Genomic DNA, 72089 nt, shown 5'->3' on the forward strand with positions numbered 1-72089 from the left:
ATTTTGTTGCAAATCCTTTGGAGGCAATCACTGCCTTAAGTCTGGAACCCATGGACATCACCAAACGCTGGGTTTCCTCCTTCTTAATGCTTTGCCAGGCCTTTACAGCCGCAGCCTTCAGGTCTTGCTTGTTTGTGGGTCTTTCCGTCTTAAGTCTGGATTTGAGCAAGTGAAATGCATGCTCAATTGGGTTTAGATCTGGAGATTGACTTGGCCATTGCAGAATGTTCCACTTTTTGGCACTCATGAACTCCTGGGTAGCTTTGGCTGTATGCTTGGGGTCATTGTCCATCTGTACTATGAAGCGCCGTCCAATCAACTTTGCAGCATTTGGCTGAATCTGGGCTGAAAGTATATCCCGGTACACTTCAGAATTCATCCGGCTACTCTTGTCTGCTCTTATGTCATCAATAAACACAAGTGACCCAGTGCCATTGAAAGCCATGCATGCCCATGCCATCACGTTGCCTCCACCATGTTTTACAGAGGATGTGGTGTGCCTTACATCATGTGCCGTTCCCTTTCTTCTCCAAACTTATTTCTTCCCATCATTCTGGTACAGGTTGATCTTTGTCTCATCTGTCCATAGAATACTTTTCCAGAACTGAGCTGGCTTCTTGATGTGTTTTTCTGCAAATTTAACTCTGGCCTGTCTATTTTTGTATTGATGAATGGTTTGCATCTAGATGTGAACCCTTTGTATTTACTGTCATGGAGTCTTCTCTTTACTGTTGACTTAGAGACAGATACACCTACTTCACTGAGAGTGTTCTGGACTTCAGTTGATGTTGTGAACGGGTTCTTCTTCACCAAATTAAGTATGCGGCGATCATCCACCACTGTTGTCATCCGTGGACGCCCAGGCCTTTTTGAGTTCCCAAGCTCACCAGTCAATTCCTTTTTTCTCAGAATGTACCCAACTGTTGATTTTGCTACTCCAAGCATGTCTGCTATCTGTCACGCCCGCACATACTTACCCGGCTTCTCCCATCCCTCGGCGCGCTCACGATCCTGTCCCGCGCCGCTCTGCCTCCTCCTTCGCCGGCTCTCGGCGTCTGGTCTCTTCGCGCATGCGCGGTCGCGTCTCCCCCGTCGCTGAGCCTTCTGGGAGGTCGCGACCCGGTGGCTCCGCCCCAACATGGCGGCGCCCATCGGGTATTTCTTCCCGGCGTCTTCCTAGGTAAGACGCCTTTGCTTTGTAGGTGCACTGTCTGCCGTCAGTGTCCCTATGCCCTAGGCTCCCCTGTACCAGTGTCTTTTCTCAGCCCAGTCCTTGCTTTGTCTCTGTATCCTGCCAGTCCGTGTTCCTGTTGTATCCTGCCAGTCCGTGTTCCTGCTGTATCCTGCCAGTCCGTGTTCCTGCTGTATCCTCCCAGTCCGTGTTCCTGCTGTATTCTGCTAGTCCGTGTTCCTGCTGTATCCTGCCAGTCCGTGTTCCTGCTGTGTCCTGCCAGCCCGTGTTCCTGCTGTATCCTGCCTGTCCGTGTTCCTGCTGTATCCCGCCAGTCCGTGTTCCTGTTGTATCCTGCCGGTCCGTGTTCCTGCTGAGTCCTGCCGTTCCGTGTTCCAGACATTCTTTCAGTTAAGTCTTGTTTTCCTATTATTCCCTGCCATCCTTATAGCCTGTGGGTTCCTTCTTTATTTTGGGTCGTCCCTTTGGCTCTAGCTGTTGTGTCTCCATTCCCCCGAGGTCCTGCTCCTAACACTCCCTGTATAGGGGGTGATTCCATCTGGTCCGCTCGACCCCGGGGGCTCTAGAGTCACAACCCAGAGGGTCCACTCTCGGATTTCTGTCCGAATACTTACACTATCTCTCTGATGGATTTTTTCTTTTTTTTCAGCCTCAGGATGTTCTGCTTCACCTCAATTGAGAGTTCCTTTGACCGCATGTTGTCTGCTCACAGCAACAGCTTCCAAATGCAAAACCACACACCTGGAACCCACCCCTGACCTTTTAACTACTTCATTGATTACAGGTTAACGAGGGAGACGCCTTCAGAGTTAATTGCAGCCCTTAGAGTCCATTGTCCAATTACTTTTGGTCCCTTGAAAAAGAGGACACTATGCATTACAGAGCTATGATTCCTAAACCCTTTCTCCAATTTGGATGTGGAAACTATCATATTGCAGCTGGGAGTGTGCACTTTCAGCCCATATTATATATATAATTGTATTTCTGAACATGTTTTTGTAAACAGCTAAAATAACAAAACTTGTGTCACTGTCCAAATATTTCTGGCCCTAACTGTATATATATATATACAATGTCTCTTGTCCACAGGATATTCCCTCAGATCACAGAAAAATACATAATATAGCATATGCAGTTAATAGCCCTCTGTGTCTGTACTGCTACATACTTAGGCAGTTAACTGGTTCATGCAGCTTTACATGAACACCCGAGCCTTACACTATGGCCGGTCCGAATAACTAAAGCAATTGTTATCATCCACCTCTCGTGTCTCCCCTTTTCCTCATAGTTTGTAAGCTTGCGAGCAGGGCCCTCATTCCTCCTGGTATCTGTTTTGAACTGTATTTCTGTTATGCTGTAATGTCTATTGTCTGTACAAGTCCCCTCTATAATTTGTAAAGCGCTGCGGAATATGTTGGCGCTATATAAATAAAAATTATTATTATTATTATTATTATATGCTCAAATAAAAGAGGTAAGCCAAAGCATGCATACCAAATGACAAGTAATTATACTAGTTTTCTCATATGTAATAATATGGTCATATGTCAGAATAAGTTATGCTCATATATGGCGATGATAATGCCATGAACAAATATATCCCTCATGACCCTGATAGGACTCAGAAAGCTCCAAGCCACAACCAAGTGTGTGGCAGATATCCCACAATAGTACAAGAAAACAGGCAAAAAATGCTATCCCTAGGGTTTGAATATAGGCACACAGTGAGACCAAAGCATAATGTCCCAGCGGTATACCTATGACGCCAATAGTCAGCGAAAATATACCATGGATAGCAGTGCCCGAGGAGGACAAGAGACAGATGAAGGGGTGAGGCAGCGAGCCCCACGCGTATCGCTGCAAGCGCAGCTTCGTCAGGGGAAGTGGAATAACACGTCCCCCTGAGGTATAATATACGTAACCATAAATGAATTGAGTACAGACCGGTGTGCAGCCAGGGAGCGCCGCGCCAGTGGGAGTCGCCACAGGAAGCGTACCGGAAGTGGCTATAGCCGGAAAGTGTTGCCGTTGTCATGGTGTCCCGGCAACACTAGATGGGGAGAGATCGCGCATGCATGGATAGAATACAAGGAATGCACGGGCAAATATTCAAAGCCAGAGGAAAACCTGCATAACCAGTATATAGAAAGCACAAGACATGCGCACATCCAAGTGGACAACTGGATATAACAGCACTAGTGGTTATGCAGGTTTTCCTCTGGCTATGAATACTTGCCCGTGCATTCCTTGTATTCTATCCGCGCATGCGCGATCTCTCCCCATCTAGTGTTGCCATTCTGCATGTGCAACTGCATCACTGGTCAAATAGTCTCTTTCCCTTCCTGTTCTAGCATTGAGGTCTCTCTAGATGAGAACGTTGCCCAGAGTCTGGAAATGGGCAGCTTCAGTCTTTAGAGTCTCAAAGGGTTGAAGTATGGAGACTCTGGAGGAGCTACATACGCTGCACAGAGGTAGATGTTGGCCCGGGATGTGAGGATGGAGCAGCTTATTCTTATCCAGATGTGGCTGTCTCCTCTCTTCACTGCTCTGATATGTTCATGGAGCTCCTCTTTGTACCATACTAATATTCCTCCTGAGCTCCGGCCCTGTTTGATGTTTTTGTTTTTAAGGACGGGGACAAAGAATTTCCTGTTTCCGGTGGGGACATAAGGTTCATTATTTGCCTTAGTCCATGTTTCAAGGAGGATCTGTATATCAATGTCTTTCAGTCTTTGGTTAAAGTCTGGGCCGTTTGTCTTGCATCCGAAGGCTGAAAAGTTCAGGCCCTGGATGTTCCAGTTACTGATTATTAGGGTTGACATTGTGTAGCTGTAAACCTTGTAATGGGCTGTCCTGCATAGGACATCTTGGATTGCTTACTGGTGACCTTGTTGTAGGCACTTGGTCCAGTCTCGTGAGTTGCTTGCATATGGAGCTGATCATGGTCTTTATTTCTGCCAGCTCACTGCCCTGTTTTACTCTGTGTAGGGCGGGTGGCGTCTTCCATGGTTTGTGTCTCTCATGGGCTAGTTTTGCATACGGGTTGCAGTTTCCAGTTTGTTGAGCATATTCCGTTTTAGGTCTGTTAGTTGGTGCTCTTTCTACAGGTTTTCGGTTTGTATGAGTTCTTCGTCCGTTGAGTGCAATGTCTTTAAGTTCTTTGGCAAGAAGGCTGACTCCTTGGTTGCTGAGATGTTTGTCATCATACAAGTGGTGGAGGTTTATGACAGGATGTTGTGCCAGGGTGATGTCTAGCATCGTGGTGATCTTGGCTACTACTGCAGTTCTCTGTTGACATCTTAGGTGATGTATTTTGAAGGAATCTTTTCTTGGCAGCAGAGATGACAGGATGATCTTGCTGCCGGGGGAACTTCTGTTGCCTGATCTCTGCTAGCTGACACAATTGTCCTGCTACCTGCTGGTGTTGGTCCTTGGGATTGTTGGTGCCTGTATGTATGATGATGTGGTTTGGGTTGATGAAATACACATTGTCAATTACGGCCGTTGCTTGTTCTATAGTTGAGCAGCGGATTTTGGAGACCCCTTTTCCTGGGAAGAGTCGCCTTGTATTGAGGTATTTTCCGTTGAAGTCTATAATCAGGACTATATCAGGACATGGTGGTTGGCTGCTCCTATGGGAGCTTCTCTTTGCGTTCTTCTTGTTGCTCTGTCCTGTTGTTGTAGTCTGCTGTTGTTCTAGACTTGGGGTTTGTTTGGTGCTTGGCTCTGGCCCATCCTGTGTTTCTTGGTTATTTTCTGCTTTGCTCTCAATATTTAGGCAGTTATTTAAGTTAGTGGTGATTTGGTTGTTAGCTCTCATTGTGCCTTCACCTATCTCCTTCCCTGGGTCTCCCTCCTGTGTTAGGGGTGGTGTCTGGCTCTTTAGATTTGCTATTTCTCCTTTTAATTTAGCATTTTCTTGCCGTAGATCATATAGTTCATGTTTGATTTCCTGCACCGCTGAGTCCAGTACACACTTCAGTCTGGTTATCTCTGCATCTGCATTTGTCTGTCTTTGGATCTGTTCCTTAAGCAGTGTGAAGTCCCACCTCTAGCTGAGACAAGCATTCTCTAAGGGTATCCAATGAGGGGAGTGCATTACTAGGGCTTTGGTCTGCAGGGGGGGTCCCTGGTGGTCTTTTTTTGTACGTGTGGGCCCATCACGCTTTTATTACTACTTTATATTTTTGAGCCTTGACTTTGATATGAGGGAAGATTTCCTCAAACGCCTCAAGGTTGTCCTCATTGCCCTGTATGACTATTGTGCCAGAGTGGTAAAGATTAATGGTGAGTGAGATATCCTCATTTGATGGGTCTTTTACTTTGATTTGTCGGCCCCTACTGATGCCACCTTTTAGAATGTGGTTATAGTATTTGCACAAGGCTGTGTGCCATGCCTGGGGCTGCTCAATATAGAGGAGCAAAAATGATTAACAGAAGAAAGGGAATACAACCCAGAGGCACCAAATACCAAAGGGGAGGGAAAAGTTATTATTGTCCTATCAAAATAGTAAAACCAGATATGTATTAGTGTATATCACCCCCCTTGGTTAGTGTCACTGTAAAAGGTGGACCAGAAATTGGGCAATCTGAAAAATGCCACTTAACCACTTAAAAAAACAAGAAAAAGAACCGACAGAAAGTCCAAAATGTAAGGTTAAAAATAATTTTATTAGTTGATCAGGTAAAAAATGATCAAAAAAACGATCGCAAATTACATAGAGTAATAATTCAATAAATTAGTATTAGGTGTCGAGTTCCTGCCTCTGCACAGGGGGAATCTCCGACCATCTCCGCTGCGGTCTCCCATTCTTCTCCTGCCGCAGTAGAGTCTGCTCAGCAGAGATGTCGGTCCCAGCGTCTTGCTCAGTCTCACTCAATACAAAGAGTTGCTGCTGCTTTTCCTTCTTCTGCCATTGAAGTCAGTGTTGGGCAGCGGCGAGCGGATGCTTTTGGGACTAAGTCCTGCTTTTCTCTTTCTGAGCATGCCCAGGGCAAGATCTTCCGCTGGAGATCGAGGGTCACATGCTCAGGTACTGCAGCACATCCCATTGGTCCTCCAGGAAGGTCCTGAAAGTGCAAAACTTCGGTAGCAGCTTCCCATTGGTCCTTTATTGGAAGGTCCTGAACGTGCTGCAACTATATAAGCTGCGCATGACCGCACGGCCATGCGCTAGTATTGACTTGATATAATGTGTGTGTGTAGATGGATGTATGTCGATGGATGAAAGCTCCTAAATCATTCCCATTCCTAGTGTTGCTGACTGTTCGCGAATGATGGTAGCTAAGCCATCAGCACTATACACACATTACAGCGTCTATTTGCTGTGACTGCCAGTGCGGCGCCGTGAGCTTTCTCTGCGCTTTCCTGACCCAAGCCTGGGTGGTTAGTGGCGTCCGCCAGTGCGGCACTGCACGCACTCACGTGCATCTTTAATTCACTTATTTCTGTCACTCTGACACCCCAGTAGCGGTGTCGAGCGCATGAGGTTTTTATGAACTCTTCCCGTGTCTTGGGATTGAGTTCTGAGACTCCTTGCTTGCGCTCTTGGTGCGGTACCGCGGCCCTGTGACGCAACAGGGTTCGCTTCCTTCACACAGGGTGAAGTAAACCCGTGTGTGTATTCACATTGTACCGCCATATAGTGCCGCCGTTTGCTAGCAGCAGGTTCTCCTGCATGGTGGACCCCGGCCTGCGAACGCACCAATAACAATAAAGACATCTATATTTGCCCGGTGCGTTCCGCAAGCCCTAACAATTAGCATAATACATTTGCATGCTATAAAAAAGGGGCGCTTTTTGCCAGAATGTATGTAGTGGATGTGGGGGTGTCAAAATGTGCAATGATATCAGAATTACATAAAATTAGCAAAAATATCAAAAATGGTAAAAAATATGTTTAATACACACAAAAACATTTTTTCACTATATATGAAATGCGTGAAAGTACAACCATCAAAAATTATATGTAAACTGCAATAGTGCAAAAAACCACAAGAAGATATTGTGTGATGATATAAAACAATGTCACAACAACCAAACTACACTGGATAAAAAAATAATTAGGTGTGAGTGCAAAGTCCCAACACTAGGTGTCAGTGTATATCACACATCTTATACTAAATGACCAGGAATGAACATAAGAGACCAGTTGATGTAGATAAATAGAAAGATTTAACAATGAGAGTAATGTTTAAGTAACTTACACTGTAGTGTGATGTGCTCCTGGTCTCCTGGACAGACGCCGCCCCAACGTGCGTTTCAGCACGCTGCCTTCGTCAGGCGGTGGCGCTAGTAGGGGAGAGGTAAAGGTACCGTCACATTTAGCGACGCTGCAGCGATCTAGAAAACGATCCTGATCGCTGCAGCGTCGCTGTTTCGTCGCTGGAGAGCTGTCACACAGACAGCTCTCCAGCGACCAACTATGCAAAGTCCCCTGGTAACCAGGGTAAACATCGGGTTACTAAGCGCAGGGCCGCGCTTAGTAACTCGATTTTTACCCTGGTTACCATCGTAAACGTTAAAAAAAAAAACACTACATACTTACATTCCGGTGTCCGTCCCCGGCGCTGTGCTTTCCTGCACTGACTGAGCGCCGGCTGGCCGTAAAGCACAGCGGTGACGTCACCGCTGTGCTTTACGGCCGGCCGGCGCTCACACAGTGCAGAGAAGCAGAGCGCCGGGGGACAGACACCGGAATGTAAGTATGTAGTGTTTGTTTTTTTTTTACGTTTACGCTGGTAACCAGGGTAAACATCGGGTGACACGATGGCGCAGCATCCGGGACCAATACCGGCGGGAAAGACAGCAGCGGGCTCAAAGTGGGTCAGCAGCCCCACTGAAGAAGCGGAAATACATATATTATGACCGTCTTTCCTTTTTGGATGCCAGTATGGATCTTAGGCAGTAAGTAAAAACCACTCAACACATTTGTAATGGAAAAAAAACATAGTCTTTTTTGGGTATTAGGGTTATGACATTGCAAATTCCATGTAAGGATGTGTAAAAATAGTGCAAACAATAATGTAAACAAGCATAAATTCCAAAAGGGTCCTGGAGGAGAGAGGACCCTGGCCGCCAAGCATCCCAAGCTTCAACAAGGGATGTGTGAGAATGTAGTATGCGAGTTTAGAGATGTTCAGGCAGTGTTTTGTTGGATGGGTTGTTACTGCATGTTATCTGATTGTTTGAAGAAGTGGTTCTGCCTGGTTTTGGTCTAGCTTGAAATGGTATGCCACATGATGTGTCGTGATAGTGTTTGGTACATTTGTGGGGCTCTACAAGACAAATCTTGTATATTCTTGTGTGAATATGAGATAAGAGGGAAGTATAGAAGGAGATGTTGTGCTGATCTGAGTTTGGTTTTTTGGGGGGGTAATATTGCACACAGATGTGTAAATAAACAATGTCAATATAATAATTACCTTTTATTGTTTTACTAACAGAACACAGTCAAACCTCACAGAGAGGGAAACCGGATCAGAATCTGACCCTATCATTAATCCTGTAAGTGTGGAGGAAGAGGTTGCAGGACCATCTTTGGCTTCATCAGCATCCATCATTGAGGACTCATCAGCATCATCATCATTGCAGGCAGCAGCAAGTGAGGAAGATGCTGCACCACCACCCTCAGCAGCACATGATGTGGAAAGGCTTGTGGAACATGGACACAGCAGCAGCCCTACAGGCCCACTGGTGTCATCCCCACAGGCAGCTGGCCCTTTACGGAGATCCCGGCGAAGGAGAGAGCTTGAAGCCAGAAGAAGTGATGTTGATGCTGGGGTCCTCAATCATTTGGCCAGGGCAGCCACGGATGATGGCGAGGAGGCCTTTGCCCACAGCCTTGCCCGTTACCTTAGACCCCTTCCCCGTGAGGTGAGGCTACGTGTGAGAGGGTGTATACAAATCCTGATTGATTTAAGCACCCCTCCAAATAACCCCTATGAGGTTTTTGAATACCTGGAGCGAAGGCAGCTTGGCCAAACCAACCTCTTGCGCCTTCAATTCCCTCAACAGGAGCCAAATCAATCAGGATTTGCTGCACCTACTCCACGTATGCCTCCACTACAACCTCTCCCATCCCAAAACCTACAAAGGCCATTAGAGTACCAAATGGCAGGCTACAACCCCCAATCCCAATATGGCCACTTCTCCAGACCCAGTGATGTTGCCTGGTCCCAACCTGGGTTTGAACAACATGGCCATTTTGGGTTTGGGTATGATGCAAGGCAATCTGTACCTCAGCATGATGCACAGAGCCAAATGGCTTATGGTCAACACACATCTGGCCAATATGGACAAGGCCAGTATTCTGGCCCACAAGCCACTGCATCCTCACAGGATGAACTGCCATCGGCCCAACAAAGGCCCCCTGACCAGGACCCAGAGCTGGCAACATCTCCCCCACCAACTTACAGGGATATGTAATATGTTTTTTTTTGTTGTTTTTGTTTTGGTAGCTGGCTACCATGTTAATTTTGTGTTTGCCAAACATTTCCACTTTGTTGTGGATCCTTGTTATAAAGCAACCCATAAAAAATGCTTACAACAACCATATGGCTTAGGCTGGTTTCACACTAGCGTTTTTGAACGCATGCGTTTTTCTAAAAAAAAACGCATGCGTTTTTTTCCCTATATTTAACATTAAAAACGCGTGCGTTTTTTGATGTCCGCGTTTGTCCGCGTTTTTGAACGCATGCGTTTTTTAACTGCATGCGTTCACTTTCTAAAATGCAACATGTAGTATTTTGCAAAGCGTTTTTTTTTTCCAAAAAAACGCATGCGTTCACATGCGTTTTTTTTTTGGAAAAAAATTGCATTGGAGTCAATGGAGACGCATGCGTTTTTTTGGACATGCGTTTGCATGCGTTTTTTTTGACGCATGCGTTTTTTTGAAGCATGCGTTTTTTTTGGCACCATAGTTAAGATAAGGTTGTCTAGACACTGATAAGGCTCCCCCATAGCTGAAGGGTTATAAAAGGAAGGCTGGGGGAAGTTTCTGGTCACTTCTCATCAGACTCCAAGGAAGACAGCACCCTGCCCGGACGCATTGTTGGACAAGACACAGAGCAATGTGAGTATATCCTTGCCAATGCATTATTCTTCAATTTTTTGGATCTACATGTCCTAATTTTTTCAATGTTTTTCTTTCAACACGCATCAGAATGTCTTCTCCGGTTTCTTCGTCTGATGATGAATTCCAGCCACGGCAATCAGAAGTGGATCACGTGAGCGAGATAATTTTTTGTTCCCTCAGCTTGGTAAGTATTGACTGTCACATCGACACGAGGCAATTATATTTTTTTTATTCTATAGAGCACTTCAACTGAGGGACAGAGAGGTACGGAGCAGCGGAGTCAAGGTCCAGGTGGAAGACAGCAGCGGGTATGTATACCAGGCAGACTGTCCTTATTTAAGTTGTCTTTCATATTTCTGCCCTTTCTCATTTTTTTTTTTTTAAATGTGGTTGAGCAAACTTAATTTTTTTTAATTAAATTTTAGGTTTCACAACGGGACGATGACCACATCGATAATGACCTGCTAATCACTCTGGTACAGGAGCGAGTCCCGTTGTGGGACAGCCGGGATCAACAGCACTCCGTCAATAGTGTTATCCGTCGTTTGTGGAGTGAGGTGGCCCAAGCGTTGTGGGATGGCTGGGAGAATTCAACGCCACGGGTCCGTAATGCATTTGGTAAGTATTGCACGATAGTGTGAAGAAACAGACCTTGGCCATGCTCTCTTGACTGTGTGTGATGACAGAAACTTTTCGTAGTTTCTGTCATCACACACAGTCACGAGAGCATGGCCAAAAGTCCTGATTCTGACCATTATATTTTATTGTTATTTCACAGTGGACAAAGTAAGAACACGTTGGCGTTCCATGAAGGACCGCTTCAACAAGGACCTGCGTGCAGAGAAGAGTGCAGCTAGTGGTTCCGGAGCAAGGCACCGGCTGTACAAGTACCACCGTGTGCTGGCCTTCCTGAGACCGGTCCTTCTCTTGAGAACGTAAGTATTTGTCACATGCCTCCGGTTGTATTGCATTGACATAATCTGTCATTTTTAATTCCATAGGATGTACCGTCTTGTTATCGTTTGGTATTAATTTTCTGTTTTATTTTTTCACAGCACACACTGCACGACTGTCGCCACAGGTTCTGGAGCGGTCCTTCAGCCGACAGCCACGGACCCGTCCCAGCCATCCAGCAGCGCAGCACCAGGTGGGTCTTCCACAGTCACTGGAGACCAGGGAGCTGGCCCATCAGGTCTTCCCCTTTCGCAGTCCTCTTTCGCTGCACCCATTTTTGCGGGCTCATCCCGGCAGCGACAGAGGGCTTCGGATAGGTCCCTCATGCCCGAGTTTTTGCACTTGAGCTCGGTTTTACACGAAGCTATCAAGGCTTTAAGTGACAAAATGGATGTGTCCCATAACCTGTTACAGTGCCGCATCCAGGATGTCGCTAAAAGCCTTGATCAAGTTAAAGCCGACCTCCAGAAGCCAGCTCATCATTTTTTTAATAAAATCCACCAGAGCATGTCGGAACACCTTAGCCCTGATCTCCAGCTGAGTGTGATGCAGGCCTGCAATGTTGCTTTGGGGCAGGCTATGCAGCAGAGTCAGAGTCGTAATGTGGCGGCATATCCAACTGTGCCGTCACTGTCCGAAGTAAACACCATTCCTACCTCTGCTGCATACCACTGCACGGCCACCTCTATTCCCTCAACAGGTGTTCTCCAGTACAGCGCCAACACGATGACGAGTGCTGTTGGACATCCCACCGCCACCACCGTGACGACCGCTGCTCCGGCTTGGACCTCCTCCGCTGACACCTCTATGACGCAGGACCCTGGCGTGGCTTATCGGCCCGGCAACCTCCCGATGCAGCAGGACCAATCCATGCAATATCGGACCGGCCCACCCCCGATGCAGCAGGACCCATCCATGCAATATCGGACCGGCCCACCCCCGATGCAGCAGGACAGAGGCCTGGCATATCTGACCGGACCCACCCCGATGCAGGAGGACCGAGGCCTGGCATATCGGACCGGACCAACCCCGATGCAGCAGGACCGAGGCGTTGCTTTCCGGGCAGGAAACCCCCCGATGCAGCAGGACACATCCATGGCGTATCGCACCGGGCACCCCATGATGCATGACCAAGCCATACGTTTCCGGGCAGGACCCACCCCGATGCACCAAGAACCATCCATGGCTTTATGTTCCCCCCCACCAGCAATGCAGCAGGACGCTGGTATGGGATTTGTTTCCCCCACCCCAACGATGCCCCAGGACCCTGGGAGGGTGTTAATTTCCCCCCCCCCCCAACGAGGCACCAGGATCCTGGGAGGGTTTTTGTTTCCCCCCCCCAACGAGGCACCAGGACCCAGGCGGGACTTTATCTTTCCCCCCATTGGACTCAGAGATTGCCGAGCGCTCCACAATGGAGACTGACTGTGAAATTGTGGAGCCGGGTCCTGACGTGTCTCCCACCCAAAGTTTACACCCTAGCCCCAAAAGACTTCCCCCAACCCGGAAAACACAGAAAACTGGCAAAACCCATAAGAAACAGAAAACTTTGTTTATTCCTCCCCCATCACCTTCCGATGTGTCTCAACCGTGCAGTTTGTCTCAAGCCCCTCATGTTTTAAGCCCCATCCCCGAACTTCCAGACCCTTCAAGTTTTGTTGCCCATTCTCCTGCAACCTCTGCCTCCTCCACGGTGAGCCAGGCTTCAGTTCTAAATACCCCCCAGTTACGGCACTCAACCCCAAGCCGGCGTGGTTCAACCCGGCGCGGTAAAAAAAAATAAATTTGTGTTTTTCCCCAATAAAAAAAAGTTTATTTTCAACAATTATGTTTGGTTTATTGTGTCTTTCACCGCTCTAAATACACACCAATAAACTGCGTTTACACACTTTTATTCTTTTGGCCTACACATATCTCCAGTAGTATAAAATACCAGACAACATCTATATGTGTTTCTTTAGTATACAGATATGAGTTGGCCAAAAAAATAGTAGTTATTTCCATACTCTTATTTTTAATTTTTAACTGGTGTAGTGTCACTGTACAAAGAGAAAATGGTGTAAATCAAGTTCAGAACTCAACTGAACCGGTCAGATGTCAAAATAGACACCTGACCTGTTTAGTTGATTACTGACTTGTATATTCACCATATTCTATATAGCACATTATGTGACAATGTTTGTCAAACTGATGGGACAATGGTTGGCACACGCTAACTATCTATCCTCACCTTGGCAGGTGTAAGAAATTTTGAATTCATGATCATGTTTATGTTCATCATGAATTCATATATTTCTTACACTTGACTTGACGGGAATAGAGAGCGTGCCAGTCGTGACGCAATGACGTCAAGAAGATTACCAATAAAGAAATTTAAATCTGGTTACATTATAAGTATGCGTGTTTATATCATTGTTTGTAAACCAAAATAGGGAGTGCAACAGAGGTCAATTATGATTAAAAAAATCAAATTATTACCTCATCAACTATCACCCACTCCTTGTTTTGGATTACAAATTATGATATACTACTACTGCCCATCTTTGTTCAACCTTTAGAGAGGAAAAAGACAGGAGACCTGGTGAACACAAAAAAGTTTATTAATTTGAAAAATTGGTATCAGTATTTAATATTTGGTAAACATTAACATACAACAGGACATTTAAACAACATTGTCCTGCCATGAAACCCGTCCAATATCGGACACAAAATAGGCCGCAAATTGGTCACGCATAAGACCAACGGCTGCAGTTGACCTCATCGGGTGATGATGAAAATCGGGCAATGGGTGTGAAATTGGTTCATCAAGTTCAATGTGGGGTCGCTCCTTAGCCATTATATAATTGTGTAGAACCACACAGGCTTTGACCACCTCGTCCACTGTTTCCACTTTTAGATTGATGGCTGTTGCGAGAATGCGCCATTTTGCAACCAGAATGCCAAAGCTGCACTCTACGGTTCTTCTTGCCCTTGTCAGTCTGTAGTTGAATATTCTGCGAGTATGGTCCAAGTCCCTACTAGAATATGGCTTCAGGAGATTTTCACACATCTGGAAGGCCTCATCCCCAACCATAACAAATGGCAGTGGTGACCCTTGAGTGTTGGGGAGAGGCTGTGGAGGTGGGAAATTAAAATTGTTGCCATACACACGGCGGCCCATATCAGAGCTCTTGAAGGTCTGGGAATCATTGCCACGGCCAAAAGCTCCAATGTCCACGGCGATGAAGCGACACTCCGCATCCGCTATTGCCATGAGCACTATCGAAAAATATTTTTTATAATTAAAAAACTCAGATCCGGTTCTTGCAGGTTTAACAATGCGGATGTGCTTCCCATCCACCGCCCCTAAACAGTTTGGAAAATCACACACGTTCAAAAATGTTTTGGATATTTCCCGCCACATGTCCACGGTGGGTACGGGTATAAACTCCTCACGGAGTACATTCCATAACGCACGACAGGTGTCCACAACAATTCCGGACAGGGTTGAGATTCCAAGGCGGTATTGGAAGTGCAGGGAAGATAAACTCTCTCCTGTGGCCAGAAATCTAGAAGGAAAAGAAACCAAAAAAAACATTATAAAACGGCTCTTATTTTATGTTGTTTTTCAATAAGAAAAATTTTAAAAAATCAACCCAAAATACATGTCATAACCCCAAAATTTGACTATCATTGGTTTATTTTTGGAACGTACCGTAATGTCACCAACAGACGTTCCTCGGGTGGAATTGCTCTACGGAGCCGTGTGTCCTGTCGCCGTATGGAACCTTCGACACGAGACAGTAATTCACGGAAAGAATCTTGCGACATTCTGGTGTAATCCTGGAATTTCTCCGGGTTGGCATTCAGCTCCGCATACAGGGTGTGATATGCTCCGCGGGTCTCACGCACTTCAATGATGGGGTGCCTCCAAAAACGCCGACGCTGTCTCCTTCTCCATCTTTGGCGGTTTCGGTCTTGCTCCCAAGCAAAAACACAGGCAAGGAAAATCTTGAAGCTGAACTCCAGTTGGAAATTAAAGTTCGCTATTGAAAGATCCATCGTGACACCGGAAACAGTAGCAAGCGCTGAAACTTTATGTACCCCTAGGGTCTATATATTGAGTCCCAATCATGTACGCCCTCTCTAGCCCACTCTATTCTCATTGGTTGGTTATTGTAACCTTTTTTTTTTTTTTTTTTTTCCCAAAAATGCACAAAAAACGCAAACGCATGCAAAAACGCATGTAAACGCGTGTAAACGCTGCGTTTTTTTGACGCACGCGTTTAACGCGTGCGTCAAAAAAACGCAGCGTTTACACGCGTTTACATGCGTTTTTGTACCATGCGTTTTTTAAAAAAAACGCATGCGTTCAAAAACGCTAGTGTGAAACCAGCCTAAAATATGGTGTAAAAAACAAAACAAAAGGGTTTCAAAGTTAGTAAAAAGTTTTCAAAAAAGCCAATTGATGTTTGTAGACTAATCATTTTTGCATCACACACATATACAGAAAACATAAACATATGGTCATTAAGGAAAAAAACACACACAGTACGTTTTCAGTGGATGAAAATAGTATATTTCAAAAACATATCTTTAAAAAACTGAAATCACAACTGAGAATCTTGCCAGGGAGTAGAACCCTGAGGAGAAACAAAATAATTGGTCAATACATCCCTAACTTTTATGCCAGAAAGGGGACGGCGTGGAGGAGGTCCATGTGGTCTTGGACTAATGACACTACGCAACATGTGTTCATCATTACCATCTGCGAAGCAATCATGTATGCGGGTATAGTTGTGCAAAATTACTGATGCTTTGATAACTTCATTTACTGTAGCCTCACTGAGCTGCATGGCAGTCTGTAGGACACGCCATTTGGCCACCAGAATACCAAAGGCGCACTCCACCAGCCTGCGCGCCCTAGAAAGGCGCAAATTAAATATCCTCCGACGGTGGTCCAGGTTGCGCCGGGGATAAGGCCTCATGATGTGTCTGGTGAGTTGGAAGGCCTCATCTCCAACCAAAAAAAAGGCAGTGCTTCTGCAGTGGAGCCTGGGAGTTGTTGTGGTGGTGGGAGGTCTAACTGGTTTTCACGTAGCCGCCGACCCATTATAGACGAATTGAAGACCCTAGAGTCTCCAGTTCGGCCATAGGCACCAATGTCTACAATTATAAACCTGTAGTTACTGTCAACTACAGCTAACAGAACTACAGAGAAAAACTGCTTATAGTTGTAGAATTGGGAGCCAGAGTTCAGCGGCTTACGTACCCTAATATGTTTCCCATCCACCGCTCCAATGCAGTTTGGGAAGTCACAATTGACCTGGAACCCACAGGCAATTTTGAGCCAATCAGCCTGTTTTGGCTCAGGCATCACAAGGTCCTTAAGTCTATCCCATATTTGGCGACAAGTTAACCGCACAATCCCAGAAATGGTGGACCGGCCAATCAAAAATTCAAGGTGGAGACCCGCAAAGGACAATCCAGTGGACAGAAATCTGTAAGAGAAAAAAAAAAAGGAAAATCAGGTCTGTTTCAAGAGTGAACACAAAACATGAATAAGCACAATCATATTTACATTTGTCTGATACTAGATTAACGCTGGAAAGGGAAAAATGTCCTTAAGGGGCTTAACTATAACAGTTACGTCACTTTGTCACATCTGCTTGCGACATAATGTACACATATTCCGGCCAAAAACAGATTTTAAACCAAAAAAGGGCCAAAAAAACATCAACATACAGTATGTGAGGATGTAGAATACATACCGTCACGTGAGGAGAAGACGCTCCTCAGCAGAGATGGCTTTGCGCAGCCTTGTGTCCTGAAATGTTATTCCTGGGCGTAATATCTCCAACAATCTGTAAAATATTTGGATTGTCATGCGACAGTAGAGATTAAACTTGTCTGGATGTTCCCGCAGAGCTGTATATAGCCGATGAAAATGGCCTTTAGTGAGGCGTTTAGTCAGAAGAGGATGCACCCACATTCTTCTGCTCCTCCTTCGCGGATCCACAATCACAGGGTATGGGTGGCCAAACCGACGAGACAATAGCCAGTTAAACAAAACCCGCTGCGTTGGGGTGAACTGCAGGTGGTCAGACATGGTCCAAATGTTACAACACTCCAACAGTTGACAAACCACAAAATGTCCAGATGGGAGTGAGCCACCTGTTGTAGAGGCCTTAAATAGGGTTGATGAGGGTAATTTAAATCAATTTCAGCCGCCAAAACCGTTAAATGTCCATTTTGTCAGGTTGCGTGAAAAATACGCATTACGGTGGGCATACGGATTACATACGCAACATTACATGCGCAAAATACGTGACCACACCTTGCCTACGGAGTTCTTACGGATCACTGTATTTCTAATTTTGTCGCGTATTACGGCCGTAAAATACGGACCGTATTTTCATACGCGGAGTGTGAGGCCGGCCTAATTTACTTAAATATTACTCATTATTATATTTTTCTATTTATCTACATCAATTGGTCTCTTATGTTCATTCCTGGTCATTTAGTATAAGATGTGGATACACTGACACCTAGTGTTGAGACTTTGAACTCACACTTAATTATTTTTATATCCAGTGTATTTTGGTTGTTGTGACATTGTTATATATAATCGCACAATATATTCTTGTGATTTTTTGCACTATTGCACTTTACATATAATTTTTGATGGTTGTACTTTCCCGCATTTCATATATAGTCAAAAAAAATGTTTGTGTGTATTAAACATTTTATATATTTTTTACCATTTTTGATATTTTTGCTAATTTTATGTAATTCTGATATTATTGCACATCTTGAGACCCCCACATCCACTACATACAGTACAGACCAAAAGTTTGGACACACCTTCTCATTTAACGATTTTTCTGTATTTTCATGACTATGAAAATTGTACATTCACTCTGAAGGCATCAAAACTACGAATTAACACATGTGGAATTATATACTTATAATTTCAGTTGTTTCACACTTTTTTGATGTCTTATATTCTAGGTTCTTCAAAGTATCCTTTTGCTTTAATGACTGCTTTGCACACTCTTGGCATTCTCTTGATCAGCTTCAAGAGGTAGTCACCGGAAATGGTCTTCCAATAATCTTGAAGGAGTTCCCAGAGATGCTTAGCACCTGTTGGCCCTTTTGCCTTCACTCTGCGGTCCAGCTAACCCCAAACCATCTCGATTGGGTTCAGATCTGGTGACTATGGAGACCAGGTCATCTGGCATAGCACCTCATCACTCTCCTTCTTGGTCAAATAACCCTTACACAGCCTGGAGGTGTGTTTGGGGTCATTGTCCTGTTGAAAATAAATGATGGTCCAACTAAACGCAAACCGGATGGAATAGCATGCCGCTTCAAGATGCTGTGGTAGCCATGCTGGTTCAGTATGCCTTCATTTTTTAATAAATCCCCGACAGTGTCACCAGCAAAGCACCCCCACACCATCACACCTCCTCCTCCATGCTTCACGGTGGGAGCCAGGCATGTAGAGTCCATCCATTCACCTTTTCTGCGTCGCACAAAGACACGGTGGTTGGAACCAAAGATCTCAAATTTGGATTCATGAGACCAAAGCACAGATTTCCACTGGTCTAATGTCCATTCCTTGTGTTCTTTAGCCCAAACTAGTCTCTTCTGCTTGTTGCCTATCCTTAGCAGTGGTTTCCTAGCAGCTATTTTACCATGAAGGTCTGCTGCACAAAGCCTCCTTTTAACAGTTGTTGTAGAGATGTGTCTGCTGCTAGAACTGTGTGACATTGACCTGGTCTCTAATCTGAGCTGCTGTTAACCTGCGATTTCTGAGGCTGGTGACTCGGATAAACTTATCCTCAGAAGCAGAGGTGACTCTTGGTCTTCCTTTCCTGGGGCGGTCCTCATGCGAGCCAGTTTCTTTGTAGCGCTTGATGGTTTTTGCCACTGCACTTGGGGACACTTTCAAAGTTTTCCCAATTTTTCGGACTGACTGACTTTCATTTCTTAAAGTAATGATGGCCACTCGTTTTTCTTTACTTAGCTGCTTTTTTCTCGCCATAATACAAAATTCTAACAGTCTATTCAGTAGGATTATCAGCTGTGTATCCACCAGACTTCTGCACAACACAACTGATGGTCCCAACCCCATTTATAAGGCAAGACTCCCACTTATTAAACCTGACAGGGCACACCTGTGAAGTGAAAACCATTCCCGGAGACTACCTCTTGAAGCTCATCAAGAGAATGCCAAGAGTGTGCAAAGCAGTCATCAAAGCAAAAGGTGGCTACTTTGAAGAACCTAGAATATGACATAATTTCAGTTGTTTCACACTTTTTTGTTAAGTATATAATTCCACATGTGATAATTCATAGTTTTCATGCCTTCAATGTGAATGTACAATTTTCATAGTCATGAAAATACAGAAAAACTTTAAATGAGAAGATGTGTCCAAACTTTTGGTCTGTACTGTAGATTCTGGCAAATAGCTCCCCCTTTTTATAGCATGCAAATGTATTATGCTAATTTATTGAATTATTACCCTATGTAATTTGCAATCGTTTTTTCGATCATTTTTTACCTGATCAACTAATAAAATTATTTTAACCTTATATTTTGGACTTTCTGTCGGTTCTTTTTCTTGTTTTTTTCACTATAGAAGAGGTAATTTGTCTTTCTATTCTCTTTCTTAGTAAAGTCTGCAAAGAGAGTTTCTGGTTCATCTTTGATGATGGATTGTTTTATGGCCTTTTTTTCTTTCATGCTCCTGTGATCTCTGGGATGTTATCTCCTTGAGGCCTGAGACATCTGCTGGGGCTGCAGCACTGACCTCTACAGGGGGCTTAGCTATAGTGCTGAGATTTTCATTATCCAAAATGTTATTTCTTTCCATATTGCTTATTTTATATTGTGCTTGATTTCTGGGGTGATTCTATAGGTTTTGATTCTATAGGGTTCAATGCTAAAGGGTTTGGAGATGCAGAGAGATGACCTTACCTCTTGGTGTTTAGCTCTGAGGTCTTCCAGCTTTCATATGCTCTGCTGCTTGAAGCCTGTGCTGGGGTAGATCTTCCTTATCATCTAAATTCCTCCTTTATCCTGGTTTATATTTTTCTTTCTTGGGTGTATTTTAGTCCTGCTCGCTTTTGCCTTCCATGGAGCCAGTATTTTCAAGGTTTCATCTTACAGGTTGCTCATTACAAGGTATGAATTGCTTAAATTTCAGGAGCCCATGTTAAATTCAGCTTACTCCTAGGAATGGTGCATCGCTCTCTTGCATCCATCTCTCTCTTGTATCCATCTCTCTTTCCACATCCATTTCTCTCAAATCCATCTCCATCTGTCTCCCATATCCAGCTTCGTCCCTCTCTCATCTCCATCTCTTTCTCGCATTCATTTCTGTCTCGTATCCATCTCTTTCGTATCCTTTTCCATTTCTCCATCTCTCTATCATATCCATTTCCATCTCTCTCATCTCCATCTTTCTCATCTCCCTCTCCTCTCCATTTCCCTCATATCCAATTCTCTCACATCTATCTCTCTTTCGTATCCATCTCTCGTTTCCACCTCCATTTCTTTCTTTTATCCATCTTCATTTTATGTTTGTGTGTGTAGCCCCCATTCACTACTTCCATCTATCCCCCACCACTTGAAGATGGCTGGACCATCATTGTAAATACACACCTATACATTGCATCTCCCCCAGGGCCGGCTCCAGGTTTTTGAGGGCCCCGGGCGAAAGAGTCTCAGTGGGCCCCCCCTTTAACACATACCCCGATTCATGATCACATATAAACACAGCCATGTAGTATATAACACTGCCCACGTAGTATATAGCAGCCCATGTAGTATATAGCAGCCCACGTAATATATAGCAGCGCAGCCCACGTAGTATATAGCAGCCCACGTAGTATATAGCAGCGCAGCCCACGTAGTATATAGCAGCGCCACTCACTCAGGCACTGGTAGGACTAGGAGCTCCTCCTGAATCTGCCTCATAGCTTCAGCAGCAGCCAGCCAGGGGCGGAGATCAGAGCAGAGAAGGTGCTCTCTCCGCCCACAAACAATGTCACACTGGCTGCCTTCTCTTAACCCCTATGTGTGCCTGCCTGGCTGCACTGACTGAGTGAGAAGATGCTTGTGTCAGAGCTGGCACATAGGGGTTAAGAGAACTCAGCCAGCAGTGACTTTGTGGGCGGAGAGAGCATGTTCTCCTGCTCTGCTCTCCCAGCTGTATCTATGACAGTGAGTGGGCCCCCCTCTCTCCCCAGGGCCCCGGCATTTGCCCAGGTGCGCCGGGTGCTGACGCCGGCCCTGATCTCCCCCACCTCATTGTAGATTGTAAGCTCTCACGAGCAGGGTCGTCTTAATTTGCTTTAATTATTGTATTGTTAACGTTATTTATGACTGTTGTGCTCAAAACGGTTAAACTGTAAAGCGCTGCGGAATATGTGGGCGCTATATATATTATATTGGGTCTCATATCATCTCTCTCTCATATCCATATCTTTTTCTATCCATCTCCATTTCTCTTTCTTATCCACTTCTCCCTCGCATCCATCTCTCTCTCGCATCCAGGTACAGACTGGGAATGAATTTCAGCCCTGGCATTTAAAAATCACACAGGCCCATGCTGTCCCTATCCGGAAGCACCAGATGGGATATATTACTAATATTACTCTGAAAGAGGAAAGCAAGATTTACTACAAGAACAATGTTTCCAATGATATTCGTGGCCTGCTGGGGTAAGTGACAGAGTCAGCCACTTTGTGCTTCATCACAACTCTTAACAGTATGGGTGTCTTGAGAACACTGATTCTGTCAACAACATAGCAGAGAAGGCAGCCCATGACCAGACAGGCCCTTCTGGCATTTGCTAGTCCGGCCCTGCTCGCATCCATCTCTTTCTCAAAACCATCTCAATTTCGTATATCCATCTCTTTCTCGCAACAATCTCTCTCTTGCACTCATCTTTCTCATTTCCATCTTTCTCTCGTACCCATTGCTCTTTCATATCCATGTTTCTCTTGTATCCATCTCTCTCATATCCATCTTTCTCTCGCATCCATCTCTGTCTCGTATCCATCTCCGTCTCTCTCTCGTATCCACCTCCATCTTTCTCATCTCTATCTCTCATCACCATCTCTCTCCTATTCCTCTCTCTGGTATCCATCTTTCTCTCATATCCATCTCTCTATATACACTGCTCAAAAAAATAGAAAAAAGGGAACACTAAAATACCACATCCTAGATATCACTGAATAAAATATTCCACTTGTAAAATTTTAATTTACTGCATAGTGGAAAGCGTCGAGAACAATAAAACATAAAAATTATCAATGTAAATCAAAATTAATATCTCACAGAGGTCTGGATTTGGAATGATACTCAAAATCAAAGTGGAAAATCAAATTAAAGGCTTATCCAACTTCAGTGGAAATGCCTCAAAACAAGGAAATGATGCTCAGTAGTGTGTGTGTGGCTTCCACATGCGGGTATGACCACCCTACAACGCCTGGGCATGCTCCTGATGAGGCGGCGGATGGTCTCCTGAGGGATCTCCTCCCAGACCTGGACTAAAGCGTCCACCAACTCCTGGACAGTCTGTGGTGCAACGTGACGTTGGTGGATGGTGCGAGACATGATGTCCCAGATGTGCTCGGATTCAGGGCTGGGGACGGGCGGGCCTGTCCCTATCCAGTGGCGAATTTGCCAATCCTGTTCTGTGGCAAATGCCAAGCGTCCCGCACTGTGTTGGGCTGTGAGCACAACCCCCATCTGTTGACATCGGGCACTCAGACCATCCTCATAGCGGTCTGTTTCTAACAGTTTGTGCAGACACATGCACATTTGTGGCCTGCTGGGGGTCATTTTGCATGGCTCTGGCAGTGCTCCTCCTGTTCCTCCTTGCACAAAGGCTGAGGTAGCAGTCCTGATGCTGGGTTGTTGCCCTCCCATGGCCCCCTCCACATCTCCTGGTGTACTGACCTGTCTCCTGGTAGCGCCTCCAACCTCTGGACACTACACTGACAGACATAGCAAACCTTCTTCCCACAGCACGCATTGATGTGCCATCCTGGATGAGCTGCACTACCCGAGCCACTTGTGTGGGTTGTAGAGTACATCTCATGCTACGAGTATGAAAGCAGAACCAACATTCAAAAGTGACAAAAATATCAGCCAGAAAGCATTGGTACTGAGATGTGGTCTGTGCCCCCACCTGCAGAACCATTCCTTTATTGAGTGGGTCTTGATAATTGCCAATAATTTCCATCTGTTGTCTATTCCATTTGCACAACAGTATGTGGAATTGATTGCTAAACAGTGTTGCTTCCTAAAGGTACAGTCACACTAGACAATATCGCTAGCGATCCGTCACGTTGCAGCGTCCTGGCTAGCGATATCGTCCAGTGTGACAGGCAGCAGCGATCAGGCCCCTGCTGTGCTGTCGCTGGTCGGGGAAGAAAGTCCAGAATTTTATTTGGTCGCTGGACTCCCCGTAGACATCGCTGAATCGGCGTGTGTGACACCGATTCAGCGATGTCTTCGCTGGTAACCAGGGTAAACATCGGGTAACTAAGCGCAGGGCCGCGCTTAGTAACCCGATGTTTACCCTGGTTACCATCCTAAAAGTAAAAAAAAAAAAAAAAAAACACTACATACTTACCTACAGCTGTCTGTGCTCTGCACTCCTCCTGTACTGGCTGTGAGCGGTCAGCCGGAAAGCAGAGCGGTGACGTCACCGCTCTGCTTTCCGGCCGCTGTGCTCACACAGACAGTACAGGAGGAGTGCAGAGCACAGCGCTGGAGGACAGACGGCTGTAGGTAAGTATGTAGTGTTTGGTTTTTTTTACTTTTAGGATGGTAACCAGGGTAAACATCGGGTTACTAAGCGCGGCCCTGCGCTTAGTTACCCGATGTTTACCCTGGTTACCGGCATTGTTGGTCGCTGGAGAGCGGTCTGTGTGACAGCTCTCCAGCGACCAAACAGCGACGCTGCAGCGATCCGGATCGTTGTCGGTATCGCTGCAGCGTCGCCAAGTGTGACGGTACCTTAAGTGGACAGTTTGTTTTCACAGAAGTTTGTTTTACTTGGTGTTATATTCTGTTGTTTAAGTGTTCCCTTTATTTTTTGAGCAGTGTATATACATCCTCAATCCTATTTGACCCCAAGCAGACTATGTAGATTTGGTAGGGGGAGTAACTGACGAATGCCATAGGTGTGGGGAGCCAAGGACAGACTTTTGGCATCTCATTTGGAGTTGTAAAGTTACATGAAGATATTGGAGGGAAGTAAATACTAATAAATAGTTTTAGATTATTGCATTAAATAGGTGAGGATTTAGGATGAAAATTTGTATTTTGGACCACTGCTTTTTGGAGGCAGAACTTGTCTGCCAGTCAGGAGACAGCATGAAAATTTCACTTCATGGTTTTCGGTTACTATAAGGCTGCCGTCACACTAGCAGTATTTGGTCAGTATTTTACATCAGTATTTGTAAGCCAAAACCAGGAGTAGAACAAATAGAGGAAAAGTATAATAGAAACATATGCACCACTTCTGCATTTATCACCCACTCCTGGTTTTGGCTTAAAAATACTGATGTAAAATACTGACCAAATACTGCTAGTGTGACGGCAGCCTAAGGCTACGTTCACATTAGCGTCGCGCCGCCGTTGCGTCGGCGACGCACGGAAAAACGCGCGCAAAAACGCGCACGTTTTGCGACGCATGCGTCGTTTTTTGACGAAATCGGACGCAAGAAAAATGCAACTTGTAGCGTTTTCTTGCGTCCGACGCTAGCGTCTAAAACGACGCACGTGTCGGAAAACGCGTGCAAAAAGACGCACGCGTCCCCTATGTTAAACATAGGGGCGCGTCGCCGCTGCGTCGCCGACGCAACAGCGACGCACATTAGCGTAACGCTAATGTGAACGTAGCCTAAGAGGTGTGTGGGATGAAGCTGGAAGGGGAAGTAACAGGAACATTACTTCATATATTTTCCCTGCACTTACCAAAACTGCATGAACGTTGCAATGATTGAAAAGAACTGGGTGGCATTTTCACAATGTTGTTGGTGTTTACTTTGAGAAATATTTTTAGTACTAGATAGTGGCCTGATTCTAACGCATCGGGTATTCTAGAACAGGGGTCCCCAACTCCAGTCCTCAAGGCCCACCAACATGTCATGTTTTCAGGATTTCCTTAGTCTTGCCAAGGTAATAATTGCATCACCTGTGCAATGCAAAGGAAATCCTGAAAACATGACCTGTTGGTGGGCCTTGAGGACTGGAGTTGGGGACCCCTGTTCTAGAACATGTATGTATATATGTATATAGCAGCCACATAGTATATAGCACAGGCCACGTAGTATATAGGAGTACTACATGGCCTGTGGTATATACCATGTGGCTGCTATACACATACATACATATTGTAGAATACCCGATGCGTGAATATAGGCCACGCAGTAAATAACACTGCCCACGTAGTATGTAACAGCCCACACAGTATATAGCAGCCACGCAGTATATAACAGCCCACGTAGTATGTAACACTGGCCACGTAATATATAGCACAGCCCACATAGTATCTAACAGTGGCCACGAAGTATATAGCACACAGTATAGAACACAGCCCATGTAGTATATAGCAGCCATGTAGTATATAACGCAGCCCACGCAGTATAGAACACAGCCCACATAGTATCTAACAGCCCACGTAGTATATAGCAGTGTGGGCACCATATCCCTGTTAAAAAAAAAAAAAATAATTTAAATAAAAAATAGTTATATACTCACCCGCCAGCAGGATCCAGCTCTGGCGATGCGCGAAGCTCTGGCGATGCACGCAGCTCTGGCGATGCGCGCGCGGCTGCTGCCATCTTTCGTTCCCAGGATGCATTGTGAACTTACCCAGATAACTTAGCGGTCTCGCGAGACCGCCAAGTCTTCTGGGTAATTTTGTGCAGTATATCTCTGGGAACAGAAGCAGGAGCGAGCGCATCGTCGGACTACGGAAGGTGAGAATAGCAGTTTTTTTTTTTTTTTAAATTATTTTTAACATTAGATCTTTTTACTATTGATGCTGCCTAGGCAGCATCAATAGTAAAAACTTGGTCACACAGGGTTAATAGCAGCGGTTACGGAGTGTGTTACCCATGGCATAAGGCGGTCCGTTACCGCTGGCATTAACCCTGTGTGAGCGGTGACTGGAGGGGAGTATGCGGGCGCCGGGCACTGAGTGCAGAAGAGTAGGAGAGGGACTAATCGGACTGTGCCCGAAGCGGATTGGTCGTGGCAGCCATGACAGGCAGCTGGCGAGACCAATCAGCGACACGGGATTTCCGTGACGGAAGTTGGAGACAGACGGAAGTACCCCTTAGACAATTATATATATATAGATTGTGTCTATCCTGTTATTTAGGTTTTGTGTTTGTAAAACGTGAGTATTATTCTGGTAACAATAAGGCTGATCTGTCTCTTAAAATTATCCCACGCCATTGGTGCCCAAGGTCTCACTAGTACAGAGGTCCCCAACTCCAGTCCTCAAGGCCCACCAACAGGTCATGTTTTCAGGATTTCCTTAGTCTTGCCCAGGTAATAATTGCATCACCTGTGCAATGCAAAGGAAATCCTGAAAACATGACCTGTTGGTGGGCCTTGAGGACTGGAGTTGGGGACCTCTGCACTAGTAGACCCCGCAGGCACCTGAACTGGCCGACCAAAAATGTTCCAGCTACCTAATTTGGTGGTACCAAAATTCTCTGTGTTACAGAATGTGTGGGACTCAAAAGCTACACAAAGTGTGATTGCCCCATTAAGCCAGCTGCACACATCCAAGAATTATACGTCGTAGTTAGCTCACAATATTTAATACTGGATCTTCTGACAGGAGCAACCTTTCTCCTAGACAGGTGGCTCAGGTCAAGAGGTCAGAAGGTCGAGCAGGGTTTTCAGATCATTAGAAAGATAACTGTTTTCTGAGATCTACAGGAGTAATGTCAAGACCATTTAAGCTCGCAACTTTGTGCACATTTTTTTTAAACAGTATAAACAAAAAAAGTTATGTAAACCAGAGTTTATATAAAAAGGTTTTGTATTTTTCATAGCACATATGTATTAATAAAAAAAATAAACGATTGTCACCCTAATACCAGAATTCCTCTAGTTTCACTTCAAACTCAAGTTATAATCATAATTAAAAAAATAATAATCTTTAATCTGAACTATATAATCAAGTAAAAGATTTATGGCAAAAGAGCCTAAAAATAGGCCCAAAAAGGCACAAGAATGCTTGAAGTCCTTCAAAATACATAATTTTTAGAGTTTCTTAGGGAAGGCATTGCTTCGCTCACATTCTGATCTAGTCGGCGGTAACCAGTATTCTTTGAGCAAAGACCTTCACGCCATCTCATTCTCTGGGTGAAAAGATATATCTGCAAAAGAAGAAGAAAACAAATCAGCATGTCTATTACAATGTACAGTAAAGTAAGAGGAATGATGTCACCAATAGACAAATGCCTCGTAAATACCGATGTTCCCCAGTTAGTAAGTCTGGAGCATGGTTCCTTATACCTCTGCATGGAGCTGTTCCTCTGTTACTGGAGAGGATCATTTGCATGTGTATAAACAGAGGATGCGCTACAACATGATGGTATATGGGGACAGAACATGGAGACACGTATTACACACCATTTTTGAGGGCTGTAATAAAGGACCAGTAGAGAGCCGATTGATTGGTATATAATCAGCAGTTGGAGCTCACAGTTTGAGCCACCATGCCGAGTGTCCAAAACCTCATTCAGATCTCTGCCCCCCAAAAAGCAGGATGTCAGGAGGTTGGAGCAGTGAAATCCTGTTAAACATGAGTAAACATTTAACAGCACAGAATCGGCACATCTAAATGGACGTGTACAATCTGGCGACAAACTTTGTGGCTTCTTTTAAATAGACGAACCATTATATTCGCCTTCAACATTGAGTGATTACATTTTTATCACTGCATTCTGTCAGCCATAAAACAAACTAAAGGAGTAAAAGCCATGATAATTAGTTCCTAACAAGTACTACGAAAATGATTAAAAGGAAATACACACCCTTCGTTTGTTATGATAGGCAATGTAAACTATAGCGATTAATGCCGCTATTACAACCAAGTGCACGAAGAAGTGACTATCTTCATCAGCGTCTGAACCATCGTTGGGTTTTATCTCGTAGTCATTCGAATTGTCTTCATAATCAGCGTCTACGTGAACCTGATCATTCTTGTCTGGCATAATTACATCATCGCTTTCCAAGCCGCCATTATCCTTATCTGTTCCCTCATAGTCCGTGTCTTCATAGTCATCATCCTCCGATTCATTGGCAGATGGCAGGGGGGTAATGACATTGTTTTTGCCATCAACTATTAAGTTTTCTTCTATGGACGTGCTTTCAGCTGTCTCCGCTTCAGTAGTTGCTTTAAGTTTTAGAAGCTTCGTGACGAGGGCAGAAGTAACAGAGCCCTTGCCCACAGCCTGGGTCGTGCTGTTCTCTGCCGATTGTGCGAGTGTCGGTGACACCTTCTGACCAGGAGTCGTTTTGGGGGCAATAGTCGTAGCAGCCTTAGAAGCAGCAGCAACAGTAGTGGTGGCATTATTGGCTTGATTTATACGTCCAGTCGGCAAACTTGGAATGTTAATAGATGCACTGCTACTAGATGTGTCGCTCAATGTGCTTTGAGAGTTTGTGTGTGTTGTCATTTTACCTTGAAGAGGAAAAAAAAAATATTTGTCACAAAATATGCATGTTACGCTTAAATTAGAAATGGGTAAAAAAAAAAAAAAAAAAAAGTCATAAGTTGGGGAGATGACGTCAATGACTAAGATATATCTGCCAGAAATCTGATGGAAACTTGCGCCCAGAAACGGTTTTACATCCATTGTATTATTTATGACATGTAAACATTTGCTGTGATTTGCTTGATAAGGGCACTGGGCTTTACATGTTGTGACAAGGCAGCAAAACTTTAGAATTTTAGCACGTTTCTGGCACAAAGCAAGTCAGTAATCGGTGGCATAAAACTATGGCTACATGTACACTTGTGTTCTTGGGAAAGGATTAATGTCTCAAACTGATCATTGGATAAATAGGAAAAGGGGGCCTCATTATGGCTTTTTTTGGGTTCTACTAGGTATCCGCTTTTAGAACAGAAAAAAGTAGTCATGATGCTCTCTTCTATTCTAAAACCAGGCACAACAGAACCCAAACTGGCCTCCATGAATAGAGACCTTGTTTCAGTTCGCACATGTATAATGCGGATGATGAGCATCTAGTCTACATTTTAGACACTTTCTAAATCGACCCCGATGTTTTAAAGTGATCGTGACCGCTAGCCATAGTTTCTTCTACACAGATTATATTGAGTAGTTTTACTAAGCAAAATTAACCAGTTTTAAAGGGAACTTGTCACCCCCCAGGGCATTTTTAAGTAAGCCTGGTTTCAGACTTGCGTTCCTGTGCGCTGCAGATGGCAGCGTACTTCCTCCGTGAAGCTCCGCCTACTGCTGGCTGCGTCCAGCGTTTCCTTGCGTACCTATCTTTAACATTGGGTACACTTCACGGAGAAAGCAAGGGGGACGTACGCTGCCATCCGCAGCGCACATGAACGCAAGTCTGAAAACAGCCTAAAAGCCACCTTCAGCAGCAGTAAGGCTGCATTCTGTGAAGGTGGCTCTTATGTTTGTGATCCCTAGTAACACTGAAATATTCACTTTTATAAATTGCGCCCCATACCTGTATTGAGTCCCAGAGGTATGGTCTCCCCCTGTTTCAGCCGCCACCCAGCCGTCCATCATCCAGCTCTTGCGTCTGTGCGCCACCTCCTGTGTTGCTGTTACATGCCCGGCGCCCTCCCCCATCTCCCTCCTCCTCTTTCTTTTCCCTCCCTCGGCGGCGTCAGTTCACTGGCAGATAAGCTCAACAGATGCTGCTGAGGGAGGAAAAAGGAGGAGGAGGAGGGAGATGGCGCTGGGCAAGTATCAGCAACACAGGAGGCGGCGCACAGACGCAGGAGGTGGATGATGGACGGCTGGGAGGTGGAGACACCATACCTCTGGGACTCAATACAGGTATGGGGCGTAATTTATAAAAGTCAATATTTCAGTGTTACTAGGGATCAGAAACATAAGACCCACCTTCACAAAATGCAGCCTTACTGCTGCTGAAGGTGGCTCTTTTACTTAAAAACGCCCTGGGGGGGTGACAAGTTCCCTTTAATTCCATATATAACCCCAGAAAAGTCAGTAGAAAAAACTGTGAAAACTTATGGAAAAAATGCAACATCAAATACTGACAACCAAGTCAAAGTGCTGAATAGAAGCATTCATGATGGATCACTCCGTAAGTCACAGGACAACGCCTGTTCAAACCCACACAGACACGTTCTGCATCAAGTTTCGTATCAATAGAAAAGGAAAAAATGTTATTTGAGCACTTGGCTGATACAGCAAGAGCAGCAACATGAATAATAAGCCTTGTGCACGGAGCCTGGGCAGTAAGTCCCTGCACTCCACCGAGTAAGAAACAGGGTGGTCATTATAGTCCAGAAGAAACCTGCAGCGCTGGGGTGGATCATTTCATGCCCTACCTTTTCTACCCCAAGTACAAGGATATAGTGACACATTTGTAACACATACCTTAAATAGAATGGACCATAATGTGGAGATAAACTTCCCATCCATAAATATGGCTCTTAAAGAAACTGTTTTCTCATAACATCAGACTCTCCCTAGATGAAGGAAGTCCCCACTGCATGGACATTCATCTCAAAGACTGACAACACTAAACAAGGAGATCACCAGCAAATGGCCACCTGACTAGTTGATCACAACTGCACCTCAGTGTCTTATCTAAAGTGATCAAAGGATCATATGGTCAAGTCCTATGGCACCCCAAACACATTAAGGCGCTGCTCCATTACTTTTATATTGATGACCTAGCCTATCCTGAGGATTGGTTCCAGATATCAGATCGGTGGTGGTTTGATCAGCTGTCCTGTGCCAGATGAACGTTCACATCTGCAGAGCTGAACAGCACAGCTCCATAAACTGTTTGTGCCCACTGCAGACCCAATCCTATTCATTTGAAAAGGAAGAATATGGAAATCATGGGCAACTATACAGATGTGCCGTTCTGCGCCACAACTGTTGACTTCTGCCTGCCACCGACAGAACAGCTGATAATGGTGGTTGCCAGACCCCACTGAGCAGATATATACAATTTATCTTTAAGATGGGTCATCAATGTAAAAGTAACGGAATAACCCTTTAAAGTAGGTCAAATCCATTTATGTCAGTAGGGTAGGTTAACCAAGTGTTAATTATAGATGAGCTAATTTGATTGGGTCCCTGCTATAGCGCTTACCGAATAAGCTGCAGATGGAAGCCGGCTTCCTGGATCGCTCCGTGACACATGCAGCAGCGGCACCGTTCAGCTGACCAGCAGGAGCGATCCAGGAGGCCGGGTTCCATCTGCAGCTTATTCGCCAAGCGCTATAGCTTGCCAAATAAGCCCTGACCCGATCAAATTCGCTCAACTCTAGTGTTAATGTTTATGGGGGAGTCAAGACAGCTAGCTGGCCGCTATCACATTGCATGGCCAGCTCAACTAAATACAATTTATTTCAGCAATATCACTACAACTTACACAACTTATAATCTGAAATGTACTCTATCACCGTAAAAAAAAACATCCTAAAAAGCAGATAAAATCTGCTTATTTTTTCTGTCACAGTAAAAAAAAAAAAAAAAAATGTGAAAAACATGACACCAAGAAGTCAGGGGAATGGAAAATAAAATGGTGTCCAAATAAGTAAAATGGCAAATTCTTTATAATTTGAGGCCATGAAAAAAAAAAACTAACTTAATACATGTAAAGTACTAAAAAAATGCCCTTAAAAATACATTAATGAAAAAATTAACATTGATTTCTGAATGTGAAAATGGCAAAAAATGAGAATAGTGAGGAAAGGGGACAAAGGTGATGTAAATGGGTATATATCCTGATATTCTATTCCATCTACCTCAATAATAAATTGCTTTTGTGTTCCCTCACTTCCTCAAACCCATGAAAAAAAAAGAACTTAAACAGGTTGTCTGGGCCTAACAACTGACATTCTGCTGCTCAGTGCATCCTACCTTTCCAGACACTTGCTGACATGCAATTACAGTCGCCCTTCACCACTATTCACCTCCTCAGGCAACTAATCTCTGTAGTCAGGGAAAATCCGATGTAGAGGTCTTTGCATAATGACTTACTCCATGTGAAGAAAAATTTGGGAATCCAAACTAATGAAGATGTTCAATTCTTTGACACTAGGACTCAATTTAACACCTGGATTTATGAGTCACTACATGGATACAATTCACACCTCCACCAGAAGGACTCCAGATAACTAAGAACATTGTTCCCACTGCCTCTCCATTTGTAAGAAAATGCCTAATTTGATTTCCTTGGCTTATGTTGAGGAGGCATCACACCTCATGAACAAGTGTCCTACTGTAGTATCCCTTAAATGTTGTGCTTGTTTCTTACTAATCTATATGTAATCTTGCCTGAAGAAGGAGTCACTGTGCTCTGAAAGCTTGCAAACATTCTGGTTAGCCAATAACGGTATCACTCCTAGAATACTTCTGTCATCATTGGGCAGAAAAATATTCACATCGATTTTTCTGGCTAACACGGTACCACAATATACGGTAATTTGTTATTGTACATCATCATAATGACTTACTAAAATCTGAAGCAAAGTTGCCTAATAGAGCTCTTAAATGGCGCTCACGTTACTAGCCATTGGGTACGTGCATCCAGATGTTGACGTTCAGGCACCTCTAAGGCTATGTGCACACGTTCAGGATTTCTTGCAGAAATTTCCTGAGAAAATCCTGAGATTTTCTGCAAGAAATCTGCATGCGTTTTTGGTGCTTTTTTTGTGTGGATTTTTCCGGACATTTCCCAATGCATTATATAGTGGGAAATCCGCGAAAAATCCGCAAAATTAATGAACATGCTGCGTTTTTTACCGCAATGCATTTTTTTTTCACAGAAAAAAACGCATCATGTGCAACAAAAATTGCGGAATTCATTAAAAATGATGGGATGCATAATGTATGCTGCTTTTTTGCGTTTTTATCAGGAAAAAACGCTAAAAAATCAGCAACGTGTGCACACAGCCTTACTCTTAGAAGATTCCAGATGTTGAGCTATGCCATCTGCTACACTAGGTGGTAGTAAGTACGTCATATACAGCTATTAAAGGGCCACTGTCACCCCCTCCAGCCGTTATAAACTAAAAGCCACCTTGTGCAGCAGTAATGCAGCATTCTAACAAGGTGGCTCTTTTAGTTTTTGGTGCAGTTATTCCCAAAATAAAGCGTTTTATAATTTCTCCAAAATACCTTTCTTTAGACAGGGAGGCAGGTCTTAACCCCCCTGCTGGAAACGCCACACTGCCGTCACTCAAATCTTCAGGGGCGCCACCCCACCCCCTATGCGCTGTTTTCCCATGAAATCCGGCGCCTGCGCTGTTTAGTACTGGCTGGTGCAGGCGCAGTTGAGCTCTGGCCGTCTGACGTCACATCCAGTCTTGCAGACTGCGCCTGTGCGGCCAGTACTAAACAGCGCAGGCGCCAGATTTGTTGGGAAAATAGTGCGGAGGGGGCGGCGCCCCAGAAGATTTGTGTGACGGCAGCGTGGCGTTTCCAGCAGGGGGGTTAAGAACTGCCTCCCTGTCTAAAGAAAGGTATTTTGGCGAAATTATAAAACGCTTTATTTTGGCAATAACTGCACCAAAAACTAAAAGAGCCACCTTGTTAGAATGCAGCATTACTGCTGCACAAGGTGGCTCTTTTAGTTTATAACGGCTGGAGGGGGTGACAGAATCCCTTTAAGTGTTCTGCTCATGGCAAGAATCGTTCTACACATGACTGCTGTAATGAAGCACTTGGCTGCAGAATAATGTGTGTTCCAGTAGAAGGGAAATAAAAATATAAGACTGCAGTATATGGTGGATGCACAATAGATTTCAGGCAAAAGCACCATTACAGTCCACACTGCGCTGTCCAAGAGCTCTACTAATGGAGACAAACTGACCAACTAGGAACACATGTCAGGCAGGTTAGTGAAAAGTGCCCCATTAATTACAGTTAAAATCTCAAATGTCCTATATAGTTTGGGCAGTCACATTGGTGAGGTTTGATCTCTGGCCATCACTGATCTCTATAACAAGAGTTTTTAAAGAGTAACTAAACCAATGACAATTTTTTATATATTGTTTTGTCCTATTAAGACTGGGGCCACATGCCCATAGATTCTCTCATTCACACTTTGATCTGAGCGTCGGCATGGTGTGATCCGATTCTTACATGAGACCATAGCAAAACGGAGGAGAAGTTGGAGAACAAAATTTCATCTTCTCTATATTATATATGCACAGACATTGGACTACACTCAGATGTCATCCGAATGCAGTCCGATATTTTCCACACACAGACTTAACGAGTGTCTTCAGATTAAAATTGGCCATTTTTATGCGCTAAACGCTCTCATTTTTTATATTTCTAGTGCAGTAATGCAGTTAAATTTTCGTGTTTCATGTTTGCATGTTTTAGCGCTGCAGTGTGCTGCCTTATTTACTTGACTAGTCCACCTGAATATTGATGACAATGTTGAACCAACTCCTTTTTGGCCACATCGGAGCCACTAGGATGGTTGGTACCCGAACTTCCAAAGAGTCTTTGCCAGCATCGGAATCAGAGGAAATGCACAGTCTAACTGGAAGTTCCATTGCTGAGCAAAGGCATCTACTCCCCTGCACCTGTCCCTGGGAGAACCCCTGTGAATTTTGACCTGAGGCAAACAAGTTGATCTCTGGTAAACCCCATCTTGTCACCAACATCCGGAAGATTCCCTGGTTCAGGCTCCATTCTCCCAGTTATATATCCTGACGACTCAGGAAGTCTGCTTGAAGGTTGGAAGACCCTTTTAGGAGGACGGTAGTCAGGGAGAGATGTTTTTCGGCTCAACAAAAAAATTCGGCTTGATATGTTTTTCAAGCTATCGAACTTCATGCTCCCCTGATGCCTGAGGAGGGCTATGGTGCTGATGTCCGAATATACCCTGACGTGAGAACCGGTGACTAGGTTGCCGGCTGCAAGAAGGGTCTCCTCCACTGCCTTCAACTCTGAAGTTGGATGACCTGGCACTTGTCTCCGGACTCCAGTGCCCCTGGAAGGGGGTGTGGGATACTACTCCACCCCTGCCTCTCTTGCTGGCATCGGTTGTTACCTTAACCAGTGATGATTGGGACCAGGCTACACCCCTGCATAGGATTTTGGTGTTCAACCACCAAGCCAGGGAAGCTTTTACGGTATCTGTGCGGTGGGTTACGGCGTCCACGGGTAAGATATGCCTATTATTTCATCCCTATGTACTTTTGGCATTGCACTGTTAGCTTTATTATAATGTGGCCGGGTTATTATATGTTACTTCCCACTTATATCCTGGTCTGTTTTTGCCTGTGATATGTGGCGTATTCTGTCCCCATTTATCTTAGTGGATTTCCATTAGGCTGCTCTGTCCTCTATACATGCCATGTGATACGACATTTTGCCTTTATATTTATTGTGCAATTTTTGGTATGTAGGCTTATTATATATTTGTGAGCGCCTCCTTTCTATTGGATTGCCGGCCCCTGCCAGTTTGTATCATCATTCTGTAGACCTGTCCAGTTTTGTTTGTTTTTATGTTTTGTACTTGTGTGTTTGGCTTTAATATTTGTACTATAATAAAGTTATACATTTTTATACATCCCTTTCTAGCCTTACACTAGTTTATTTTTTGTAGTATTTTTTGTTATGTTTTGGAATTTAAAAGCTCTGTTTTTTTCATATGTTTTCTCTAGTTCTAGTGGAGTTTTCCTCTAAATATGGTCATACTATATCAGTTCTGGTATGTTATCACAAGCTTTTACTCTGCCTGGGGTCTGAACTTTCTTGCTCAGCTCTTGAGAATATGAGCCTGTAAGACCCTGGAGTGGGCCTGTGCCCAGGGTACTGACTGGATGCACGAGGTCATGGAGCGTAGGACAGACATTGCTGTCCGAAGGGTAGGGGACCTCTATTCACTGAACTCTGAGAAACAGTCGATGATCCTCTGATAGGAAGGACATCTGCTTTCTTGAGTCCAGTAGCACACCTAAGAACATTCCTGTTGTGGAGGGTTGGAGTTCTGACTTATATTTGGGAGCCATCCCAGGGATGTAAAATGTTCAGTGACCTCTGTATGTGACTCCTGAGGCTATGTGCACACATTCAGGTTTTTTCACGTTTTTTTCGCAGTAAAAACGCTATAAAAACTCATTAAAAACGCATACATTATGCATCCTATCATTTAGAATGCATTCTGCATGTTTTGTGCATATGATGCATTTTTTTAAAAAGCAGCATGTTCATTAATTTTGCGGATTTTCTGCATTTTTCCCGCTATTCTATGCATTTGGGAAAAAACGCGTCAAAAACGCGTCAAAAACGCATGAAAAAAAACGCGAAAAAAATGCATGCGGATTTCTGGCAGAAATGTCCATTTTTTGTCAGGAAAATTTCTGCAAGAAATCCTGACATGTGCACATGCCCTGAGAGTCTGAGCAGATGAGGCTATGATTAGGAGATCATCCAGATAAGGCACAGTACAGATTCTCTGTCCCCGGATGTAGGTCACTACCTCTGACATCCTGGAGAACACCCTTGGTGCTAAACGCCGAAGGGTAGCACGTTGTACTGATAGTGCTTCACCAGCTGGTTTTGACCGCAAATCTCAGGTACTTCCTGTGGCGAGGAGGAAATGGGACATGAAAATAAGCATCCTTCAGGTTGACGGTTGCCATAAAAAAATGAGGTCCTATCAGTGGAATTGCTGATTTCACAGATTCCACCTTGAATCTTCGGTACACAATATGATGGTTGAGACCTTTCAGATTTATTATAATGCACGCATCTCCTGAAGGATTTTCACAAGAAAGATGGGAGTAATGACCTCTTCCCCACTCGTCACACTGGCACCGGGGAGATTAACTGATCTTAGCAGTTCCTGACGACCTGATATCAGTAAGTCCTGGGCTCCCTGGAACTGTAGGGAGGTGACAGACCTCGAGGAGGGGAGGATTCGAACTCTAACAAGGCCCTCCTTGATAATATCGAGGACCCACTGGCAACTAGAAATGGCCAGCCATTGATGGAAGAAATTCAAAAGCCTCCCTCCTAAGGCGTCAGAGTCATTGCTTGTCCTGGTGCTGCTGCTGCTGCTGCTGGGGGACAAGGATGTTCTTGCTATCCCCTTAGCGTAGCTCCACCTCCTGGTTTTTCCTTTACCCTTGGCTTGAGGGGTCTGAGGCAGGGAGGAACGAAAAAAAAAAGTGCTTCTTAGGCTTCTTTTACATTTCCGTCAGTAGTCGACAGTCACAAAGGGTCGGCGTGACGTACCGACGGACGTTTGGAAAATAATGTGTAACGTATACAGCTGATGCAGTGTTTCAACGTGTCTGCTGTCCAGTCTAAAGTCCCGGGGAGGAGAGAGATAGAGAGAGCGAGATTTCCTGCCGGGCATGTGCAGTCTGAATCACAAGATACAACGTACAGAAAAACGTTCCCTTGAACGTTTTTTCCAGATGACGTACCGCCAAATTCCGTAGGATCCAGGGCACAACGTACAAAATGTGTGTCCATCTGTCGCAATACGTCGCAAATACAAGTTTATGGGAAAATGCAGGATCCTGCAAATTTTTTTGCAGGATCCTGTATTTTCAAAAATCGATGTATTGCGACAGGAGCAGAAAGACGGAAATGTGAAATAGGCCTTAGCAGGCTTTTGCTCAAGTACAGTCTCTGTGGCCTTCTCCAGTATGTCATCAAGGGCTGGTCCGAAGACATTCACCCTTAAAGGGGATGGAATAGAGCTCAACTTTAGAGGGGACATCCCCACTCCACATTTAAAGCCACAGAGCCCTTCTAGCAGAGTTGGACTGGACCAGGGACCTAGCAGCAATGTAAACCAATTCATGAGAGGCGTCAACAAAGAATCCAGTTGCCTTTTTAAGTAACAGAAGGGAATCCAACAACTCCCCTCTTGAGGTCCCCTGAGATGTGATTCTCTAATTGATCCATCCACCGGAAGATGGATCTGGCAACACAGATGGATGTTGTTCTTGAGTGAGGAGGTGGAGGTCTCGCAGGATTTTTTCAGCAGGCTCTCCACCTTCCTATCCATTGGGTCCTTAAGTTGGGACGAGTCCTCAAAGGAGAGTGCAGTTTTCTTGGCTACTCACGCCACCTGCACATCCACTTTAGTAACTTCCCAGCTAACAGATTCGCCCTCCAGAGGAAACCTATGCTTAAGTCCCACTCCTGAGAGTTCATGTTTATGATGTTTTCATGGATCGGTAACCCATTCTGCTTCCCTGCTTTCAACCCTCCAAACATTTTATCTTGGATTGTTTGGGGAACTTGTTCCTCCTCCAAGGAATACATGCAGCTGCACGCTCCGGTCCCGAGTGCCGGCGGCAGTGCCGGGTATTGATGCAAGAGACTTGTGAATGTGAGAAAGCTAGAGGAACCCCAAAGGTGGACCCGCTGGACCGCGACAGCGAACCTTACCAGAGCGAGTAGACCCGGTGGACCACCCCCTATACAGAAGGCGTTAGGGGCAGGCCCAAGGGAGACTACTGCCGTGGCAGCTAGTAACTAAAGGAGATGTACAGGAGTGGGAGTAACAGCTGGAGCACAGGAATACGGGCTGGACAGAGATGTAGGTATTAACGGCAGAAACGACAGGAGTACGGGACACTAGGACAGGGTTGGGAAGCAGACAGACTGATCTGGAAAAGACACAGAAGCAAGGATAATAAGACGACCCTGGGAGACTGGCACTATAAGACACTGGGAGACTGGCAGGAGGGGAACGAGACAGACTGACTGGAAAGATGAAGGCACGGCAGCGAGGACAACCAGGAAACTGGCAGGAGAGGGTCGAGACACAGACTAAATGGAATGTTGAGGGCACGGCAGCGAGGACAATCAGGAGACACTGGAAGACTGGAACTATAAAGAAAACAAAGGAGAGAGGACAGGTAAGGAAAAACTACGCAAGGAGGCAAACTTAGGGTAGCATGCTAATAAAGCAGGCTGGAGGACGGAATAACAGAAGGACGTGGGGCCAGAATCAAATGTGATACACAAATGACCAACAGGCACCGCTGGGAGGAAGAGGAAGGCTGATAAGGAAAGCGGTGGCATACTTTCCGGGTCAGAGTCCTTCAGGAGCGCAGAGCGAGGAAGAAGGAGCGGCCAGGATCAACGAGAGACGTGTGCGCGCCCGAGAAAAAGCAGGAGCCGGCCGTGCAAGAGGAGCAGAAGCCTGGGACGAGCAGGAACGCGCTGGAATGCCGCAGAGCGGTGAGTAGAGCGGAATACAGGTGGTGAGGCGAGCGGGAGCATGACAGTTTCTCACAAGTGTGACTCCGGCCTTAATAGCAATACATGTTTAATTTATAAAGAAATGGGGAAAAAAAAAAGCATGGGCTTCCGCACAATTTTCTGCGCCAGAGAGGGAAAGCCAGAAACTGGGGGCCAATGTTTATAGCCTGGGAAGGGGTTAATACCCATGGATCTTCCCACTCTATAAATATCAGCCCACAGCTGTATACTTAGCCTTTACTGGCTATTAAAATAGAGGAGCCCCCCCCCCCCCCCCCCCCCCCAAAAAAAAAAAAAAAATGACTTGGGGGTCCCACTATAATAGCCAGAAAAGGCTATGCAGACAGCTGTGAGCTGATATTCATAGCCTAGAGAGGGGCTACTGATATTGCTTACCCCCCCAGCTACAAATGCCAGCACACAGCTGCCCCATAAATGGCACATCTGTAAGATGCGCCAATTCCGGCACTTAGCCTCTCTCTTCCCACTGCCCTGTGGCGGTGGCATATGGGGTAATAAGGGGTTAATGTCATTTTTGAATGTAAGTCTGTTTAGTAATGGAGAGGCGTCAATAAGACACCTATCCATTACTAATCCAATAGTAGCGAAAGAGTTAAATAAAGACAGCCAGAAAAGAGTATTAATATTCTTATTTTCACCATACTCCCAACCATGCCTAATTCCCCAAAGCCATCGATGACCTGCTAAAAATAAAAAACAACAAATCAACCGTATACTCCCTGGTCCGACGCAGTCCAATTAACAACGAGTGTCCCATGACGATCTCCCCTATAGAACAGTGACATTTGGTGATGTTACTGCTCTACAGGACCTCCCACGATGCACTGACAGGAGATAATGGCTCCTGCAGCGCATCGCTGAAGAGTACACCTGAGTTCAGGCTCGCTGTAAGGCAATGCTGTGTGGGAATTCTCTCACACAGCGCTGTCAGTGAATGAACTCGGGTGACCTCTCTTCCAGCAGCGGTGGAGGGATACATTGCAGAGGATTACCTCCGCCTGTTATTTCATCGCAGAGGTCCTGTAGAGCACTGACATCGCCCACTGTTCTACACGGGAGATCGTCATGGGATACTAGTTATGAACTGGACTACGGTGGAAAAGTAAGTATAGGTTGGTTTATTATGTTATTTTTATTTCAGGTGATTGAGGGCTTCAGGTAATAGATGATAGGAGAGTATGTACTGTATGCTATATGTACTGTCTGTATGTCTGCTGTATGTTTTTTTTTTTTTTACTACTGGACACATGTATTGTCTGATGGGACTACTTTCCCCATCATCAGCAATGCTGTCACTGAGCATTCATAGTCGGATGGGAGCAGTAGTCCCATCAGACAATGGCCGCTTATACAGACCTACACACACACAGGGACACACACAGTCTCCGCCCACACACTTCCATCCTCCCGATCTGCAGAGCTTCTCGCACCCACATCTGCAGCAAATCCGCAGATCTTTTTTACACCTGAGGATGTGCCTGACTCAATGGATGCAGAAACCCTGTAGATCCGCAAAAAGAATTGACATGCTGCGGAAAATAAAACACTGCAAATCTGCGTGGATTTTTCCGCAGCATGTGCACAATTCTTTATTTCACATACAACATTGGCTGTGCACTACACTGCAGATTTGATGCAATTCCGCGCGTCCAAAATCGCTGCGGATCCGCATCTAGATCTGCAACGTGTGCACATAGCCTCACTGTCATGGTGGAGACTGCATAAGCACTTGGGTTTTACCATATGACATGTGACCTGTCTTGTACAGCAGGAAGCCTGAGCACATAGTACAGATGAATAATAGGTGCAGGAATGTCCTCCATCAAGTTTGCCTTGACTACCACATCACACCTAACAACAACCGGCCATTATCTGGAACAAGCAAGTATACGACTATTTTAACTGGCTCCATCATACCAGTCTCCTCCACTGAAAGGGCTCACAGAAATACCTTGTACTTTAATACATAAGGAAAATCAAATATGGAAACATAAAAAAACACTAAATTATAATATTTGCCACAGAAATTTACCATAGAATAAGAATGCACAAATAAGGTGTACATCATAGTGGGCAGAGTCCTAGAATAAAATAGAAATATTAGAAAACATGATGCAATAAGGTTCTAATAAATCCTCTAAGGGAATAAAATATAAGCAATAATACCGATTGAGCTACACGATTTAATAGGATCCATATAGAAAGGCATTAAAAACAAAGCATGCAAATATAATACCAACTAAAATATGACAGCCAAAGATACCCTATCCCACCCCAAATGTATCCCTACCTAGCCGCAGAGGTTGGCTCCCCATCATACTCATATGGCGCCCCCACTTAACGTTCACTGGCCCCAATATGTCATAGTAGGACCTACTTTATTTAGGACTTGTGAACTCATGTTTATGTTATTATGATGTACACCTTATAAGTGATATCCAGTGCTTTTGATTTGATTATTTGATTTTTTTAGGTTTATTCTCTTCAATATCAGCATTTTTGGATTTTTTTATAATCTATTGATGTAAAAGGTTTTAGAAGGTGTGCTTCAGTGAGCCCTTTCAGTGATTACACCTACTGTGGTGTGGCACTAGACCTAGTCTGACAGTCTCTCATCCACTGCTTGTGCACATAGGCGAAAGGCACTTCTGCCACAATTATTCATTTCATATTGTTGTGCATGGACGTCACTCCCCTGTACAAGGCTCAGATCTCAGAGCCAGCACGGACCGTTTCAATCCTGTGTCAGGAGACATCTGCATGAAGTACCAGATCTTCACACATACACCATAGGCACTGTCCTTACCTGCATAATAAAATACCATAGGTCACAAATCCCTGACTTGGCATTTAGAAAATGGGGTAAACTGAAATTCAGTCACTGGAGCAGAGCAGGTGGCATATTCAGAACCACTCGCGTCTCCAAGTCCGAATGATCACAATGGGGACAGAGTACATGTTCTCTGCTCTGCTGTGGTGACAGGATCGTTCGGGGACCTCTAGTCATCAAAATCAGTGACTGATAAGATTAGTTATCCAACTTCTGATGTAAGGACTCCTGGATAAAAAGATCATTGTAATATGCCAAGATTCCCACATAGTGACACTACAGACGCGAAGACAGACCTCATGAGGGTTATTGGGAACCACCTCTAACCTGCAGCACGTCAAGATGAAGCAGATGGAAACTATGGTCCAGACTCCAAAACTGGTCTTTAGTCTGGGACTGGAGAACATGTGTCAATTTACACCACTTGTGGCATAAATGATGTTGACCTAATCAGCTGCACTAACCCACGTACTCCTCATGAAGCATGAACAGGTCTGAAGTGACCAAGGTTGGTATGAGAATGGCAAGAATAGAAACGTTTGTTTAAATGCGAGATGCACAAAAATTTTGTCACATTTCAGTTTTACTCCAGAATGCTGGACAAAAAAATGATAAAGACCCATGCACTTCACTTGACCTTGCCATGAACATGTAGCAATTTGTGGCAAACTGTGCCATCATTTTGGTTGGTTTGCAGTTGCACAAGACACTACACCACTCATCCACACCCTGGCAAACATTGACCACTAAACATGGTGGATACGCTGTGGATAAGCCACCAACATTTGCAGACCGGAAATGCAGTGCATTACTGTAGCCAAGTGCCGTGAAAGGAATCTGCTGGTCATATTGACCCGAGGGGCTGATTTTACAATTGGCCTGCCAGGTTATATTACAATATACATGAAGACTGGAAAATGTTCAACAGCGTGCTCCCCGTGTGTGATCAGCTTGGACCCTCCTTCCACAAATGGTGTATGATTAGGATAGACGGGATATCCCCAAAGCTGTAGTCACATCATGATGTTCCATTTAATGCTGCCTTCATGAAGGAAATCTCCATAATACCAAGTTAGAGCTGCAGAAGACTTCAGAAGGACCTGGAGATAGGAAACCTCCGGACAGCCATGTACATTGCATCTAGTAAGACAGATATCTGACTTTGCATGTGAGATTTCAGGAAGTTGCTATCAAATATTAACCAGTCACCAAGACACCAATACAGAGTAGAACAATTACATGTTCTAACAAGGCATAGCTGGTCAAAGTACAACCGGTCAGAACACAACCTGACATCTGGAAAAATCAGGCAAAGTTATGTGAAATCAGACCAAACAACCTGTGGGTGTTATGGCTTACGGAAACCACCTTGAACGATGCTGCCATGTCACAGACTAGGCTGGAGAAGTCTTGGTAGCATATACTGATAAGATTCTGCACCCTGAGCCTAGGTGGTCAGTTTGGTGGAATAAGATCTTAAAATTGCACCAAATCCAGGGGGCCAGTAAAATGTAGCATCTTCAGGAAGTATGAAACCACTTACGGTATTTCACAGTACAAGAAAAATCGCTAAAAACAGTTCCTGGGTGTATGCTCGTGTGAGGACTCCTATTATCCTACATGGTATTTTGAGTTACCTCAGTCTTTATTCTTCTAGATGCCAAGTGACCAAACAAACAAACCTTCCCATCACCGACCTTCTCTTGTAGATTCTAAGTGCTGGACACACAGATATCAGCTGACCATTCAATGTGTTTGGGGGTCTCCAACTCTCACAGACTGATGTGTCAGGGAAGATAAGGGTCAGGAAATCTGAATTTTGATATTCAGGAGATAAGCGGCTACAAGGGTAGTTTTGCACCACTTATCCCTTTGGAAACACCAACGTTCAGTTTGGCAGACCAATCATGGGTATAGGGCAGTTGGACGTCCCAGCAGAAAGCTGATGGCCAGGCACTCATTTGGCCATCATGTGTATGACTATCCCAGGTCCTCACAGGCAGGACCCCTTCCCTCTGTTGCAGTGTATCTCACTGACCGGTATCTATGTGAACCCCTGCTATGTACCGTTACATTAATGGTATATGTATGAATATGTAACAGCACATTAGAATTACTAAAATTTGGTAGAATCCCATCCACCATAAGTGGAGAAAGGTGAAAATATACAACTCTGGTGGAGATTTCACTTTCCTGGGAACCAAAAGAAAGTCATTGAAGTTTATGAAGTCCAATTAATCTTACATCTTTCTGGAGAGAGCAACGGGTCATCAACCATAGAAGATAATCAGTCGGTTCATCTGACTTGGCTCCAATCCGTGGCTGGCTTCACATGAGTGCATACAAAATTGACAGTTTTACATCCAGAAAAATTATAATTACTTATCAGTAATTTGATTTTCCTGATCAATGACAGCAGTGTTACATGAGAGATGGCATTCACCCCCAGGAAAAGAAACCTGCAGCAGAGATAAAAGAAGGGGGTGGCACCTCTCTTCTCAGTTTATTTTCAGAGTATGCAAGGTAACCGCCTTATTAGTTCAGATACGTATATATTTTATTCACTTTCCACAAAGTCATATTCACTAATTAATAAAATAAAAATTTGGGGGCATCACACAACCCTCACCAAGATAGGGTGGGAATTAATGCGGTGCTGTCATGGATCTTGAAAATCAAATTATCGGTAAGTAATTCTTTTTTCCCTTCCCCATGACAGCACCGTTACATGAGAGGAAGAAATAGAAAAGGCTCCTAGGGTGGGACAACAGCAGATAACACCTTTCTCCCAAAGGCAAGATTTGAAAGCCCTAGATCTAGCCTATAATGACGGAAGAAAGTGGAAGGTGAAGACCATACTGCTGCATTGCAGATCTGTTCCACAGATGCATTCGCCCTTTCCACCCAGGATAATAATAATAATAATAATATGTGTCAATGGTCCTTGTAGAGTGAACCGTTACACCCAGTGGAGTAGCTTGCCCTGAAGTAGTATAAGAAAGTGAAATACCCATATGAAGCCACCATGCAATGGTTGATTTTGAGGCCTTTTTTCCCCATTTGTCCCCCTGGAAGGAGACAAAAAGGGCTTACGACTGTCGCCATGGTTCTGATACCTCTAGATATTTAAGTAGGCAACGTCTGACATCTAGGCAAGGTTTCTTCACCCTGGGATTTTGGATTGGCACAAAAAGATGGCAGAATTATCTCCTGGTCCCTGTGAAATATTAAATTGACCTTCGGAAGGAAAGCTGGGTCAGTTTTTATAATTACCGTATATACTCGAGTATAAGCCGACCCCCCTACTTTTGCCACAAAAAACTGGGAAAACTTATTGACTCGAGTATAAGCCTAGGGTGGGAAATGCAGCAGCTACCGGTGAATTTCAAAAATAAAAATAGATGCTCCATACCGTTCATTATTGCCCCATAGATGCTCTGTATAAAGCTGTGCCACATATAATTCTCCATATCGTTCATTATTGCCCCATAGAAGCTCCATATAAAGCTGTGCCACATATATGCTCTGCACCGTTCATTATTGCCCCATAGATGTGCCATATAAAGCTGTGCCATATAGTGCTCTGCACCGTTCATTATTGCCCCATAGATGTGCCATATATGCTCTGCACCGTTCATTATTGCCCCATAGATGCTCTGTATAAAGCTGTGCCACAATTCTCCATATCGTTCATTATTGCCCCATAGAAGCTCCATATAAAGCTGTGCCACATGTATGCTCTGCACCGTTCATTATTGCCCCAGAGATGTGCCATATAAAGCTGTGCCATATAGTGCTCTGCACCGTTCATTATTGCCCCATAGCTGTGCCATATAGTGCTCTGCACCGTTCATTATTGCCCCATAGATGTGCCATATAAAGCTGTGCCATATAGTGCTCTGCACCGTTCATCATTGCCCCATAGATGTGCCATATATGCTCTGCACCGTTCATTATTGCCCCATAGATGCTCCTTATAAAGCTCTGCCATATACGTAGTGCTCTGCACCGTTCATTTGTGCCCCATAGATGCTCCTTATAAAGCTGTGCTACCGGTATATATAATGCTGCAATAAAAAAAAATAGAATTATTCTTACCGTTAATTCGGTTTCTAGTAACCCACCACGACAGCACACCTGGAGGATGTTACCCCTTTCCTAATAGGGACAGGAAATGACAAGAGGTTAAATAACCCCTCCCTCATCCTCCCCTCAGTGTTATTATAAAGGACCACAGGAGAATGAATGCTTCAAATTATATTTATTCTTTTCAGAACGTATAACAAGCAAAGGGAGGGATTACTCCTGCTGTCGTGGTTGGTTACTAGAAACCGAATTAACGGTAAGAATAATTCTATTTTCTCTAGTAACCCCCCACGACAGCACACCTGGAGCAGTACCCAAGAGTAATTTTTAGGGAGGGACTACAACACTAAGGACTTTTTCTCCGAAGGCTAAGTCTTCTTTTGACATCAGGTCAAGCCTGTAATGTTTGGAGAACGTATGGACCGAGGACCACGTAGCCGCTCTGCATATTTGCTCGAAGAAGCACTGGCTTTCTCGGCCCAGGAGACAGCTGTTGCTCTAGTAGAATGGGCTGTGAGCTTTTCTGGTGGTGGAAGGCCTTGAATTTGATAAGCCTCCAGGATTGCTCTTTTGATCCAATTTGCAATTGTGGATCTGGAAGTCTTCTTCCCCTTATTCTGGCCGAGAAGATGAATAAACAGTTTCTGATCTTTTCTAATCTTCTCTGATGCATGAAGATAGAGTACCATTCTTCGAACATCCAAGGTATGGAAATGTTCCTCTTCCTCATTCTTTGGTTCCTGATAGAACGATGGAAGAATTATCTCCTGCGACTTGTGGAAATCAGAGACGACCTTTGGGAGAAAGGATGGGTCTAATCGCAGGATAAGCCTGTCCTGAAGAATCTTCATGTAGGGCTCATTGATTGACAGGGCTTGTAGTTCACCAACTCTTCTGGCTGTTATGGCTACCAGGAAGGTGGTTTTCCAGGCGAGTTTATCCATACTTATGGATGACAAGGGCTCAAACGGTGGAAGGGTAAGTCCTTTCAGGACTATATTGAGGTCCCAGGATGGAACTATATTTATGGGTCTTAGAGATATGCGGGATGCTGCCGTCATGAATCTTCTCACCCATCTATGGTCAGCTAAAGACTGGTCAAAATAAGAGCTCAAGGCTGCCACTTGTACCTTGAGGGTGCTGGGTCTGAGACCCTTTTCCAGCCCATCTTGTACGAAATCCAGGATCCTGGCTAGGTTCGGTCTGTCTGGGTTAGGTTGTTCAGGAGCACACCATGTGATAAAAGTCTTCCAGATTTTTTGGTAGATAGAATTAGTAACCGTTTTACGGCTTTTTTGTAGTGTTTTAATTACTCTCTTTGATAGCCCTCTGGTCCTCAGAATCGAGAATTCAGAAGCCAGGCATTTAGGTGTAACCTCTCGGGATCTGGATGGAGTATTGGCCCATGGTAGAGAAGGTTTTTGACTGGTGGAAGTGCTATTGGTCCATCTATTTTTAGGCTGATGAGGGCCCCGAACCAACTTCTTTTGGGCCAAAATGGAGCCACCAAGATCACCTTGAGTTTTTCTGCCCTTATCTTCTGCAGGACTCTTGGTAGGACTGGCAATGGCAGGAAAGCATATGCTAGTGAGAATGTCCATGGCTGGACCAATGCGTCCACAGCTAACCCCGGATTCATCGGATCAAGCGAGAAGAACTGGTCTACCTTTGCATTCTGACTGTTCGCGAACAAGTCCACTTCTGGTTGTCCCCATCTTTTGACCAGTATCTGAAAGACTTCCGGGTTTAGGCTCCATTCTCCTGGATGGACCTCTGTTCTGCTCAGGAAGTCGGCTTGTACGTTTATCTCTCCTTTTATATGTAGAGAACATGTTCTTCGGCCCACGAAAATATTCTCGCTGATATTCTTTTTAGATCCTCGTGTCTTGTACTTCCCTGATGGCGAAGGTGGGCAACTGTTGTCATGTTGTCCGAGTATATTTTTATATGGGAATTTTGTACAAGAGTTACTGCCGCTTTGAGAACTTCTACTGCTTTTAGCTCTTTGAAATTTGAGGATTGCTGTGCTATTTCGGTTGACCAGAATCCCTGGAATATGTGCTGGTCTATCGTAGCTCCCCAACCTTTCCCGCTGGCATCTACTGTTATGGTCACTGCTGGGACCTGCAACCAGGGAACTCCTCTTATTAAGTTCTCTTTTTGTAGCCACCATGTCAATGAGGACCTTACATGCGGTGGTATCCGGATCTTTTTGTCTAGAGAACCTGGGGAACCGTCCCAGCTTGATAGAATATGGGTCTGAAGTATCCTGGTGTGGGCTTGTACCCATGCCACCATCTGGATGCAAGATGTCATGGTTCCTAGAACCGACATGGCCCATCTTAGAGATACTCTCTTCTTGTCCCGCAACATTCTTATCTTTGATGTAAGCAGGGACCGCTTTTGTTCGGGCAAGAAAGATGTTTGGTTGTGGGAGTCTAATAAGACCCCTAAAAAGATCTTCGTTGTGGACGGAACCATATCCGATATTTGGGGGTTTACCACCCATCCCAGGGATGACAGGATCTGGACTGTTTGAAGATGTTCCTGTAGAATTGGAACCGTGGGAGCCACTACCAAGAGGTCGTCGAGGTATGGGATTATGCATATCTGCCGACTTCTGATGTAGGCGATTACCTCAGACATGACCTTTGTGAAGATCCTTGGAGCTGACGATAGTCCGAATGGGAGGACATTGAACTGGAAGTGGTCTATAACCTCTCCTCTGGTGACCGCAAACCTTAGAAATTTCCGATAGGTTGGATGGACTGGGAAGTGGTAATATGCGTCCTGTAAGTCGATGGTTGCCATGACGAAGTCTTGCCCTATTAAGGGTACTGTCGATCTCACGGACTCCATTCTGAATCTTCTGTAGGTTACATATTGATTCAGAGGTTTTAAATTGATCATCCGATGGGTTCCGTTTGGTTTCCTTATCAGAAATAGGCTGGAATAATGACCTTTGTTTCTTTCGTCTTCTGGGACTATGGAGATCACATTGTTGAATAAGAGATCCTCTATCCCAGCTATCAGAGTGAACTGTAGCTTCGGTGTTGATAACGTTGTTGTTTTTATTCTTTTTTGGGGATATGATATAAACTCTATTTTCATCCCCTCTTTGACCAATCTTAAGGTCCACTGATCCACACCGATCTCTTGCCAGACTGGGAGGAAGTTCGAAATCCGACCCCCCACTATGACGGCATCATTGTTTGCTCTGATTTTGGGGTTGGGAAAGAAAAAGATTCCTGTCTTTCCCTCCTTTTGGATAACTCCAGTGACCTGTCTTACCCTTTCCTCTGTATTGAGGAGTATGCTCTTGCTGAGCGCGGAAGGGTCTTTTCCTAGGGTTTCTAGGTTCTGGTAAGGTCTTTTTCTTGTCTGAAGCCTTCTACAAAAGATCATCCAAGGCTGGTCCAAACATATACTTTCCTTTGAAAGGAATAGAACACAGCCTCATCTTGGAAGTCATATCACCAGACCAGGATCTTAGCCAGAGTGCACGCCTTACTGAGTTTGACAGTGCAGATGATCTCGCTGTCACTCTCACGGATTCTGCGGAAGCATCTGCTAAGAAGCCTGTTGCTTTCTGGAAGATAGGCAAGGAGGCTAAATATATCTTCTCTCGGAGTACCTGAGGACACGTGCTCCTCTAGCTGCCTCAGCCAGCGATGCATCGATCTAGCCACGCAAGTGGATACTGAATTGATGTTCAGTAAGGACGCTGATGTTTCCCACGACTTCCTTAGTAGTCCGTCCATCTTACGTTCCAGAGGGTCTCAGTTGGGAGGCATCCTCGAATGGTAGCGTGGTCTTTTTGGCTACTCTGGCAATCTGGATGTCCACTTTTGGAACTTCTGACCAGCATGACACTGTCTCGGCATCTACAGGAAATCTGTCTTTAATTTCCGCTGGAGTAGTCAGCTTCTTTTCTGGGGATTCCCACTCCTCCAGAACCAAATCCCGGATATTTTGGTGAATAGGAAACACCTGACGCTTCCTGGAACGAAGTCCTCCAAACATCTCTTCTTCTACTGACTGGGCCGTCTTCTCTTCCTCAATCTCCATAGTTTTCCTTACAGCCGTGAGGAGTTCTTCTATATCAGATGAAGAGAAGTAGTATCTCTCTTGCTGGACGGTCTCAGAGTCCAGGGATAATTCACCTTCCTCTGGGGGTTCGTCCGACGTCTCTCCCTGAGAGTCCTCCTGCTCTTCCTCCTGTGGATTAAGTTTCCTTTTCTTAGCCTCAGGAGGGGCACTAGGAGATGGTGTAGGCTGGGAAAGAGTGGCCAGAGATGTTTTAATCTCCTCCATCAGGGACGGCTGTTCCTCCCTGATAATTTTGTCTGCATTCTTTGCACAATGATTTCTTGTATGAAGAGGACAGCTTCTTCATACAAACTGCGCATTTGCGGGTAGTTTTTGTTTTGCTTCCTCATGTGGGTTCCTTGTCCCCCTAAAAAGGAAGGGGAGAAGGAATCATAAGACTACAACCCACATCAGGGAATGGACACCCAGGGCCAGACTACTCACTGGGGCCGGGATGGTGCTGTGATCTGCAGGTGCAGAGCGCGAGGAAGCAGACATCTCCATAGTCTTCACCACACAGTGGTCCTACCTGCGATGTCTTCCCGTCCAGGGCCTGAATATATAGGCGACCGGACCGCAGCACCTGTCCTCCTGGATGAGGACCTCCTCCTCCGGTGTCCGGAAGAACGTAGGAGAACGCCGACGTCTTCCACGCTGCCTGCTTAGCGTTCCAGCCTGGAACGCACAAGGAACCTCCTATTCAGTGAAGCCGGCCGGCGTCTGACGTCATATCCGGCAGCCGGCTTCAGACCGGAAGTGCCCACACGCGCGGAGAGGAGAAGGGCTGGAGAGCTCAGAGAGGCCTCCAGCCGAAGAACGCCCCAGACCTTACCCGCAGGTGCGGAATGGTGGCGAAGGAGTCCCGAGTCGGAGGAGACGGGAGCAGCGACGGGGAATGGACGTAAGTCTGATCCCAGCTGCCCGGCCAAATTATCTCTATTCCCCCCGGTGACCGCTGCCGGCACAGTGCACCTGGGATGACCTCTTCATCTCTAGTAGGGACAGGAAAGAACACTGAGGGGAGGATGAGGGAGGGGTTATTTAACCTCTTGTCATTTCCTGTCCCTGTTAGGAAAGGGGTAACATCCTCCAGGTGTGCTGTCGTGGGGGGTTACTAGAGAAAAAATGCCATACTCACCTCTCTTGCTTGCAGCTCCCGGCGTCTCTCCGCTCTGACTGATCAGGCAGAGGGCGGCGCGCACACTATATGTGTCATCGCGCCCTCTGACCTGCACAGTCAGTGCGGAGAGACGCCGGGAAGATGGAGCGGTGCCCAGCGTGTGGAACGGGGATAGGTGAATATGTGATACTTACCTGCTCCCGGCGTCCCTGGCTCCTTCTCCCGGACAGCTGGTCTTCGGTGCCGCAGCTCTTCCTCCATCAGCGGTCACCGTTACCACTGATTAGAGAAATGAATATGCGGCTCCACCCCTATGGGAGTGGAGTCCATATTCATTTCTCTAATGAGCGGTAACGGTGACCGCTGATAGAGGAAGAGCTGCGGCACCCGAAGACCGTGGGACTGCAGGGACAGCGCCAGGATCGCCAGGACTAGGTGAGTATGCCTCAGCCCTCTCTCCCCCTCACCCGCCGACCGTGACTTGAGTATAAGCCGAGAGGGGCACTTTCAGACCAAAAATTTGGGCTGAAAATCTCGGCTTATACTCGAGTATATACGGTACTCTGTCATCCAGGAAAGTAATATATGGGGAGTTAATGGAGATAGCTTGTAGCTCAATAATACGTTGAGCTGACGTAAGGACAACCAGAAGAACTGTCTTTAGAGTCAGGGCCTTTATCAAAATGGAAGTAAGAGGTTCAAAGGGAGGAGAAGTTAGGGCATTCAATCCTAAATTTAGATCCCGATCCCAGGGAGCTACCTTCGGTCGAGATTTAAAAGGTCTGGCCGCAAAGGAGGCTCGAATGAACCTATACACCCATCAGCCAGTTTTTGATCAAAGCACCTAGGGCAGAAACTAGCACTTTTAGGAAATGTGCACACGTCAGGATTTCTTGCAGAAATTTTCCTGACAAAAACCGGACATTTCTGCCTGAAATCCGCATGCGTTTTTACCGCGATTTTGACGCGTTTTTGGTGCGTTTTTTCCCAAATGCATAGAATTGCAGGAAAAACGCAGAAAATCCGCAAAAAATAATGAACATGCTCATTTTTTTTACCGCGATGCGTTTTTTTGCGGAAAAAAACGCATCCATGTGCACAAAACATGCCGAATGCATTCTAAACGATAGAATGCATAATGTATGTGTTTATGAGTTTTTATAGCGTTTTTAGCGCGAAAAAAACACGAAAAAACCTGAACATGTGCACATGGCCTTAGGGTGCTAGTAGATAATCCTCTTTCTAGCCCTTTTTGGAGAAATTCCAGAACCTTAGTTATTGGGACTTCTTTGATTGCATTAGACAGCCGTCGTCCTGAAAATTCTAGGAATTTTTCCCCAGACTTTCTAGTATTTATCAGTTGTGATTTTCTTTCTGCTAGAGAGCAGAGTGGTAACTAACGGGCCTGAGAATCCTTTCGCTAGTAGGAGTCCCCTTTCAAGTTCCAGGCGGTGAGATGTAGTCTGTGCACCTGAGGATGTATTACTGGACCCTAGTGTAGGAGATTTGGGATATCTGGAAGGATCCAAGGGTCCGAGATGGACATGCGTCTGAGCCAGGTGGAGTATGGGCACCTGCTTCATTTGAGATGGGGCCCTGCAGAGCACAGTTCCCAGAGCTCCATTCTCAGAATCACTCGGGGACCAAGGGTCAGACCCCAACAATCAGTAGGTTATCCCTCATCCCACAATTAGGGGAGAAGTTCCAACCTTGGGAATAACCCTTTCACAATCAGATCATTCCATAGAAAAATCAGAATAGCCTCCACCTTGCCTTTTGTTTGCCAGTACCCGTCAGGCAGCGGTGTCATCCACCAGACAAACCAGAAATCATGCACCACATAACATGTTTGGCTAGAGATAAGGTGACCGCTTCACTGATTAGGTCACCAAGCCACAGCACGGAAACAATGGGTGGTGCAGTCAAATATAAAGACCCCTTCATCTATGGAGTCTACGGGTACCGTCACACAGTGGCACTTTTGTCGCTACGACGGTACGATTCGTGACGTTCCAGCGATATCCATACGATATCGCTGTGTCTGACACGCAGCAGCGATCAGGGATCCTGCTGAGAATCGTACGTTGTAGCAGATCGTTTGGAACATTCTTTCGTCGCTGGATCTCCCGCTGTCATCGCTAGATCGGTGTGTGTGACACCGATCTAGCGATGCGTTCACTTGTAACCAGGGTAAACATCGGGTCACTAAGCGCAGGGCCACGCTTAGTAACCCGATGTTTACCCTGGTTACCAGCGTAAATGTGAAAAAAAACAAAATACATACTTACATTCCGGTGTCCGTCAGGTCCCTTGCCGTCTGCTTCCCGCACTCACTGACTGCCGGCCGTAAAGTGAAAGCAGAGCACAGCGGTGACGTCACCGCTGTGCTGTGCTTTCACTTTACGGCCGGTAGTCAGTGAGTGCGGGAAGCAGACGGCAAGGGACCTGACGGACACCGGAATGTAAGTATGTATTGTTTGTTTTTTTTACGCTGGTAACCAGGGTAAACATCGGGTTACTAAGCGCGGTCCTGCGCTTAGTAACCCGATGTTTACCCTGGTTACCCGGGGACCTCGGCATCGTTGGTCGCTGGAGAGCTGTCTGTGTGTCCAGCGACCACACTACGACTTACCAACGATCACGGCCAGGTCGTATCGCTGGTCGTGATCGTTGGTAAATCGTATAGTGTGACGGTACCCTACGTCTCTTAGGGGAACATTAGAAGGGGCCATCTTGGACTATTGGTTGTATTCAGCACTCCTTATAATCAGAGGAGCGGACTTATAGGATAACACCGCACTGTCCGCACTCACCACACTGATGGGTGTAGGGTCTATTTGCACTGACACCATCACAACATGGGGAAATATGCGATTAGAGGATCATCTCAGATCTTCATATAGCTCACACTAGAGACAAGTGACCAGGACACAGTCGCCCGGGGGGACAGCACACATCCCGCCTTCGCCATATGGGGTGGGGGGTAGCACACATCCCGCCGTCGACCTATGGGGGGGGTAGCACACATCCCGCCGTCGCCCTATGGGGGGGGGGGGTAGCACACATCCTGCCGTCGCCCTATCGGGGGGTAGCACACAATCCCGCCGTCGCCCTATGGGGGGTAGCACACATCCCGCCGTCGCCCTTGGGGGGGGTAGCACACATCCCGCCATCGCCCTTGGGGGGGGGTAGCACACATCCCGCCGTCGCCCTTGGGGGGGGTAGCACACATCCCGCCGTCGCCCTTGGGGGGGTAGTAGCACACATCCCGCCCTCGCCCTAGGGGGGGTAGTAGCACACATCCCGCCGTCGCCCTATGGGGGGGGTAGTAGCACATCCCGCCGTCGCCCTGGGGGGGGGGGGGGGTAGCACACATCCCGCCGTCGCCCTAGGGGGGGTAGTAGCACACATCCCACCGTCGCCGTAGGGGGGTGGCACACATTCCGCCGTCGCCCAAGGTGGGGGTGACGCACATCCCACCGTCGCCCGAAGTGGGGGTAGCGCACATCCCGCCGTCGCCCGAGGTGGGGTGGCGTACATCCTGCCGTCGCCCGAGGGGGGGGGGGTGGCGCACATCCCGCCGTCACCCTAGGGGGGGTGGCATACATCCCGCCATCACCCTAGGGGGGGTGGCGCACATCCCACCGTCGCCCTAGGGGGGGGGGGTGGCGCACATCCCGCCGTCGCCCTAGGGGGGGGTGGCGCACATCCTGCCGTCGCCCTAGGGGGGGGTAGCGCACATCCCGCCGTCGCCCGAGGTGGGGTGGCGTACATCCTGCCGTCACCCTAGGGGGGGGGGCGCACATCCCACCGTCGCCCTAGGGGGGGGTGGCGCACATCCCGCCGTCGCCCTAGGGGGGGGTGGCGCACATCCCGCCGTCGCCCTAGGGGGGGGTGGCGCACATCCCGCCGTCGCCCGAGGTGGGGTGGCGTACATCCCGCCGTCGCCCTAGGGGGGTTGGCGCACATCACACCGTCACCCGAGGTGGGGGTAGCACACATCACACCGTCGCCCGGGTGGGTAGCACATCACGCCGTCACCCGAGGTGGGGGTAGCACATCACGCCGTCACCCGAGGTGGGGGTAGCACATCACGCCGTCGCCCGAGGTGGGGTGGCGTACATCCCGCCGTCGCCCTAGGGGGGTTGGCGCACATCACACCGTCACCCGAGGTGGGTAGCACACATCCCACCGTCGTCCGGGTGGGTAGCACATCACACCGTCGCCCTAGGGGGGGGGGGGGGTAGAGCATCACACAAACGACTCAGATCTTCATACAGATCTCACAAGTAACTCAGAACGTCAGACAAATCTGAGGTGCATTCCCCAAAGCGTCATGGGAAATGTAGTCCAGTCCTCCTCCCCAGTCACAGTCCCATAATCCGTAATGAACTATATACGGACTTACTGGCTTCCATGCTTGTGGTGTCCGCAGTGACGGAACCGGCGGTGAGGAGGAGCGCTAAGACACGCAGCAGCCATGAACTCCGGAGACTCCCCGACGTCTTACTGGCGGCCATGATGAATGAGGAAGGGCTGTGTTGGCAGATACCAGGATGTATGACGTCACCGCCGCAGCCTCTCTATATGTAAAGTGAGTGGACACGCGTCGGCTGCTGGTATTTATAACCTTGACTCCTCCCCTTTACCACTACCTACCAATCAGAAATCGCAGTGAGTGCCGCCGCCCTTCCCAGGGGGATGCGGTGGGGTACTGGGAGCCGTCACTGTACTGGTACAGCAGCTCACTGTGTATAAGGCGCCATGTGTGGTGTCACTGGTGGACTCTGGACAGTGGGAAGTGGGTTCCAGTATAATCTGAGGTGGGAAAGGTGCACAGAAATAATCAGCAGTTGCACCTCAGTGTCATCACTAGTGCCATGAAGCCATGCATTATTAGCATAACCTTACAGTATTACCACACAGGGAGGAGTGGGGGTGCCGAGCACAGCTGCAGGTGTAAGGAGAGAGATCAGCTCATATGAACAGCACTAAACATAACTAGAGAGGGTACTAATAAGGAAAAGAACGATACATGACATGGGGGTGATATATAATAAGGGACAGCACTACACATTACAGTGGGATGCTATGCAATAAGGGACAGCTCTATACATAACAAGGGGATGCTATATAATAAAGGACAGAATTATACATTACAATGGGATGCTATGCAATAAGGGACAGCTCTATACATAGCATGGTGATGCTACAGTGGGGCAAAAAAGTATTTAGTCAGTCAGCAATAGTGCAAGTTCCACCACTTAAAAAGATGAGAGGCGTCTGTAATTTACATCATAGGTAGACCTCAACTATGGGAGACAAACTGAGAAAAAAAAATCCAGAAAATCACATTGTCTGTTTTTTTAACATTTTATTTGCATATTATGGTGGAAAATAAGTATTTGGTCAGAAACAAAATTTTATCTCAATACTTTGTAATATATCCTTTGTTGGCAATGACAGAGGTCAAACGTTTTCTGTAAGTCTTCACAAGGTTGCCACACACTGTTGTTGGTATGTTGGCCCATTCCTCCATGCAGATCTCCTCTAGAGCAGTGATGTTTTTGGCTTTTCGCTTGGCAGCACGGACTTTCAACTCCCTCCAAAGGTTTTCTATAGGGTTGAGATCTGGAGACTGGCTAGGCCACTCCAGGACCTTGAAATGCTTCTTACAAAGCCACTCCTTCGTTGCCCTGGCGGTGTGCTTTGGATCATTGTCATGTTGAAAGACCCAGCCACGTTTCATCTTCAATGCCCTTGCTGATGGAAGGAGGTTTGCACTCAAAATCTCACGATACATGGCCCCATTCATTCTTTCATGTACCCGGATCAGTCATCCTGGCCCCTTTGCAGAGAAACAGCCCCAAAGCATGATGTTTCCACCACCATGCTTTACAGTAGGTATGGTGTTTGATGGATGCAACTCAGTATTCTTTTTCCTCCAAACACGACAAGTTGTGTTTCTACCAAACAGTTCCAGTTTGGTTTCATCAGACCATAGGACATTCTTCCAAAACTCCTCTGGATCATCCAAATGCTCTCTAGCAAACTTCAGACGGGCCCAGACATGTACTGGCTTAAGCAGTGGGGCACGTCTGGCACTGCAGGATCTGAGTCCATGGTGGCGTAGTGTGTTACTTATGGTAGGCCTTGTTACATTGGTCCCAGCTCTCTGCAGTTCATTCACTAGGTCCCCCCGCGTTGTTCTGGGATTTTTGCTCACCGTTCTTGTGATCATTCTGACCCCACGGGGTGGGATTTTGCGTGGAGCCCCAGATCGAGGGAGATTATCAGTGGTCTTGTATGTCTTCCATTTTCTAATTATTGCTCCCACTGTTGATTTCTTCACTCCAAGCTGGTTGGCTATTGCAGATTCAGTCTTCCCAGCCTGGTGCAGGGCTACAATTTTGTTTCTGGTGTCCTTTGACAGCTCTTTGGTCTTCACCATAGTGGAGTTTGGAGTCAGACTGTTTGAGGGTGTGCACAGGTGTCTTTTTATACTGATAACAAGTTTAAACAGGTGCCATTACTACAGGTAATGAGTGGAGGAAAGAGGAGACTCTTAAAGAAGAAGTTACAGGTCTGTGAGAGCCAGAAATCTTGATTGTTTGTTTCTGACCAAATACTTATTTTCCACCATAATATGCAAAAAAAATGATAAAAAAAACAGACAATGTGATTTTCTGGATTTTTTTTTCTCAGTTTGTCTCCCATAGTTGAGGTCTACCTATGATGTAAATTACAGACGCCTCTCATCTTTTTAAGTGGTGGAACTTGCACTATTGCTGACTGACTAAATACTTTTTTGCCCCACTGTATATAATAAGGGACAGCAGTATACATAACAAGAGGATGCTATATAATAAGGGACAGCGCTATTCATAACAAGAGGTGACGCTATGTAATAAGTAATGGCACTATACGTAAGAAAGGACCGTATGTAACAAGGGACAGCACTATTCATAACAACGTGGATGCTATGTAATAAGGGACAGCACTATTCATAATAAAAGTGGATGCTACGTAATAAGGGATTGCACTATACATAACAACAGAGGATATTATGTAATAGGGAATGGCTATACATAAGAGAGGACACTATGTAGTAAGGAATGGCCCTATACATTAGAATAGGGATGCTATTTAATAAGAAATGGTGCTATATATAATAAAAGGGGACCAAATTTAATAAGGACATCACTATAGATAAGATGATGCTATGTAATATGGGTCAGCTCTATACATAACAAGGGGATGCTATGTAATAAGGGATAGCACTATTTATTACAAGAGGGGACCCTATGTAATAGGGACAGCACTATATTTAACAATTGTGGACATTATGTAATAAGGAATGGCACAATAATGGCATAATAAGACAGGACACTATGTAATAAGGTACAGCACTATACATTAGAATAGGGATGCTATGTAATAAGGAATGATGCTATACATAATAAGAGAGGACTGTATTTAATAAAGGACAGCACTATACTTAACAACTGAGGATATTTTGTAATAAGGAATGGCACTATATGAGGACACTGTAGTAAGGGACAGTTTTATAACTAATGAGAGGATCCTATGTAATAAGAGACAGCTCTATTCATAACAAGAGGGGACACTATATAATAATGGTGATATACATGAAAAGAGAGGACCGTATGTAATAAGGGATAGCGCTATTGACAACAAGGTGATGCTAGGTAATATGGGACAGCGCTATTCGGAACAAGAAAGCACCCTATGTAATAAGGGACAGTGATAGAGCAAAAAATGGAGATGCTAAGTAAAAAGAGATACATAAAATGAGGGGATGCTATATAGTAAGGAATGGTGCTATAAATAACAATAGAGGTCATTTATTTAATAAGGGACAGTGCTATGCACAAAAGAGGGGACACTATAATAAGAAATGGTGTTATACAGAGAGATCATTATGTAATAAGGGACAGCGCTATATATAACATGAACGCACCCTATGTAATAAGAGAGAGCTAAAAAAAAAAGATGCTAAGTAAAAAGAGATGGCGTTATACATGTGTAATATGGGACAGCACTATGCATAACAAGAGGTGATACTATGTAATAAAGGCCAGCGCTACGTTCTAAATTATTATGCAAATATTATTTTTGTCTGATTTTCCAAATGGTCGGTGCAAATGAGTCAGTATAATGTTCAAATCATCAAATGTATAAATTAAGCTCATAGATCAAATTTTATTACACAAGCCTCTCCCCATGCCACCATCCCTAATTCAAGATACTTTCATGTCTGCTCTTCAGCTCCCCACCCTCAGTGCATTCAAATTTTAATTAAAAAAATAGAGTTACCTCTCCAGACGATCCTCTGCGGCTCCTCTGTCATCCTCCTGTAGCTGCTAGATGACGAAGCTGGCGCTGGCTCAGCCATAGAGCTCCTTGTAGGAAGTGAAGAATGGCTTCCAGCAGCTACGCTGTGGTTTTCTTGTGTCACTAGGAGACCTGCCTGAATGCTCCCTGCCTGACGATGTTCTCCACCGATAGTGGCAAAAATAAATACTATACTGAGGGCAATCTGGCCATGGGGTCCACCAAAGCCCAGGCGCTAGCCCACATTTTCTTCAATATTATCCACCTGTTACCACTTTTTATTGTTCATTAGGTTTCTATCGTCAGTCCATGATTTTTAGATAGGCTGTAACAAAACAAAAACAGGTTTGCACCCTGCCAATGAACGGCTGCTGTTGACATGTGCACATCGGATAGGTCGTCATTACTTCTGGTCCACCAGAGCAGTAGTGCTGAAGCTGCGCTGTTAATTGAGGGGCCAGAACAGGGGTGCAGCTTCACAGATGGCTACAAGAGCGGTATCTCATTATATGCGCCATTCTCACTCCTAAAGTGGACAAGAATATGACACCCTGAAAATCATTGACTATCATTGATCAGTATGCTGGTCATTGCGAACTCAAAGAGCACATTGGCCAAAAATAAGCCGTACAGTAAATAGTTAAAGAATGGTATTAAAAACTACAACTCGTCCTGCAGAGAACAAGCTGTCGTACAGCTGTGTCACTGAAATATAAAAATGTTATGATTCTTAGAAGAAGGGAAGGAAAAAATGAGAGACAATTGTATGCAGATGGAAAGAGTAAAAGGGGTTTTCGCACAAGTGAAAGTTATCATCTATCCAATGAATTCCTGATCACTGGTTCCGGAAAATACACAATGAATGGAGCATTTGTGCAAATGCTCGGCAGGGTTCACTCAGAGCATCAGAGTTTTCCTTAACCCATGGATAGTGGATAACTTGAATTCTTGGGAAAGACCCCTTTAAGCATAAGTCATACCAAAAGCCACAGAAGTACCATATTTTTCCCCAGAAGGTGAAGGTATAATGATGGAGCTGTTTGGTTAATCACTGAAATCATTTTTATTTCAATATGCAAGCCTTGCATGTATTTTGTGTGTATTGTTAGTCACCTATATAACAGAAAAAAAAGTGCACACCCAAAAATAGAGATCACTTATAGTGATGGGCGGACCCCTGGATGTTTGGGTCTGGCGGGTTCAGCTGTACATGTAGAACAGTTTGGTTTGGGTACCAGAGTAGTTTCCGAACCTGGACCTCACTCAGATGAATGGGGTGCCTGAACATCCATTGTTTGCCGCGCTGTCATCTGCATGACCACACGACAAACACTGCCTCCAGTCAAAGAGGCATCAACTAATGAGAGAGTAATCAGCCCACGCTTGCAGCCGCTAATAGCAGCAAGAGCAGGCACCGCTGATGGGAGTATTCATCAGCGCCTGCGCTATAAATACATTTAAAAAACAATATGGGTTCTGTTCTATTTTTGATAACCAGAATGGCAAAACTGACAGATGAGGGCTGCCACCTTCAGCTGTCAGCTTTATCATGGCTGGTTATCAAGAATCGAGGTGACACAGGCCTGTTTTTTTTTAACATGCCCTAATCCCTTATATCACCTCAGAGATTTTTTCAGGTCACCTGTGGTCACCAACTGTGATCTGTCACAGTACCAATAGGGACAGAAGGGACAGCCGACGGGTGCGAGGGTGCCATTTGGGCTAAAATCTAGGGTGCCAACCTCCACTCACAGGCCGGGTACATGAAGGGAGAGCCTGTCCTCCCTCTCTGCCTTATTTTATTTTTCCTGCGAAATTCCCAAACCACTTTTGCACTTTGATAAACTATTGAGTGCAATATTTGCAGTGCAACCCTTTGTTGTCTTTATACTGAACCAACCTTAGGTACTTTGTGCAACAATTATGCTACATCAGAGGCTATGCTTGCTTGACCCTACTACTATTTCTTCTTTCCCCCTTCATCCTGACACGGTTTTATAGGGGTCAGCCGTCGAGGAGCGGGGGAGCCAGAGCGCAGGTCCTAGGGAGCCAAACTCCACGGCAAGGCAGGAAAAGTCTAGCAACCTGATAGGATCAGGCATATTCCTTGGTTTGTATCTTTTCTTTTAATGGTGATGGTGGTGCTATAAGGTGTTTTTTTGCACAATAATTTTTGTATTCTTTACAAATAATAAATAAAGGTTATATTTTAATACATTAAAAAGTACGGAGGCTGTTAGGGTGATTTCTTGATGTCACCTGACAGTAAAAAGGTAACCTCAACCCCACAAGTATTAACAGGGCTGCCACTAGAAATTTCGGGGCCCCATACTGGCAAAATTTTCGGGGCCCCCTTGAGACTCCGCCCAGGCTCCACCCCAGCCCTGCCTCCAGGCTCCACCCCTCAAACTGTCCACAGTCCCACCGCTCTCTCTTGGAAAAACTCCACTTCTCACCAATCACACATTAACAGTTCCCATCACCAGATCACACATATAGCAGGCAGCTTTTGTTTTGGCCAAAAGATTTTTTAAGCCGCCACCATAACACGGTAGACACTTTTGGCCGGGCCCTACTCTGCTGTAACCTATTAAATATTTGTTAAAATATGCAATACAATTTAGGTATATTTTTATTTATTTTTCAATTTTTAAAATGCCCAATAATATCACATAGAAGGAACAAATACCACAACACCATGACCAGATGACATATTACCACCACAGTGATCGAATAATATCACATACAAGGAACAAATACCACAACACCATGACCAGATGACATATTACCACCACAGTGATCGAATAATATCACATACAAGGAACAAATACCACAACACCATGACCAGACCACATATTACCACCACATAGTGACTGAATACTACAATTCTGATCAGTAATTTTTAAAAAAGCACCATACTATCACCATAAGTGCCATTATACACAGGAGATCTGTACTTAGTATGCAGTGTCTGTGTACAGATAATATAGTGATCACTAGTGAAATTATACACAGGAGCTCTGTATACAGTGTATAGTGTCAGTGTATAGGTAACACACTGACTCACCAGTGACGTCTCTAGGTGAAGTCCTTCATCTTTCATCCAGCACAGACCGCCATCATTTCATCCAGCCAGGACTTCTCTCTGCAGGAAATAACACTGTTATCTCGAGCTCCGCTTGCAGAACACATTACTTAATTTTTCACAACTTCTACATTACACCACATGAAGAAGGCGACATAGTATCACTCTATACAGTAACAGGACTGCCCCCCATTTAAAACAGTATACTCAAAAAATAAAATAAATACATCACTGCAGTAATAATATCCCTAAATTAGCCCCTATGGTATTAATAATATCACCCAGCCTGGCCCCGTGTGTCTCATTCCTGGCGTCAGCCAGATATTCTCCCATCCTGCCCTCATGAGTATCCATTCTGCCCCATATGATCTCCTTATCCTGCCCCATATGATCGCCCCATGTGATCTCTCCATCCTGCCCCATCTGTCTCCATCATATCCATCCTGCCCCATGATCCTGCACGATCTGTCTCCAATTCTGCCCCCAGTGTCTCCAATCATGCCCCATGTCTCCATTCTGCCCCCTATGTCTCCAACCATGCCCCCATGTCTGCAATCCTGACACTTGTCTCCAATCATGCCCCCTGTGTCTCCATTCTGCCCCATCTGTCTCCAATCCTGCCCCATCTGTCTCCAGTCATGCCCCCATGTCTTTCATCCTGCCCCGTGTCTCCAATCATGCCCCGTATCTCCATTCTGCCCCGTGTCTCGCATTCTGCCCCTGGGTCTCACAGTCTGCCCCTGTGTCCAGCATTCTGCACCTGTCACTGTGTCCAGCATTCTGCCCCTGTCACTGTGTCCAGCATTTCTGCCCCACTGTGTCCAGCATTCTGCCCCACTGTGTCCAGCATTCTGCCCCACTGTGTCCAACATTCTGCCCCACTGTGTGTCCAGCATTCTGCCCCACTGTGTCCAGCATTCTGCCCCACTGTGTCTCGCATTCTGCCCCAATGTCCAGCATTCTGCCCCTGTCACTGTATCCAGCATTTCTGCCCCTGTCTCCAGCATTCTGCCCCACTGTGTGTCCAGCATTCTGCCCCACTGTGTGTCCAGCATTCTGCCCCACTGTGTGTCCAGCATTCTGCCCCACTGTGTGTCCAGCATTCTGCCCCACTGTGTGTCCAGCATTCTGCCCCACTGTGTCCAGCATTCTGCCCCACTGTGTCCAGCATTTCTGCCCCTGTGTCCAGCATTTCTGCCCCTGTGTCCAGCATTTCTGCCCCTGTGTCCAGCATTTCTGCCCCTGTGTGTCCAGCATTCTGCCCCACTGTGTCCAGCATTCTGCCCCACTGTGTGTCCAGCATTTCTGCCCCTGTGTGTGTCCACCATTCTGTCCCACTGTGTCCAGCATTTCTGCCCCACTGTGTCCAGCATTTCTGCCCCACTGTGTCCAGCATTTCTGCCCCACTGTGTCCAGCATTTCTGCCCCACTGTGTCCAGCATTTCTGCCCCACTGTGTCCAGCATTTCTGCCCCACTGTGTCCAGCATTTCTGCCCCACTGTGTCCAGCATTTCTGCCCCACTGTGTCCAGCATTTCTGCCCCACTGTGTCCAGCATTTCTGCCCCACTGTGTCCAGCATTTCTGCCCCACTGTGTCCAGCATTTCTGCCCCACTGTGTCCAGCATTTCTGCCCCACTGTGTCCAGCATTTCTGCCCCTGTGTGTGTCCACCATTCTGTCCCACTGTGTCCAGCATTTCTGCCCCACTGTGTCCAGCATTTCTGCCCCACTGTGTCCAGCATTTCTGCCCCACTGTGTCCAGCATTTCTGCCCCACTGTGTCCAGCATTTCTGCCCCACTGTGTCCAGCATTTCTGCCCCACTGTGTCCAGCATTTCTGCCCCACTGTGTCCAGCATTTCTGCCCCACTGTGTCCAGCATTTCTGCCCCACTGTGTCCAGCATTTCTGCCCCACTGTGTCCAGCATTTCTGCCCCACTGTGTCCAGCATTTCTGCCCCACTGTGTCCAGCATTTCTGCCCCTGTGTGTCCACCATTCTGCCCCACTGTGTCCACCATTCTGCCCCACTGTGTCCGGCATTTCTGCCCCACTGTGTCCGGCATTTCTGCCCCTGTGTGTCCAGCATTCTGCCCCACTGTGTCCACCATTCTGCCCCTGTGTGTCCAGCATTTCTGCCCCTGTGTGTCCATCATCCTGCCCCCCGGATCGCAGCAGCTCTCAAAGAAAAAAAAAAAAACACAACTTCTTACCTGGCCAAGCTCCAGCGCCGGGTGAAGCTCCCTCTCCAGGCTCCACACAGACGCACTCGCCGCCGGGCCCGGCGGCTGACAATGACGTCAGACGCCGGCGACGCCGGCGAGTGCGCACTGCGGCCCTATTCAGCCGCCAGCCTCAGACTGGCTGGCGGCTGTTAACTATTGACGTGCGGGCGCGGGCCCGCACGTCAATAGTGTGCCGCTGCCGCAGCGCCTGCAGGGGGGGCCCGGTGACCAGATGAGACGGGGCCCGATGCGGGCCCCCTCTGCTCACCGGGCCCCATACGCCAGTCACGGCTGTCATGCCCTGATGGCGGCCCTGAGTATTAACCCCACTTGCCACCACAGGGCAAGTGGGAAGAGCCAGGCATAGCTTTAGAATTGGCGCTTCTAATATTTTTAGACTGAGGGCAGCCAATATCCATTACTAGCTTGAGAATACCAGCCTGCTTGGCTAGTTGTCAAAAATAAGTGGGACCCCATGGCGTTTTTTTTCTTTCCTAACTTAAATCATTTTAAAAACCGGCATTTGGACCCCTCTAGTTTTGATAACTAGCTATGATAAAACTGACAACTGAGGGTTGCAGCCTGCAGCTTTCCGTTTTGCCATGCTGGTTATCAAAAATAAAACAGACCCCACGTCATTTTTTTATTTATTTATAGTGCAGGCATCGGCTGATGAACATTCTCATCTGCGGTGCCTTCTCTAATTGTTATCAGTGACAGCAGGTTTAGGCTAATGAGAGTAGTGCTCTCACATCAGATGAAGCCTCTGTGACTGGAGGTAAACATTTTACCACTGGTCACAGCTGCTGGCGCTCTGACTGGAGGTAATAATCTTACTGCTGAACAGTGCCGCCGGTATTTCTCGCGCTGTCATACAGATGACAGCATGGCAAACTTCTGATGTTCTGGGCGCCGAACCCGAACAGTAACACAGACTTCCTGGAGAAGTCCATGTTCGGGGTCCATGCCCGAACACTAGGTGTTCTCTGCGGACCCCAAACTTTACTGTTCAGGTTTGCACATCACTAATGATATTTAAACTTGCTTTCACAATCCATACTTCATCAGAACAATTATAAGAAATCCTTTCTAAAAGAAAAAAAGTATCTGCACAGGACAGTGTAGAGAGTCTAGAAATAAAATACATAGATTAAGGCTCTTTTCACACATTATTTATTTTCATCTATCGTATGGTGCATATACTAAGCAGATCTGTAGAAGCTCATTCACTAGTCGAGCAACTGATGGCCTCTGTTTGGTGGTATAGATCAGGGTCTACTTCTTTTTTGGCTATATAAAATAGCACTTCTGGCCACAATATTTCATACAGTTGTATGCAGTTGGTAAAGGGTTCCTGTGAGCAGGTAGCAGGTTGCAGTGACGGACAGGAGGCAGAACAAGAGTTAACAGGTTTATTAACAAGGGGATTACTCCACGCAGGGAGGTGATGGTTAAACAGGGATATGGCAGAGGGAATAGGCCCAAGATAAGGGTGGGTTAAAGTAACAATGGCAAAAGATAAAGCAACTGTTCATGAGTGGTTAAATTTATCAGTCTGACGACTTCTTAGCTGCAGAGTCCTAATGCTCAACGGTGGAGCCTTCCTAATCGGCGCCTGATGATCCCGGGGTAGTACTGAAGAAGTTGCAGATCCGGTTCCTAACGGTGGCAACGAGTCCTTGCTGTCTCAAGCGGGGTCCTAGGTCTGGATTTACCGTGAGGAGTGAAGAATAGTCTATAATGCTGCCCAAGCGTGAGTCAGCTTGGCAGAACACTACGGGTGAGGTAGGACACAGTTCTATGCAAGTCACACTGTCTGTCTCAGTCAGCACACTCGCAGCAAACCCGGCCCAGAGCTTCTGGCACTTTTGGATGTAGGAGCCAGTGGGTACACTGAAGGTCTGTGCTCAGTCACTATACTTGACAGTCGGCGGTCTATAGTGTGGGTCTGCTCTGTCATGTTGATGGAAGGATCAAGCACCGACCTTCCCCTGCTGCGCATGCTGTCTTCCTGCACACAGCCCCTTTTAAATCCAACACGCCCCCTGTTGAACAGTGCAAAGGTCGGTCCGGGTCAGAAAGCTTTTCCCCGGACAACAATGGTGACTGCACCGACAGTTCCAGCACCGGTGCAGGAAAGGTACCCTCGGTCCGATCCATCTTCTTACACTCCAATGATAGACAAATAAGAGCGTAACTATAATATAGTAGCCTAGTAGGGCCCCTAATAGTCCCTTTGGCCCATATTTGAAGAAAAGTTTATTAAACACCCATGAAAGTTTGGGGTTTGGTGGAAATTTTACATTAGAGCCTACAAACTTCAAGGTACAGCACAGCCTTCATTAATATTCTTGTTGGTGTCATTCAAATTGCTGATTTGCTGTACAATGTAAAAAACTGAGGAAACAATAAGGCCTCCTTTCCACTTGAGAGAAAAAAACGGTCCGATTTACGGACCGAAACAACGGAGGAAAATCATGCGATTGGCATGCGATTTTTTTTATCGCAACATCTGTATGACATCCGTATTGCTGTCCGATTTTAACGCACCGGAGTCCTTTGAAAAGCCGGTAATTCAGCGCAGTGTACAGTAAATTCACACTGACAGGTTAGATTAGAGTAGATATATACACATAGAACAGGTATATATACATATATATATGTCAGTGAGACATATATATATATATATATATATTTAATGCAGCGCTAGATCGCTTAAAAGCCGGTAATTCAATTGCCGGCTTTTGCTATCTCCTTCCCAAACCTGACAGGATATGAGACATGGTTTACATACAGTTAACCATCTCATATCCATTCTTTTAGCGGTGAGGCGCCCTCTGCTGGTTGTCCTCATATGAACTCGAGCCTGGGAGCTTTCTAGGAAAGTTCCCACGCTCCAGGAACAACCAGCAGAGGGTGCCTCACCGCAAAAGAAGGTAAATATAGGTCATTGACCTACTTTACCTTCATTCCCCAGGGTTTTGCAGCCAGGAGCAGCGCTGCATTAACAGAGCTCCTGGCTGCAAAATATTTTAACCCCTTCAGATGGATTTACATCGTGGGACCTTACAGATCTTCGGAAGGTATGTATATTGTTGGTTTATTATTTTTTCTTTGTTACAGAGCGAGGGTCTTCAGATGGATTGAGCGTAGAATAAATTATTACAACAACCTTTGTTTTTATTTCATTAAAATCTATCAATAAAAAAGGATTAACCTGATAACTAAACAGCCTAGCAAGAAAAAATAAAAACGCCAAAATTACGTTTTTTTGGTCGCCGCGACATTGCATTAAAATGCAATAATGGGCGATCAAAAGAACGTATCTGTACCAAAATGGTATCATTAAAAATGTCAGCTCGGTACACAAAAAATAAGCCCTCACCCAACCCGAGATTCCAAAAAATACGGGTATCGGGAAATTGTGCAATTTTTTTTTTTTTAGCAAACTTTTGAATTTGTTTTACCACTTAGATAAAAGAGAAACCTAGACATGTTTGGTGTCTATGAACTCGTAATGACCTGGAGAATTATAATGGCAGGTCAGTTTTTGCATTTAGTGAACCTAGCAAAAAAGCCAAGCAAAAAATTATTGTGGGATTGCACATTTTTTGCAATTTCATCGCACTTGGAATTTTTTTTCCCGTTTTCTTTTACACGACATGGTAAAACTAATGGTGTCGTTCAAAAGTATAACTCGTCCTGCAAAAAATAAGTCCTCACATGGCCATATTGACAAAAAAAATAAAAAAGTTATGGCTCTGAGAAGGAGGGGAGCGAAAAACGAAAGCAAAAAAATGAAAAAAGCTCCAAGAGTGAAGGGGTTAATGAAGAAAACATCAATTAGCCTTTTTTTACGCCATTTACCGATCATCGTAAATAATCTTTATAATTGTTCAGGTTGTTTCGATTACAAGGATACCAAATCTGTCTGTTATTTGTTGAATTGTGATGTTTATTTTTTTTCTAAAGTGCTTTAAAAATGTCACTATTGTAATAGTTTTTCATTATTTTTTTGTAATTTCATAGAAGGAAAATATTCTTTGACTTATTATTTATCTAATATACAGGAATGTAGAAATGCATAGGTGTATAAATATGTACAGTATCTCTCTATGCCAGTATAATCTGCCTCTGAGGCTGGTTTCACATTTGCGTTTTTTTGCCGCTGCGTTTGTACCGCAAATAAATGCATGCGTCGTGTTTTCCTATATTTAACATTAAAAACGCATGCGTTTTTTTTTGTTCGCATTTTGCCACGTTTGACGACGCATGTGTCTTTTTGTCGCTTGCGGCTTGGCGCGGAAAATCAACATGTAGTATTTTTAGAGGCGTCTATTTGCCGCCAGGAAACGCATGTGTTCGATTGCGCACAGTTTGCGTAAAAAAAAAAGCATCTGCTGTCTATATAAACGCATGCGTTTTTAAGCACATGCGTTTGGTTGCGTTTTTTAATGCATGCGTTTCAATAGAGAAAAACAAGTCTAGACACTGATAAGCCACCCCCCACCATCAAGGTGATAAAGGGATCCAAAACCAAACCCTAACCCTGACCCTAGCCCTAATCAAGGTGATAAAGGGATCCAAACCCTAACCCTAGCCCTAACCCTAGCCCTAACCCTAACCCTAAGTCACCATCAAGGTGATAAAGGGATCCAAACCCTAACCCTAAGCCACCATCAAGGTGATAAAGGGATCCAAACCCTAACCCTCACCCTAGCCCTAACCCTAAGCCACCATGAAGGTGATAAAGGGATCCAAACCCAAACCCTAACCCTAGCCCTAACCCTAATGGAGCGCCCCCAGACACAGGGCCACGCGATTCAGTACCGGGCCTCTCTGGTTCGGTTCTGAAGCTGTCACGGTGGCTAGACCCGGTCCGCGACCCTGCTAAGGGGCGTCCAATGAAAGTAGTAAAGCAGTCTGTCAGGGGTTCGTGACGCCACCTGTGGTGTTCGGTCAGGGTGACCGACGCTGCTGTGGGGTCCGCTGGGGTGATGGAATGGCAGCTGGATGGTATACCTACCCACAGGTGAAGTATGTCCCCAGGGCTTCCCAGTAAGGTGGATGGTGATGATGTGAGGTACAGTCAATAATGAAGACACAAGGTTGCAGTCTCTTTACCTCTTTACTGAAGGCTTCAGGATCCTCAATCCAGAGTACGTTTAACAGGGCTCTCAGAGACCGGCCGGTCCGATGGGCACATCCAGAGGTTCCTTCGCAGATGGAAATCGTTGCCTACCACTAGCGCCTGTGTGTTGTAGTCCTACCCTGCTGAGTATTCTGAATAGTCCTCACAACTGCTGTTCTCGTTAGTTCGTTCTCTACAGCTCTCTCTCATTCTTTGGTTCCAGATGTTACTAGTTTCTAACGTCCCCCAGGTATGTTATGGCTAGGACGCCACCCGTGTCACGGGAAGGCTTCGAGGTCTTCCGGGACCCTAGAGATGCCCCTCTCCCAATGTTGCCCCCATGTCTTCGTAGGTGTAGTAAGGTAGACAGCCAACTTATGATTAACTGTCCGGCGGAGTTTGAAGTATGGCCTGAAGTCAGTTACTCCTACGGTGTTCCGGCCACCGACTACGCGCCTCAGTAAGATGTTGCCTCTCTCTCTCTCGGCACGACTCTTACTGGCTCTCCTTTGTGCTTGATCTCGTTTACACGGTTCCACAATATCCTTCCCTTCGTGTCTCTTTCTTAGGATACCGCCGCAGGGTGTGCAGGCGCGGTTCCGTTACGTTCTGTTCTGTTCGCTAGGCACCTGCCAGGTTCCCACGCCCGACAGGGGCCCCCCTGTGCCTTCTCCCTGCAACACCCCCTGCCACGGGATGTTGCCTGAATCCAACCCAGTCAGCTTCTGACTAACTTCCTCCCCAGCCCCTAGTTTTACCAGTGTGAGGAGTGGCCCAATAAATAAAGCCTTTTTCTCCCCCTAGTGGCCGGAGTGTGAAGTGTAATGTGTTCTGGTGATACCTGGTCAGGAGAACTCCTTAGTGCCATCAGACGTTCCGCTACTCCCCTTAGCGGCAGAGTGCCATACTGCAACAACCAGGTCTCTGGGGCGCTGCACTAACCCTAGCCCTAACCCTAACCCTAACCCTAGCCCTAGCCCTAAGCCTCCATCAAGGTGATAAAGGGATCCAAACCCAAACCCTTACCCTAGCCCTAACCCTAGCCCTAACCCTAGCCATAACCCTAACCCTAAGCCACCATCAAGGTGATAAAGGGATCCAAACCCTTACCCTAGCCCTAACCCTAACCCACCATCAAGGTGATAAAGGGATCCAAACCCTAACCCTAGCCCTAACCCTAACCCACCATCAAGGTGATAAAGGAATCCAAACAACAACCCTAGCCCTAACCCTAACCCACCATCAAGGTGATAAAGGGATCCAAACCCTAATGGGAAAATGGAAATAAATTCAATTTTTTAATTTTATAATTTTTCCCTAACTAAGGAGTTGATGAAGGGGGTTTGATTTCTATTTATAAGGGGTTTTCTAGTGGATTTTTATGATTGGCAGCTGTCACACACTGAAAGACGCTTTTTATTCCAAAACATATTTTTTGCGTTACCACATTTTGAG

At 45.7% G+C, this 72089-nt stretch overlaps 1 protein-coding gene across 1 annotated transcript; it reads right to left on the reverse strand.

Annotated features, from left to right (window-relative positions):
• Positions 1–27269: 27269 nt before the first annotated feature.
• C4H5orf15 (chromosome 4 C5orf15 homolog) lies at positions 27270–56439 on the reverse strand. The gene is made up of 3 exons (XM_069763821.1): positions 56251–56439; positions 28288–28937; positions 27270–27627 (listed from the first exon to the last, which is right to left on the reverse strand). Exons 1-3 carry the CDS (start codon positions 56360–56362, stop codon positions 27496–27498), a joined length of 894 nt encoding a protein of 297 aa, XP_069619922.1. The 5' UTR covers positions 56363–56439; the 3' UTR covers positions 27270–27495.
• Between the last annotated feature and the right edge of the window lie 15650 nt (positions 56440–72089).

The sequence above is a fragment of the Ranitomeya imitator genome, chromosome 4 (genome assembly GCF_032444005.1).
Source record: "Ranitomeya imitator isolate aRanImi1 chromosome 4, aRanImi1.pri, whole genome shotgun sequence".
In the NCBI taxonomy this organism is placed as follows: Eukaryota; Metazoa; Chordata; class Amphibia; order Anura; family Dendrobatidae; genus Ranitomeya; species Ranitomeya imitator.

What these genes read in the sequence shown, in the direction of transcription:
- C4H5orf15 (XM_069763821.1), bottom strand. Translation starts at nt 56,362, where the DNA reads ATGGCCGCCAGTAAGACGTCGGGGAGTCTCCGGAGTTCATGGCTGCTG. An exon ending in CACCACAAGCATGGAAGCCA is followed by an intron (nt 28,938 to 56,250) that starts GTAAGTCCGTAT and finishes TTCCTCTTCAAG; the next exon opens with GTAAAATGACAACACACACA. An exon ending in CCTATCATAACAAACGAAGG is followed by an intron (nt 27,628 to 28,287) that starts GTGTGTATTTCC and finishes CTTCTTTTGCAG; the next exon opens with ATATATCTTTTCACCCAGAG.